A 72,089-nucleotide genomic window follows, 5' to 3' on the forward strand; every position below is an offset into this window, starting at 1 on the left:
GGTATGAGACAGAATCGGAAGACCTACCGTAAGCGAACTCGCAGCGAACCCCAACGTCCTCGGTGTGGTCGCAGCCAGTGCTGCCAAAATTGACGTTTAGGCAACTGGCCAAAGTAGACTCTTGACCGCTGCACGACAAGTTGCTAACGTGAATAGCGCCATCACCCGGTTCGAAATACTCCAATGGCACAGCGACAGCGTCGTAGCCCAGCTGCTGGCATACGACTTCGGCCTCGGTTGACGACCAGGTGTTGTCGCAGATCGTGCCCCATGAGTTTTCGTGGAAGATCTCGACCCGACCAGCCTGTGGTGATGGCCCGTCCACCAGACGAACGTCGTGTTCTTGAGCTGCAGAAGGACATTTGAAAGATATTCCTTTTGTGAAACGTACAGTCGTGTCAGTTTGTATGTTGCATTATAGCGTCTTCGTGATGGCTGGTAAGTGACATTACAATATAACTTCACCGTGTCTTAGATCTTTCAAGTACATATCCACAGCACGCACAAGTGGACTAAAAAAAAAAAATAAAATCAGACCGCCATGATGGTAGGAGCTTAAAAGGATGGTAAAGCACTGGTTGAGGTGAGGATTCAGTTTTTAACTTTTTGCGAGATACTTTAGAAACCACTTTATGAAAAAGAGCATACAATTCTAAGAGAAATTCAAAGTCTATTTGATCAAAATTTGTTTTGAAATGGCTGAGATATCCAAAGCAAAGTAAAACAAAGCTATCATAATAAAAGGATCCCAGGCACATTTTATCAGGATAGCTTTGTTTTTGATATATCAGCCATTTCAAAACCAATTTCATCAAAATTAATAAACTTTGAATTCCTCCTAGAAGTACATGTTCCTTTATATTTCATAACAGGTTTATCCTTACGTACAAAAAAAAAAGATTAATGCCCATATAGGCACGTACATGGTCTACTGTGTGTGGTGTGTGTTTTTGTTTCTACGTGTATGTCACTGACACGCTGAAACAAGCACAAAAACAGAAACAGTTGCACAAACTCAATGATTTTCCTCACATCTGTACGTACCATACGGACCACCGCTGCATGCGATGTGCACCTCACGTCCACTAGAACAGGTGCTTCTCCAGATGCTCTGAGGACAATCTTGGATGCGAGATTCATATCCGGTGCAATCGACATCTGAGAGGAGGTTAGTTCTTTCCTGCAGTCCAAATGTGCTTGACACAAAATCGTTAGTGACGCCATCAAAGCCGAGCTGACGACAGGCCACCATATCTTCTGCCCTGTGCCACCGTACATTGTCGCAAATTGTCCCCCACACACCCCCATGGTAGATCTCAACTCTTCCTCGCCTTGGGGTCACCCCGCCAGCCAACCGAAGTTCTCCTTCAAAATCTACGGAAAGACAGTCAGGCGGAAGAAGATCATTGATTAAAGAAGGAGAGAGGAAAAACAGGGATGAAATATATATATATATATATATATATATATATATATATATATATATTTAATGAAGATATCGTTTACATGCTGTACTAAAACGGCAGTTTTAGTGTATACTAAAAGTACGATTTATGTAGGACTATAACATGCATTATTGACATGAACGTGGCATCATTATTGAGTTACTCATCAGTGACAGCTAGCGATTGCATAAACGTAATCATGTGTATTGGTCATGTTCTCTAATGGGTAGAACATTCTCAGATGGTACGATATCACACATCGTAACTTTCATTGTTGGGGACATACCAATCTTCTAACCTACTATAGGCCTTGAACTTTTTCTAGGCACTATACCGTATGTCCCCCCCCCAAAAAAAAAAAAAAAATACAACGGGACGCTCCGCAAAGATAACTTTAAAATAGTGAATCAATTCAAATACATTTTCAGGGTATAAAACTATAACTTATTACCCACGTCTTGCAGAAAACCCCATCCGATTTGCTTCAGTGGTCAAAGAGAAATGAAGAATTTTGTAGATCATGTCAGGAATATCTTCCCTCCAAGTTCTGTCCATTGTGTTCACACATTAATATGCAGTTCCAAGAGCATCCAAATGCTAAACTTGGAAGAATCATATCCACGGCATGATTCAAAATGATTCACATTTCTCTGTGACCACTTAACCAATCTCAATGGGGTTTTCTGCAAAATATAGGTAAGATGTTATGTCTTTAGACCCTGAAATAGCATTCAGACAGTTTAATCATACTGGAAGTTATCAATGCAAAATCCGATTGTATTTTTTTTTTTGGGACATACTGTATAATTGGATGGAACATTCCATGTGCTTTCTCCCAGCTGGTAGTCATCAGAACGAACATAAAATCGTGATGTTACAGAGAGTTGATATGCCGTTCGTGCACACGATTAAGCAGAGTATGGATGCACCTCCAGTACAAGCGATTTTGTGATGTCTCTACTTTGGAATACGTGCAATCTTGATCAAGGCATGCAATAGCGAAATTACGTTTTATGTCTTAAAACACCTTCGACAGCATAATTGTCAACTAAAGGCAGAAGATTTATCTTTGAACAATCCTTGCAATTCTTCACAGACTACTGATTCTTGTAGTATCTTATTCGATCGGATTTATCGGCTGTTTCAAAAGTATTTCTTCCCTTTTACCTCATCCATGCCATCTTTCCCAAATCATGTTGCTCAGGTCAAATGGAACTCCAGAAAGGAACATAATTTGTTTAAACGAAGTAAATTTTGTACTACCCACCTATGCCATCACTACAAACAACTCCTGCATCCTGACTGTGTCCACACAACGAGTAGGAATCCAGCTCTGAATAGATGCACTCCAGAAGCTCGCTCTCGGATCCCAAACAGACTTCCACTTTTATGATAGCCTGCGAAGAGTTTCCTTCACCGAAGAAGGCGTTGTCTGTTGCAGTCAGGGCCTCTGGGAAGCCGAGCTGTCGGCACACTACGGCCGCATTCTGAAGAACCCAGCCCTCGCTACAGACCGTAGCCCACTGGGAGTTATGGTAAACTTCGACTCGCCCCTCATGACTTACATGTCCACCCACGAGACGAACATTACCCTCTAAAAAGACAATAATTTCAAATGCAGCGCACAAATTCGTATCGAAACGTGTTTACATGAAAGCACGTCGCTATAATATATACTTGAATGCTATAATATAATTATGCATAAGAATCGTCTGCTCTAAGGGTAAGTGAGAGAGAGAGAGAGAGGTGTGATCATGTGATAACTATTAAATGCGAACAGTATGATGTGGGATAAGAGCATTTTTGGCCAAAATAAAAAAGTTTCTAGGGAAATTATGGGTATCATTGCCCCAAGGGATCTCTACTCCATGCTATGACCCTCGGAGCTTGGTTAGAGGTTCATAGGTTCAATGCAAACTAGACACACTTTGTATGAAGCATTTCCTTGACGATTTGTGTAATTTACATGCAGAGAAGAAGTTACCAATCATTATATTGGCGATTTAAACGCAAATCATTATGATTCAATATGCAATTTGTGGATGATTGTCTTGACACTCATTTCATGTGCCATGTTTCCCTAGATCAAAGTGCCTTCCCATGATTCATCAAATTCATTTTCTGTAGAAATTTGTTTACAGTACATTACATTTTAATGAAGATATCACTATAATTGATATATGTTCATCAGAAAATTGAGAAACCCTGTAAGACTATTGAAGTGCTCTCCCGAGATTTCAAGCAATACCAACAACTGCAACAACAACAACAACAACAACAACAACAACAATGATGATGATTTATCACATTCAGCCAATATCATGTATAATAAATGTCTATCATGCATTATTTCACTCATGTTTTTTCTGATATTTTGCGTTTAATAATGTGTTATGGCAAGTAGCATAGCTTATCATTGCATGTTGCAGTCGAAATATAAATTGAATGAGATGTAACGACATAGTTAAGTGTATTCATATAGTACCCATATTAATCCCAACATATTCGTCTAGTTCACCGCTACATGCTCAACAGACATGAAACACGCTCACGACATTATACACACAAAATATTCCCGCACGGAACGCCTCGCCCTGCATGTACACACGTTGTTTGATTATACTTTATGTTTTCTTACCATTATTCATGCTTAAATATTACTTGCACATATGTTGTTCAGCTATATCTGAATTGATCCAATATATATATGATCAATACATACATACATACATACATACATACATACATACATACATACATACTTTATATCTCCGAGTGTGTCAACCTAAACGTAAGTAAATCCTTCGTCCGTTGTGGCTGTTTTTCTATCTTTTAGCAACTTGAAATAATTGCTGTTAGGAAAACTTATTACACAATTGATGATGGGAAATAAATTGAAATTTAATTTACTTGAATGCAAACAAAGAAAGTGTTTTGTGTATGCCGTTGCTTTTCTCGAAGGGTTCGGTAGACCTAGACGTTATTACCAGGATAACTGATAATGGAAAGCGTTATGCCCACAACGCCACTTTACTACAGATACCAGCGTGGACATTCCTGCTCGCAGTGTAGACAACAACCACGTATACTTACCATAAGAAGCAAGGACTGCTTTTAGCAAAACGAAAAATGTGACAAATTTCCGCATGATTTCGGTGTCAAAATGCTCCGCTCGAATGCTGATGGGTCAGCGTAAAATAATGCTCTGCAAGAAAGCTGTATGTTCTCTTTCACTGGTGTCAAGAGGATGCTCAGATGTAATGGACCAATTTCACCAAGATGATATGCTGACGGAGCCATCAAATATACCTTTATATGTACATGATTTCCCTACGCAAAATGGACTTCGGACTCCGAGGAGACAAAAGTGGAACGAATGCGTATAAAGGGACAAAAAAGCTTCTGTGTGTGTGTGTGTGTGTGTGTGTGTGTGTGTGTGTAATCTCCTTTCATCCTCGCGCTTATTTGCTAAATTTTGAGATGGCGTATAACAAATTTTCATATTTGTCCAGAATGCAATATAACGCTATACGATCACTTAAATGAATATATTATGACGTCATAAGTGTAATTCGAGAAATTTATTTGCTCTTTGATACGACTGATAATACTTGAAAATTGCTGACTCTCAAGAGCAAGCATTTTCTTTAGTGTGAAATAAATGCGGTATAGACAACAAAGAATCGTAGTTTTGAGCTTTGCAATGGCAGCAGCGCCTCTTTCTCTCTCTCTGTTATGTATATATATATTTTTTTTTATATCTAATATATATATATATATACATATATATATGTATATATATATACATATATATGTATATATATATATATATACATATATATATATGTATATATATATATATATATATATATATATATATATATATATAATATCTATATATGTGTGTGTGTGTGTGTGTGTGTGTGTGTGTGTGTACTTTTCTGGTGACGTCGGTCATCGGTTACTTCATGTCCGCTTTTGGATTGTTGCTTGAAATTGTTGATGTACGTGTATTTGAAAACAAATTTCTAGACCAGTTTCAGGTGCTGTAAAATGTCTGCAAACAGTGTATTCCAGATTTATTGACACTAGCGTCAGAGTTATTTTTGCCTAAGCCAATACAAACTTGTGTTCAGAACCATCTCCGCCCTTGATACGGTAAGCTGGTCAACGCGTGTCCTCGGTTTTTGTCATACATTAAGACATTGAAAATTACTGCGTGATCAGTAAGGCGATTTACTATTTATTGTATCATGATCTATAAGACAGTACATATCATAATGTCCGATTATGATATGTCATAATGTCATAATGTCATAATGTCATAATATAATGTCATAATGTCATAATGTCATAATGTCATAATGTCATAATGTCATAATGTCATAATGTCATAATATGTCATGATATGTCATAATGTCCGATTGAGGTGATGTCAGACGTGATGTCAGACTAGCGGCAGCATTTTGAGTGAGCTCCCGAAATCCATATCAACTTTTTGTCGAAATACGCGACATTTTGTGCTATTTGCAGTTCAATATGGACGTGAGGAGAAAAGATTACAATTTTCGCCCACAGACAAGCCAAAAAAACCTGAATTCGTCATTTGCAATGAGAAAGGAGACGAACCAAAATCCTTCCAGGAGCTCTAGTACACATGGCGCCATGTTGAGAAAAGGAGCGACGGGAGGCGCCACGGGAGGCGCCACGGGCTTTTCGGGTGGCGCATCGCCTACCGACACGTCTACTTCATCAACCATAAGTGACGCGTCTCTGCTAGAAATCAACGACCAGCCTACTGCTGCCCCTATTCCGCCACCAGAGCTCCTCACGTTTATGAAGGAGATGAAGGAAATGTTCGCCAACTTTACGACACAGGTAAATTCCAAACTTGATTCAGTGGTGAACGAAATCGCTCTTCTTAAATCTGATCTGAAAGACACAAAAAAGACTGTTTCGGATTTGGAAACTGGCTTAACACACACCTCTGACCGGCTAGACACAGTAGAGAAGGCCACTGTTCCTCAGCTTCGTGACCTCATCGATAGCAAGATAGCAGAGCTGAACGAAAAACTTACCTTGAGTGAGATCCATGATAGAAAACAGAACCTGCTCATTTACGGTGTTCCAACGAAACCGAATGAAAACATCCATGAAACCGTCGTCGAAGTTTTCTGCAGCTTCCTGAACATCCCCAAGAAGGATGCCTCGTCCATACCGCTCATCAATGTCCATCGCTTACCCACATCGACCCGTAGTACTTCAGCCTCGGAGCCCCAACCGCCTGCAATAATCGTCAGATTCGCTCGCATGCTGGACCGAGACAACCTGCTGTATGCCTACGACCATCGTCTGCAACAGCGCAAGCAACCTTCACCACCTGGCAGTGACGCGTCCCCGGTCCCACTTGCCTCCAGCCGTGTGTCGATCCGTACCGACTTGCCACCGATGATGAAACGCGAGAGAGGGAAACTTGCAACAGTAGCATACAACATCCGTAAAAACAACGGTCTGTCCACCAGGATCAAGATAGTAGGCACAAAAGTCATCCTCCAAACAAGAAAACCTGCCAGAAGTGGAGGAACACCGGCCCGCTGGACAGACTGGTCAGAGTAGCCCATCAAGCATGTAAGGTGTTCATTATGGTTTCTCATACATTTCACTATTAAAATCTCATTTTTTTGTCAGTTTTTTTCTGTCCATGCAAATATTCCACTGTTACGTTCTTTGATTTCTCATTGAATATAATTAGATACGAATATGTACTCTAGACAATATAATCATAAAGTGATGTAATATTCACATATATTATGAGAATCTAATGAAAAGTTGTTTGTAAAATTGAAAGGAATTAGCTAATATAGGATTTGATATATTGTATGAACACAGTAATTGATATGATTTGATTTGACGTTTTTTTCACCGCATAGTCATGGGGTGATGCAGACGTGTGTGTTTCTTTGTCATTAAAAAACAGTTCTGATATGAATCGTTCAAAATCCGTTTGAAGGCAGTCTGTATTCCCGATTATTCTATGTAGACCGTGAAACGACCGTGCGACGCTAGTCGCGAACCCTGATACTGTACCTGATATAATCATCCATTTAAATTGACAGTATGATGAAGTCAAATAATGTTATAATAGTTTAAATGAAACGATTTCCAGTTTTGTAGAGAACCATGATTTCGATTGCAATACTTTCACTGATTTACTTATTTTTTTTTTGTAAAAAAAATAAATTCAATATAAAAGAGAAATTCATAATATACGTCTGAAGAAGATTGAGTTAAATTCAATGGTTATATAAAAAATCGCGTTCCAGGACGTGGAACCTTCAGTATCTATCGTTTTCATTTTCCCTCATTTAAGTGATTTTCACTGTCAATGTCATCATGGTATTCACTTATTTATTCCCCTCACATAAGAATGTTGAAAAAGTAAATGATATCATGAGTATATAGGATATAACGCCTTTATATTAAAAAAGAATACACCCGTGTTTATTTCGACAATGCCTCTAAAGGTTTGAATGCCCTACACTTTTATTAGATATCTCTGTTGGTGTCAAAGCTCAGAGCGTTACTTACTTCCTTAAAAGTGTATTCGTGGGATTTCAATATTGTGTGAAGACTGACATGTGCGCCTTAGAGCCACACAAATCCGATATGTACTATAATTTTCGTACCTTAGAGATACACAAATCCAATATGTACTATGAACGACCTAATGCAGATCCTTTTTTTTTTCTTTTTTGGACGCCATAAGACCACCTGAAGTTCACACATTGTTTTCCAAGTCAGTTAATTCCGCTACAAATCGTCGCCTTTCACACTGTTTTTGACTACGCGGCCGACTTGAAAAACGCTCGTTCAGTGAACTCTACCCTTATCTACCCTTGAACTACCTTTACGTAAGATCCAACCCTCAATTTGCAATGCACATATAGTAATTCGTTTGAGTTCATTGTAGGCAAGTCACCATGGTATCTATTGAGATAGGTTCCCCTTTTTTTGTTACACCAGATCGGTATTTCCGATCCACACTGTAGTTACTCAAACCTGTCTGCATTCTTGACGTGCTTGAAACTTGAAATGTTCCTAAGTCTCTATAGTTAAGGACATTAGGATAGTGTTGGAATGGCCAATGAATACATCGTGTTAGATTTTGTTCAGCTGATTCCGATTCACAGAAATTTAGCATATCCAAACCTCCTTGGTATGTTGAGCTGGTTATTTAGAAGCCATGAGCTATCGAGCAATGATCTTCGAATTACGTAATATACAGCTATGCCTAATTTTTTCTCTACACGAAAAACGAGGGCACGAATCTTTTGATGGTTATTCATCTCCAGCAACATGTAGCAAAATATTCTATTCCCCATCTTAACCTATGGATTTGGTTGTAATTATCTCTGCATCACGCAAATGAAAAAGCAGTAGGCTTACCCTCTTTCTTTTCTTTGTTTTTGTTCTTGAACTGTTGACGCATGCCTACCAAATTTGTCTTGCCCTCCTTTTGTGACACTGACATGTATAAGCCAAAAGAAGCTCGAGGTCCCACGCAGCACTGGCTGCTGACCTATGTGTATCTGAAGAATCGCTGTTTATTGTATTTTTTCAAACTTTTGTGTGCATCTTCAAATATCTGGGTTCTTGCTATTGCAGTACTGGCACACATTACAATACCAGCATTGTTAAGTTGGTGCACTATACGATGACTCAATCGACGTAACGTGTTGTCACCTCATAGTGACTAGTGATATACTTTCGCATACTTTTTTGTTGTTGTTTTTTTTTTAACTTCATTATATCCATGTTCTGCCTCTCGACAGCTACAGCAGTCGAGATGTGACTGTTTGGTTTACCTATACTGAAAGCACATGGTGGCGCCAGTGCCGGTCATATAATTAGTGAAGCATACTCCCCTTTTCTATGCCTAGCTCATATCCATTTTATTATCCTTTGTATTCAAAGACGTCTAAACTTAGCAAACTTCTGTTATTCCTGGGTAAAGCTTTCATGTTTCGAACTGATATTTGACCTCTGATACGGTTACGTCTCCTTTTTCTTCTTCTTCTTTTTTTTTTGAAATTGAACAGTCTGATTGTCATGAATTTTGTCCATGTGACATTTTGCACGCCTTATTATTATGTAAATTGAAAATATCGTCTGCATTTTTAGTCAGACACCCGATATAAAACATTTTTGCGTATACACCCCTGTACTTATCAACGCGTCTGAAGAATTCCATCGTTGTCGATGAATTTAAGGGCACTGTTTTCTGTTTTATGTAACAAATATTTTCGTAACATCTGTACGAGAAACAGGTCAGGTCTGTCATCTTCGAAGGACTTTGTTTTGGTCTTTTTTTGTGGGTTTTATCTTTCTTTCTTTTTCGCCGAAATTCACGTAACGCATGACCAGTGCTGTTTCTTGGAAAATGGCGTAAACAAGTCATGACCTTTCTCTTCTCTTCTTTACTTTTCTTTTTTTTTTCGAACCCAGATTAGGATGCTCAGAGCAATCATTCAAATATGTTTCACAAAGAGCACAAAAATTATCCGCTGATTTGTACTTTGAATTCACTAATTTCTCTATTTGTTTCAAGGACCTGGCCTCGCCTCGAAAGTGACTGTATGATATGAAATGAAAAATATATATATATTCTTTGTATATTCATAATATCTGCTTATGTATTCAAATGAAATATTTTAATGAATATCCGAGTGTGTGCTTTCTTCATTATGACGACCTGGTTCTCACCAACAGTTACATTTAACTAACTGAACTTTGTTTACGGTATGCGTAATCACATAATTATGTTTGTTGTGTTTTTCTTCTTTTTTTGACAGTGACCTGAGATAAACATTGGTCACGGGTATCTGAAACTTTGCTGTCCGTCCTAAATGGCTTCAGTTGGGCGTTTATTGGTGAATTTGATAGTATAACATGCTGTCTCACGTAACTTATGATTCGCAATAACTGTGGGATGAACTTCTGAATTCTGATGTTTATTGGATCGCGCAACCAATTTGGTTTTTTTTTTTTCTTTGCTATTTGTATTCAGAAAATAGCGTAACTTTGAATAGGTACAGTTCTTCAGTGAACTGCGCACACATGAGAGGAAAACTACCACATTTTCTTTTTTTTTCTCTCTCTCTCTTTTCAGTGTTACAGCTGTATGCTAGATAAGGGTTAACGCTTAATCATAGACGTTGTTTATTTGTATGTATTGAATACACTGAAACTCCATTATTTGCTGTCTGAATGATCAAACCTTGCTGTCATACCAATGCATACGTGTATTTTTGCTTCCAGAATGGTCTGACTACGGTTTTTTCGTACAACTGTTATTATTGTATACAAGAATATTAATGAATGCATATGCAATTGCATGGAGACGTGTTAAGTTTTGGTGTTTTCCACATGCATGCATGCATAATTGGTACATCTGGTTAAATTATTGTTCAATTGATTCATTATTAGGAAAACTTTGTACATAGATCTCGGTCAGCTTACTTTATTCACTTTCATATCTTCTATCCCCTTTCCTTATCTCCTTCTCCTCCCCCCAGATGTGCTTAGTATATACGCTGATCAGTACTTTTTATATCTTATTGCATTTGGTAAATTGCAACGTATTTCCTTTTCAAATAATAAAGACCCAGAGAGGGAGCTCACCATTGCTAGATGCTGGATATACTCATCGTTTGGTGACAGAATGAAGATATTCACTGGCCAACTCGTTTCACTCCTGTTATCATTGTGCATTCTATCGGGGGGAGAGCCTACTGAGACATTAGCCACGTTCTACATGTTATCTGTTCATTGTTTCTTATATCTTTTTATTCTCTCTGACACTATCAGCACTTCATTTCTCGTTAACAGCCAACTAGCCTTGTTATACAGCTCGCATGAATACAAAGAGCACTTACCCTTCACAGTCACGCATGATCGCTGCCTACTATTCTACCTTGCACTTGCTTTTATTCCACAGTATCCCGTTTGGTTTCGGTCGTGCCAATTTCTATGTTGTGCCAACGTTAATCACGATTGCCTTTTCTCATCAATGGCGCGGATAATACACCTAGTCAGTAATGTCCCAATCCAGAATGGATGACGGAATATATGTACCTTTTCACTCTATGTTAGACGATGATTTCTTTGATTTATTCAGACCAACTACGCCTGAATCTGATTCCTTAGAAAAAGAAGTTTCTAACAATCGTGCATTTTTTTTATAAGGACTTAGTCGCTGACAACATTAATTCAGCAGCGGAAGAAATACAGTATGATTTTAATGACTTGACTCAAGCTCCATTGTGTAATTATGTCACTTTGAATCAATTCCAAGATATTAGTAATGGTTTTATGAAAGATACATTTTCTTTAGTACATTTGAATATAAGAAGTATTAATAAGCATTTTGAAGAATTACAGTTATTGTTAGACAATCCAAACAAATCTTTATTTTCAGTGATAGGACTCACCGAAACATGGTTATCCTCATGTCCAAAACAATCTTTTTCGCTTGATGGGTATAATATTTTTGCGAATAATAGACCGGATCGCTCTGGTGGTGGAGTCGCTTTATATGTTTCAAATTGTTATGAATGCACTGTTCATGAAGAGCTTAGCAAAATGAATGACATTGTTGAGTCACTTTTCATTGAGATTACTGTTCCTGGTAGTAAAAAAATTGTGATAGGTATTATTTACAGACCTCCTAATTCCAACAACAAAGATTTTTTATCGTATCTCACTGAGCTGCTTACTAACCCTTTATTTATAAACTCTGATTCCTTCATATTTGGTGATTTTAATATTGATTTGTTAAAACACACAACGGATAATATCTCGGGAGAATTTCTTGAGACATTCTTATCCTCTTCCTTCTTACCTATTATTTCGAAACCGACTCGCGTTTCCCGTCAGTCGGCCACTTTGATTGACAACATATTTAGTAATGTTATAACCCTTCCAGATTCGTCGATAATTTTATCAGATATCACTGATCATTTTCCAATAATGACGCATTTTAAATTTAACCATATTAGCAAAAGTTCATCCCAGCCATCTTTGAGGCGTAGGGTAACCCAAGAAAATTTGTCTTCATTTTGTGCTTCTCTAGATGATCTCAGTTGGGATAGTGTGCTTGATACTGATGACATCAATTTGGCTATGAATAATTTTTTGGATATTTTCAATAATCATTTGGATATTTGCATCCCTAAAAGAAAGGATAAACGAGGGAATTATAAAACAACACCAAAGCTTCCTTGGATTTCGAAGTCCATTTTGCGTTCGATAAATAGAAAAAATAAATTGTTTTATGTATTTAAAATGAAAAAAACTGAACAAGCACGATTGAAATATACCTCGTATAAGAATACCCTTATTAAGATAATACGTATTGAAAAGAAAAAATATTATTATAAGCAATTAGAAAGATATAGATGTGATATAAAAAGTACATGGAATGTATTAAAACAAGCAATGAATGTATCAAATGAAAAGTCTGGTATATCGAAAATAAGATATAATGATGAAATTATTGATAATTCTGTGGATATAGCAAATATTTTTAACACATATTTTACAACAATTGGAGAAAACATTGCTCAAGAAATTCCTGATACTAATAAACATTTTTCTGATTTTTTAAATCAGTATAATACGCATTCAATATTTTTTACTCCTACCACTGGATATGAGGTTATTGATATTGTATCTGGTTTGAAAAACAAAAAAAGTTCAGGTTATGATGACATAAGCAATATGATTTTGAAAGGTGTTATATCTTCTGTTGCGGATCCTCTGGCACATATCTTTAATTTGTCAATGTCAACGGGTGTGTTTCCAGAACAAATGAAAGTAGCTAAAGTTATTCCTATATATAAGAATGGAGATAAGTTAGATATAAGTAATTATAGGCCTATTTCTTTATTATCTTGTTTGTCCAAGATTTTAGAGAAAATTATATATAAAAGAACGTTGAATTTTTTGAATATGTATGGTGTTTTTACGAATTCGCAGTTTGGGTTCCGAGAAAAGCATAGCACCTGTCACGCCTTGTTAAATTTTGTTGATAAAGTAGCACATACTTTAGATAATCACTCTCATATGATTGGTATCTTCCTGGACTTCTCCAAGGCCTTCGACACTATAAATCATGATATTTTACTATACAAGTTGTCTCATTATGGTATACGTGGGAAGGCCTTGGAGTGGTTCATGAGTTATTTAACTGATCGCAAACAATATGTTTTTTTGAATAATCATAACTCTGATATGAGAGAATTTAAGTGTGGCGTCCCACAAGGTAGTTTGTTGGGCCCGCTGTTGTTTATTGTTTACATTAATGATTTTTGTGTTTCTTCCGATGTTTTATCTTTCATACTTTTTGCCGACGATTCAAATGTATTTTATTCGCATGAAGACCCAAACACCCTTGTGCAGACAGTTAATTCTGAGTTAAAAAAGTATGTGAGTGGATACGAGCAAATAAGCTGTCTTTAAATATCCAAAAAACTAAATATATGCTTTTCAGTAATACTTTAGATAATTTGAATATGGATATTTGTTTTGGTGATGCTGTTTTAGAAAGTGTTTCCCATATCAAGTTTCTCGGAATCACAGTCGATAATAAACTCTCCTGGAAATTTCATATCGAAAATGTCTGTAAGAAAATTTCACGTAACATAGGTGTTATTAATAGATTAAAATTTTCTATTCCTCAACATTCGCTGTTTACATTGTATTCATCCTTGATATTACCCTATTCAAATTATGGAATTTTAGTATGGGGAAACACTCATCAAATATTATTGGATAGGGTTTTACTGCTACAAAAGAAGGCTCTTCGCATTATTTGTAACACCGTTCCATATTCTCATACAGATCCTTTGTTTTTTCATAATAAGATTCTGAAAATTAAAGATTTGTTTTTGTTTCAACTCGGGCAATTTATGTATACTTATAATAATAACGGTCTTCCGTCTATTTTTAACTCCATGTTCATGCGCAACCGGACATATCATGGATATCCAACCAGACAGTCAAATGAATTTCATTTACCTTTATTAAGAACCGTGCTTGCTCAACAGACTTTCATTTATGTAGGTCCAAGATTCTGGAACTCCCTTCCCATGGACATAAAAAATGCACCATCATTGTTTTCTTTTAAAAAGAGATTGAAGAGTTTTCTTTTGAAGTCTTATAATGCAACCGAATAAACATAATTCTGCAATGTATCTTCTTTCATCATAGGCAGCGTTCTCTTGAGGCATCGACCATTTTTTACCGCGTTTAGTATTTTTGTATTCCCCACGTGCCCTCACGGTTACAGTCTGTTCCGCTGGAAAGCAGCTCAACACTGTTTCACTCTCGAAAACGCGTGGCTATTTGTCTCTGTGGGCTTCGCCCCGTGGTGTATGCATCAAAATAAGTTAGGTTTTCTCTCTCTCTTTCTCACTCTCTTCCTCTTCTCCCCATTTTCTGTTCCCTATTTTCACACTTTTGCTTTCTTTTTCTTCTTTCTTTCTTTCTTTTTTTCCCCCGACTTTCCCAGTTTCCCGCACTCTTTGTAGTTGTAAGTTTTTCACCCCCTATACTTCCCCTCTTTCCCCCTTTTCCCTCAGAGGTACCCACATGTTACAAGCATAGTCTTTTGAGTGGGTACCTCCACTTTTTTTCACAGAGTGTATAAATGTTTCTTTTTGTACTACACATAAAGACATGAACATGTTGTTATCCCTATCTGACTATGTATATTATCAAAGACTCGCATGCCAAATGTATCATATTGTTGTTTTTTTTTGTACATTCTGTTGGAAAAAGAGTGAAAAATAAAAGTTTGAAGTTTGAATTATTCTTCGCGAAAACGACACAGGAAGATATCAGTCATTTTAAAGACAGACTTGTCCACTGTTCAACATGTTCAGAACGTCAGTTTTGATAGAGACTGTACACTGAAAACGTACAGCCACAGAAATGGAATTCCTGCCTTACACGAATGACGACCCCATCATGTAGAAAATAGTAATTTATTTTAATGTCTATTGTAGATCACTGCATACTTTCGGTACAAATATGTCATTGTATGATCTAAGTGCAGGTGTCATAGCCGAAACACTGTTTGAGGATCATGCATGCACAGGCCCATGACAATCAAAAGTCTCATTCTAGATAAATGCATTATTTTTCAGTTGAAAATAAGTTGTTTTTTTTTTACATAATCAAGATCAACCTAGTTTTTGTTTTTGCACTATATATATATATATATATATATATATATATATATATGCATATTTAATTATATGTATATTATATGTATATATATATATACATACATTGTAGTTGCTCCGCGTATTGGCAGTACTAGAAATAGCAATAATGATGTCACGACAGAGGAATGCATTAAATGCCAATCTTTAATCAAATCAAGATTGGCATTTAATGCATTCCTCTGTTGTGACATTATTATTGCTATACACACACACACACACACACACACACACACACACACATATATATATATATATATATATATATATATATATACAAACAGAACGAACTTTGGTAAATAGAAAGGTCCGATACCGTTTATTCTGATTACAGCATGCTTTTCTCATTGCACCCCTTTCACCAGTGATTTCCCGGTTCAAAGATGACAATCATCAGTGATCGATATCATGGATATCGGCCCCGTGTATCACCTGTGTAAATCGCCGCAGTGACGAGTTCAAATTTAGCAAATCTATGTTCACAATATACCCCCTCCCCTAGACAAATTTATACGTGACACATGATCATGCAGAACGTCAGACCAGGTGTGAATGCTCATAATTAAGACACCAATCACACATAATGTATACGGTATAGAAAGCTAATATTACACATTCTTGATATTCGAACTCACAAAGTTTCCAGATTTTTACAAACGCCATAGTTTACCTCAATAAACGATTTCCTTTTAAAGAAACTCGTTTCTTTATATGCGCACGCATTGACTTTTATTTTGCATATCTACCTTGACTAATATTGAAATATAACATACAATGTTTTAAAGGTGTATTCCCTGTATTGAAAGTAGCAAACCGAATTAATCTTATATAATAGATTATATAATTATATACATACTCAAGAATTCAGCCAACTCAACTAACGCAATACTTTGACATAGTAGTGATTTTTATATATTTTGAAACCAAGTACATTACTTACATAATTATCATCACGTGGCTTTGTTGGATATTCTACGAGAGAGAGAGAGATAGAGAGAGAGAGAGCTACTCCAGATTTGAAGGAGGCGAGTCCAACAATATTTTTATTGCGCTTTCTACATTTAAATGTTTTTCCGCGTATATGATATGCATTTACACACACTGCTAGAATCAATAAGAAAACTGTGGATATAAGCCGCACACACGTACAAATCAGTTATGCATTACTGCAAACAAACGAGAGCAAAAGTTTGTATCTATGAAGCAATTACAAAGCATTACTTGAAACAGCAAGGAAGCTATATATCACAAATGCCTTAATTTATAGCTTCACTCGATTGTGTGTTAATTTCCGAAGAAGAATATCAACATATGACAGTTTACGGTAAACTCCCATTAATTCGGTCAAAGAGATGTTAGAAATGAATAATTTCAACGCTTTCATTAGTAATTCCGATGAGGATCAAATATACGCAGAAAAGGTAAGGAGTTAATGCCACCTCTTTCCAGCTTTTGTTTTTACATTATAAGGTACTGTTTACCATTGTGAGCAGTGATAAAAAAAAAAACACGTTCGAGTTATCACATTTGATGCATATGTGTAGGTCAGTTGTACATGTATTAAAAAACATCCTACCATATAACAATTTCTCAATAAAGCCTAAAATAAGGAGATATCACTACTTTTCTCAATAAACCATAACTGTAGACGGTTTATGCTAGAGGCAATGATATTTACTACAAATTGTTCACATTTTGTATAAACGATACTTAACGTTAGCAGTGCTATTTAACATGTTTTTCATTGGTTATTAACCTGAACTCACGTTTTAGATCTATTTTTAAGCACTAAAGCTGGATAACTGTTTCATCTTCACAAATGGTGTATAATGCCTTTGAATACTCCATAAATAGTTATAGTTGTCACTATAATTCAGCACCTATGAGCAACTCTTTTGCATTACAGGCTCATCGTCACATCTTTTTCAAATGTAGTGTGTTATGATGTGCGGGAAACATATTTTGAAAAAGGTTTTTTTTTTCTGTTTGATTTCATGTTCACACATAATTGCAAACTTGAGGTGGTGATGCCATCATCTCTCAATTTTTTTCTTTGACCTGTAATCTTTTTTTATCTACATGAAATTTAAGGGAGATATAAAAAATACTCAGGCACTTTGCAACTAATCAATAATCTTGTTTTACGAGGCCGCTATGTATGTTTGTATCAAAGCAAGCAACTACAATTCGACGGCTTTTAAAGTCTCTTATGTAAAGAAATTGATGGGCAATCAAGGAAAGTTGTCCTGTTTTGTGGACATGTATTTGATCCTGGCAGGGAGGCGAAACTGTTATTAGAAGTGCTTGAGATCCGACAGCAAGCGCAGTTCGTCCAAAGCAGGCCTCAGAGACTCCAACCCCAAGCACCTTCTGATCTGGAGATTCTCCCGCCTGAAACCCCTTGCAAACGGGAGACTCCAAGTTGATGTGTGCGAAGGGGAAGTTCCTAGGGTTCTAGATGCTCTCTGGTGCTATCTGAGGCTTATTTTTTCAACATACGATAGCAATAAAGTAAGAAATCCTTTCCAACGGGAGACACAGGGCCAGGGCGGGAGAAATTAAATCTCAAGCGGGAGAACGGGGGATTTTGCAAAAATGGGTTTTCGGCGGGAGATCTCCCGTCGAATACGGGAGAGCTGGAGTCTCTGAGGCCTACGTAATCATGTAGCAGGCCGAGCGGACAAACTGAAAAAAAAAATGCAGAATGCCCGTGAACAGAAGACCACGCTTTTCAAGTTTCCAGCGTCTGCTGTGGACTTTCAGCCGTGGAATTTATCGGGGGTTCAATTGTCAATAGGGGCTTTTTCGCCGTCAGCCACAGGATCTATCGTAGAATCGTAGCTCGGAGGTGGCTGCGTAAGACTCGCTGATTGTGGATAGCTTCCCGACTGTGGATAACCTGCTGCTTGCGGATAGCCGACCACTTGGGGATAACCTGCTGCCGGTTGCGGATGGATTTGTATCTGAGGATTAGCCGGATTCAAAGCCACAGAGGGCGCTGTTGTAGTGGTGCCGTTGGGATACACTGCGCCGCTGACAGTAAATGCTGCTACTCCTGCAGTAGGATGCCGTGGTCTTGTCATCTTTCCGATTAGCACCGCGACACAAGAGACTACGAAAGAGAAGACTACCAGCGAGCTAAGCACGATTGCTACTATCACCCACGTTGAAAGCACAGAGTATCCTAGAAAAGGGAAACAGCAAGCATCAAAGCTAATGATCTGAATTTATTTCCGTTAGAAACAGTCAGAATATACATACACATCATATTATATGGTAAATGATGAGGTGTGGACACGTAAACGGCACACGTTATTTTGGTAACCTTAATATACTCTATACCGTGCTCATCGCAAAGTTGCTATGTGTTTGCTTTAACGTGGAGAACAAATACGCGTTTCTCTCACAGAACGGCAGGCAAGATATCTTTCCCTACAGGACATGGCTCTGTATGGCAGTGGATTGTAGATATGCTTGCTGTTATCTCATGGCGAAACTAGGCCAGCGAGTTCTACTTTTGTTTAGAAATAAGAGTAAAATGCAACAAAAAAAAAAAGCAAACATGCAAAAGAAAAATACAGTCTGTGTAAACCTTTATGGTGTCGTACAAATTGTGCTAGAACGAATGAAATCCAAAAGATACAATGACTCTATTTAAAGCTTGCGATTATTTTGGTTTTTCTCACGGTTTCAATAGAATAAAGCCAGATTATAAACTGTAATTTGATGTAGTCATGAAAAGACGTTTTAATACCAAGTAATTCGATTGTGTTACGTTTTCAATGCAATGCAGGTCCCGCGGTGAGTTCCACGAAAAACCTATTTACCGTAAAGTGCTATACCTGTTAAATATACCGTTCCACACCTATTCAATTACCCCAAAAAAAAAAATAGATAAATAAAATGTTTGAAACATGAAAGATTCAACAGCCTTCATGTGTCATGTTATATCAAAGAAGCTCAAACTCCACTCACATCTTTTTATACCGTTCAAACAACAAAAACCAACAGATGTTTGTTTTCTGATTCCACCTCCAAACCAAGTAATGTAATCCTTCTGAGTTCAAAGAAAGCGTGTACAGATCCAAATGTGTATGGTATTGTAAAGAGATTCATCTCATCAAGCACACCTGATTAGTTCTTAACAGGCTTTTATAGATTATTTCTCTCTTTTTTTCTTTTGTTCAGATTTATTTCAGTATACTTGCGATACGAAAAAGTAACGGGGCTTTGACTAGTCTACTTTATCTACAGTTGTGAGTCGTATCAAAGACATACCATCAGAGTCGTACTTGCAGCGAACCCCAACATCCTCGGTGTGGTCACAGCCAGTGCTGCCGAAATTGACGTACAGGCAATTGGCCAACGTATACTCGTACCCGCCACACGACAAGCTGCTGACATGAATAGCGCCATCACCAGGTCCGAAGTGCTCCAAAACCACATCGACATCGTCGTAGCCCAGCAAATCGCAGACAACTTCGGCCTCGGTTGACGACCAAGTGTCGTCGCAGATCGTGCCCCACGAGTTATCATGGAAGATCTCGACCCGACCAGCCTGTGGCGATGGCCCGTCCACCAGACGAACGTCGTATTCTTCAGCTGCATAAGTTAATCGAAAGGAAATTTAAATCTTTTTCTTGTGAAACGTGCAGTGATGTGAGTTCGTGTGTTGTATGCAGTGTCCTCGACCATCATGGCTGCTCAGTTGTTGATGACATAACCACAGCTTAGACTTATTCTTTTGTCAGATTTAACTGATGAAACTTATACCACTCTCTTTGACCCGAATTCACGAAGGTGGTACAAATGAAACCATGGTTTAAACTATGGACAAAAACCATGGAGCGCCAAGTGTCACATGGAATACTTTGTCTCGAAATCAGTCATTTCGTCGATGACATTATTATTTTGTAACGAAATGACGACATTTTGCAACTAAATGAACATTTCGTCAACGAAATGATAATTTCGTTAACGAAACGGTCATTTTGTCGACGAAATGACCAATTTCGTAACGACATATTCCGTGCGACAATTGGCGCTCCATGGTTTTTGTCCATTTGCTTGACATTGCTAGCAATTGCTTACGATTTCCAAGCTGTGTAAAACGAGCTTGAGCGTTTACTTTACTCATTTCGTTTATAATCATATTCATGAAAGAAAGACCAAACTTTTACATAAGTGTAAAAATAACAAAAAAATCATCCTAAGATGTATCAGAAAATTCTTCGTTTCGACAACAGGAATGTCCAGTGGTTAGCACGCAAAATGTGATGAGAAACAAGTAGGATGCCTATCATCCGTGCTGCGATTCTGTGGAGAGCAAGGAGACCTCTCTCCAACTGCGACCTGGCAGATCCGAGCTACAACAAGCAGTGATTGGAATCAGCCAGAACGTGTGTATGGGCATTTATGAGTGTCATTCCATAGCTCTTCTGCTATGTCCGGAAATGTTTCCGCCCTCACATATCCTTTCAAATAATATGATGTCACAACAGTCTTTGTTCATGTGTTCGCACAGGCGTGACGTCCCTTTTTTTGAAAACGCAATTATTTGCTTGTGCAGGGTAAGCAACATGTTATGCATTATGGATTTAAGGAATTACTTGAACTTGATTTTGTGCTTGACAAGCTTGTGTTTGTGCATGAAACTCTTGCTTGCAAGCAAATGCTACCTTTTATGCATTCAGCACATTTGCACGTACCATACGGACCACCGCTGCATTGAATTTTTGCCGCACGTCCACTGGAACAGGTGCTGCCCCAGCTACTGTGGGAACAATCTTCGATCCTGAATTCGTATCCAGTGCAAGCAATGTCTGAGAGGTGGTTAGTTCTTTCGTCCAGTCCCTCTGCGCTGCCTGCTAATGCTAACGTGACGCCGTCAAAGCCAAGCTGACGACAGGCCACTACGGCGTCGTTTGTGAGCCAGCTTAAATCGTCGCAAATTGTCCCCCACTCACTCCCATGGTAGATCTCAAGTCGACCCTCCCTTGGTGTCGGACCACCTGCCAACCTAAGTTCTCCTTCAACATCTAGGAAAGACAATCATGAGGAGGAGATACAGAGATAGATGAAAAATGATATTTTACATGTGAGCATAATACTAAGTACATGTTGTACTGTTTAACAGCGGCCGTGTCATCAGAATATTGAATGTAGAATGTACGAAAAGAACGTTGTATGCAGGACCATTAATGTATTACTGAAATGAACATTGTATCACTATCAGTGTTGAGATAGTCAATGACAGATGCGATTGCATACATACAAACGTGATCACGTATAATGATCTATTGCCCATGTTCCTCAGAGGGAGAACATTTTTAGATGGTTTAGTGTCACAGACAATGACTTTTGTTGTTGGAACATACTAGTACATAATGTTCTAACCTACCAGCCCTTCAACTTGGTTACGGAACTAGAATGGTTATAGAACATTCGGTGTGTTCTCTTCCCGCTAGTCATCAGGTTTATGATACATACATAAATTCATTTCTCACGATTTACTTTGCTTTTAACGTTCACCATGTGCACGCGCCGTTAATAGACCACTTTGCGCATGAGCAGAAAAAGGTCGTTTGTACCAACAGGCATTTTGGTTTGTTAATTCACCGAGAGAAGTATCTGTGATGTGATGATTATTCATGTATCCTTATGTTGATATAAAAGGTGCTTGCCAGCACATCCACCTGACAGCAAGCCTGATATTTGGCAATATCAAAAGAAAATGTTAATGCATTCAACACAAACCAATGAAACGGATGCCTCCTGAAATGCCAATTGGCCATTCTGGTCACCTGGTCTTAACGTAGGTTCATTCTTTGTTTGAATATTCCATAAATTGTTACGTCGGGTAAGCTTATGCATTATGTCGCTTTGAAAACGAGTGAAGTGCCTAAACAACTGAGAAAAAAGAAAGGTCATTCGTACCAATGTGTACATGAGCTAATTACGAAATGGCTTATTAGATAGATGTAACGCCATAATCTACCGATGCCTCTACTTTGGAATACAATTTGGTCAATACACGCAACAGCTATACGTGAGGATGCAGTATTCTCAAGTTATTGCCATTGATTTTTTTTTATTTGACAGTACGTTTTTCATTTGGAAAGCAGAAGGATTTTATCACAATAGACAAATGAAGAGTTTGTTTGCAAAAAGCGATAAGTCAATATTTGCCAAATGGAGATATTTGCGATTAAAGGTCAAGAAAAATAAAGAGAATAATAAGAAACTTTTTGCTTCTTTTGATCATAACTTCAAAAATGTACCTTTATATGTAGTGACCAATATATCATTTAAAAGATATTATTTTGTACTTTATGACAGAGACCGTACTTCAAAATCTTCAAAAATGGACTTATCGGTTTTTGCGAACAAACTCTTCAAATAATTCCTGCTTTTTGAAAGACCTTCACTTCTCACGTTGTCTGTGTTACAGCGCTCATGATTAGAATTCTTTTGACGGATCTGCTTTAGCGGTTACCCTTATACACAAGTTTATTGTGAGTTTATCATTTCCATTGACACCTTTGGCATGAATTCATCAATTGAGGACAAAATGTTTTCTTTGTACAGTAAACAAATGATATTTGCTTTATGTGAGATTCTAATTTCTCAATTATATTTGCACAGACTACTGATTCTAACAGTACATTTATCAATTGTTAATTGGTTGTTTCAAAAGCATTTGTCGCTTTCCCTATAACAGATACCACCTTCGTCGCTCCGGTCAATTTATAGTCCACAAAGGAAGACGATTATTTTTGAACGAAGTAGAGTTTGTAGTACTCACCCATGCCATCACTGCAAACAACACCTGCATCATCATTGTGTCCACAGAATGAGAAGGGATTGTCTGATGAATAGGAGCACTCCCGAAGCTCGTTCTCAGATCCCCAACAGGACATCGATGTTAAGATTGCCTGCGACAAGTCCCCTCCACCGAAGAAGGCGCGCGTTGTAGCTGTCAGGGCCTCTGGGAAACCGAGCTGTCGGCAGACTACGTGCGCATCCTGAAGATCCCAGCTATCGTCACAGACCGTAGCCCACTGGGAGTTATGGAAAACCTCGACTTGCCCCTCATGACTTACATGTCCACCCACGAGACGAACATTACCCTCTAAAAAAGACAATGATTTGAAATACAGCAGACAACGGTCAACGCAATACATGTGTTTATATGAGTGCACGTGACCGTGCTTGAATGTTATATATACATAGGAAACATTTTATGATTTTATAATCTATCATTTTGTACAAAGTTAATTATTTAATTCGACACAGTGATGTGATGTCAATAACAACAAAATTGATTAAAAAATACTACCAAACAGGTTTGTTTCAAGGATGATTTGCTTCATCGTTGGCCTTAAGAGATTATGGTATTTCCATTTTAAAAAGTTCTCCGTCTTAGAAATTGCAGCTTGCATTTTTTAAGACAAACTTTTTTCCATTACACAGGAAATATGTTTTAATATTAAACAAAATCTTCTTAGTCCACAACTCAGCCCTATATATGAGTACCAATATTTTACTGAATCTGCAAGACTTACTTTACACTATTACTGTCTATTCGGCATTTTAGACGTGACATTGTGTACATGAGTAAACACAAAACACATTTGGTTCAGCATAACAAAGATAAGATGAATTATAACACAGAGACAGAGCATAAATGAAAGAAAAGAAAAACACCCTTGATAATGACACAGAAAACAGGGCTGCCAGGGGCACAAAAAAAGGTAAACTTAATGTGTACCATGACCCGCAGATCTTCTACCCTACACCCCATACACTACGTCAAAATCTGTACATAGAATAGCACTTACATTGTATCAGTTACAGTGAATTAAACATGCAGTCATACAGGAACAAAATGGGAATATGAGGATACAAAGTTGTTTACGTTACACTGGAAAAAATAACACACGGTTGTATGGGTATTCTTGTCAAACCTCGCTCTATATTTGTTACTTTTTTTTTGCTTTAACACATTTTGATTTGATTTGATTTGATTTGATTTTATTGGTTCCTGCATTATATCATTGCTCATGCAGATACATACACATATATCATATACATTGATGGTACCATACATACAAATGGATATACATAAACATTATTTGCTAACAAGGTAAGTTTCTTCATTACCTTTAGAATGTACAGCAATACAGTTTCTTCATTGCCTTTACAATGTACAACAGAACATATCAGTGATGCAATGAATAACGCAGAAGGGCTACAGCTTAAGCATTGCTTGATTTGCATGCAGCCCTCGTACATTTGCAAACTCCTTATTACACTCAGCCAATATCATAGGAAAGCGTTTTTTGTTTTTGTTTTGTTTTGCTAAGTAAATGTATGAACGGACGTATTGGCCTAAATGTCAAGATATTTTTCCACCAGCCTATAATTTGGATGAGGTTTCTTATTCTAATTTACGTATGTATTTTGACTCTGTGTTGAATTAGATGCAACGACGTAAATGTTAAGTATTTTTATAGTACCCATGCTGTAACCAGATTCGTCTAGCATAGTCCTATCCGTCGCTACTAGCTCAACAGACATGAAAACATTACGGCACAACTCCATTTCACACACAATTATACCAGCATGTTGGAACGCCTCGCCCTTCACGTACACATCTTTTTGTACTTGCGTTTGTTTTCTTTCCATTATTGACATGCGCACATTTTGCTTGGACACATGTTTTTATCCATCAGCTAATCAATCCAGCATTGCCACAGGATATCTTTTTACAAATCATTTTTCTCCAAGCGTGTCGACCTAAATGAAAATATCCTTCATCCGTCGTAGCCGTCTTTCTCTGTCTTTTGTTTGCATGCTTCTTTTTTACCAAATTGTATATTAGATTTTGTCAAATTGTAAAACTTGCAGTTGGGTATAATTATTTCAAAATTTATGAGAAATAAAAAGAATTTAATGAACTTGAATGATGATGATTGGTGTTTTAACTCACCTGCGCTGTTTTCAAAGGATTCGATAGTCTTAGTTGTTATTACCAAATCATATGAAAGCACACGTTCACGACACCATTACACACAGTATACCAGCGTGGACATTCCTGCCCTTTGTGTAGAGACCTCGTACTTACCGTAAAACGCAAGGGCTGTTTTTAGCAAAACGAGAAATGTGACAAATTTCCACATGATTTTGGTGTAAAAATGCTCTTCTAGAATGCTGTCTGTCCTCTCCCACTGATGCTCAGATGTAATAATCCCATTTAACTAACGTTATATGCTGACGAAGCCATCAAATATACTTTTATTTCATAATATGTACATGACTACCCAACGCAAACTGGACTTCGAACCATGGGGGAAAAAAAATTGGAACCAAGGCGTATGGGGACACATTTTTTTAAATACTGTTCTTTCATCGCAGCGCGCTATAGTTTGCTAACTTTGACAGGCCATATAACAAATTTTCATATTTGTCCGAAATGTGTAGGAGAATGTTGCAAGGTCAATAAAAAGAATTTGGGACATCATCAGCCTAATTCGAGAAAGTTATTTGTTCTTTGATACATCTGGTAATGTTTGAAAAGTACTTAATTATTATACCTATTATATTCATAATCAATTACAGTGTCAAGAACGCGGTATGGACGACATAGAATTTGTATAGTTAAGTGGTCCGAAATGGTAGTACAGTGCCCTCTGTATTATTTTCCATCTCTCTCCCTCTCTCTCTCTTTCTCTCTTCCTTTCTCTTTCGTCCTGTCTCGCTACATAGGTTTTGTGATTCCATTAAGTTTTCATAAAAAGCAGCTTTGCTTTTATAATAATTTATATTACATGCAATAAAGCATTGGTATGGCGATAAGCACTGTATGATTATAATTGTCCAATAGATCATCCGAAAGATCGTTTTGGTTGAACACAATATTTTCTCCTACTTATTCATCCGATGAAAACTAAGAATTTCCTGATTCACTAACCTGAGCAAATTTAAGATTTACCCGCTCAATTTCGTCAGATTTGCAATCGACTTAAAGGTGCGATCATTCAAGCTCGAGAGAACTTGAATGATTAATGCTAGCAATATTCAAGAAGCTGACTAGCTGACTAGTGCGATTTCATTATTTTCTCACATAAATGAGAGAAAAAAAAAGAGTCCTCTAATGCACGTGAAACCATTCAAATTCGCACCAACACCGAGGTGATGGACGTTAAGGATTTCAAATGCACTAAAAAGCATGCATTTATTTACAATGGGCAATGTTTTTTTTTACTGCTTATATCAATTCTTAGCAGATACTCCTCTGTTTTAAGAAATCGTGTAAACCTTACGATTATACGGCTAATGTACCTTGAATTGGGACCTTTGCCTTTCATACACATACGTGTTTCACAGATCTGTACTACGGACTTCGTCATAAATCTGTGGAGGATCAGAAAATTTATCGATGCTTCTACTTGCCTGCACGCAGCAGTTCGTGCATTGTTCTTTATATCGCGACTTGACCACTGTAATGCACTTCTTGGCGGAATCAGTCAGGCTTATATGGATCGCTTGCAGAGAGTACAAAATGCTGCCTCTAGACTTGTGTATATACCATGTTTGTTCACGTTCTCATGCCACTCCTCTTACACGTCAACTCCACTGGCTACCAGTCAAAGCAAGAATATCCTTCAAGCTTCTCTTACTGGTCTACAAAGTAGTCAACAAAAGAGGTCCATAGTACATTGGGAAGTGTCTGGTACGACACTCTCACTCTAGGCGCACTCGTCTTTCATCATCCGTTACCTTCACTAAACCACAAACTAGTTGGCGAAACAGCTTTTTCCTCTGCAAGCTGCTCCCAGGCCGTGGAATTTGCTCCCTCCTCTTCTGAAATCATCATCAATACTGGCTCACTTAAACAAAATTTGAAGACCTACTTATTTTGATATTCCTATATATGCACTGGACTTGTACTGTCACTACCTGGTAATTTGTGTTACCATTTTTATCTCCTAAGGCGACCAGGGATGACATCTCATTAGCGCTTTGTGTCCACTGGAAAAGGCGATCTAGAAATGACATATACGTCATGTACATTCGTTTACACACGATTTTAGCAGCTGCTTGAGAAGAGTACATGAATATCTGGAATACGGACAGAACTAGTGGCTGAAGCATTTGGCAATATGCAATATAATACTATAATAACTGGCGGCATTCATGGAAGTAACGAGTCTACAGCTGGCTATTGTGGTATCATGAAATATGGACACGGAAAGAGCCCACAAGCTACAAAGTATGGGGTCCAAAATGTAAATATGGATGGGGACAACATACGAATATACATGTGATATGAGATGTGACCATCCCGTAAGTTACATATCCGGAATACGGACAGAACTAGTGGCTGAAGCATTTGGCAATATGCAATATAATACTATAATAACTGGCGGCATTCATGGAAGTAACGAGTCTACAGCTGGCTATTGTGGTATCATGAAATATGGACACGGAAAGAGCCCACAAGCTACAAAGTATGGGGTCCAAAATGTAGATGGGGACAACATACGAATATACATGTAATATGAGATGTGACCATCCCGTAAGTTACATATCCACTGTTAGGGAATAAAGTGAAACTTGAAGAAAGATTAGACAGAAACGGAAAATGTAAAACATGATTGAAATTATCCGATTAAATGAAGCTTTTAAATAGATTAGAAATTATACAGCCAAATCATAGAACAATAATGGAAAAGGAGGATTCGACGTGTACAAGTGCGGTATTCATAAATCACATGGAACCACAGAACTACTGTAGATTATGTTGATTGAATGTGAACGTTAGAAGGAGAGGTTATGTGCCTATAATTATATCTAAAAAATAAAATATAAATTGGTACCTGAAAGTCTACCCAGCTGATGAGAAATCGAATACTAACTTATTTGCTTAGTTAGCTTGCATGATTTTCTCTCTAAATTGAGTGAAATAGAATCTAAAATGGATGATATAAATGGTGAAAGCAGAGCATTGACGATACCTCTACTTGAATGCTTCCCTCGATCTATAATGTGTAAGCATTATTACACTGAATTGAACTGGATGTAGCGACGTAATATTATTGTTAAGTGTTTTTATAGTACCAATGCTATCATAAACGGATTTGTTACATCCTATCCGTCGCAATACTCGCTCAAGAAATATGAAAGCATTACGGCACAGCGCCATTACAAGCTCGCATACTAGCATGGAACGCCGCGCCCTCCACGTACACACCTTATATGATTGTACAACGTATCGTTACCATTATTCATGTGCACATTTTGCTTGGACAGATTTTGTGCATCCATCAGCTAGTTTATCCAATACAGCCACAGGATATCTTGGTTAAAATTCATTTTTCTTTAAGTGTGCATGTCGATCTATTTGTAGTTATCCTTCATCTATTGTCGCCGTATTTCTCTCTTTCATTTGTATGCTTTCTTGTACATAAGATTACGAATATCAAAATATTGTTATTAATTTGTCAAATTGTAATACTTGCAATTGGTTAACCTTATTATATAATATGATGCAAAATGGATAGACTTTAATTAAATTGAATATGACGATAATAGCTGTTTTTGTATACATCCTGATGTTCTCGACGGATTCGATAGTCTTAGTCGTTATTACCAGATCAACCGATATGAAAGCAGTACGCTCGCGACGCCATCACTCACAGAATAACAGCGTGCACGGACATTCCTGCCCCCCGTGTAGAAACCTCGTACTTACCGTAATACGCAAGAGCTGTTTTTAGTAAAACGAGAGATGTGACAAATTTCCACATGATTTCGGTGTAAAAGTACTCCCCTTGAATGCTGTCAGCGTAAAATAATGCTCTGCTTGAATGCTGCCTCTCCTATGTCACTGATGCTAAGAGGATGCTAAGATGTAATGGACCCATTTCACAAATGGTTAATGCTGACGAATCGATCAAATAATTCTACCTTTATATTATGTACACTATTTCCCTGCGCAAATTGGACTTTGAACTCTGAGGAAACAAAAGTAGAGCCAGTTCTCATTTCATTGGCGAGCTAGATATTTGCTAATTTTGACGTGACAAATGACAAATTTTTCATATTTGTCCGAAATGTGTAGGATAATGTTGAATAAAGGTCAATAAAAGAATTTCGGACGTCAGCAGCCTAATTCGAGAAAGCTGTGTGTTCTTTGATACAACTGAGAATGTTTAAAGATTACTGACTCTCAAGAGCAAGCATTCTCTGTAATGTTACGACAGTGCCAAATGAACTCGGTAAAGGCGACATAAAATCTGTAGTTTTGTGGTCGGCAATGGTAGTCTACCTCCACTTCTCTCTCTCTCTCTCTCTCTCTCTCTCTCTCTCTCTCTCTCCCTCTCTCCCTCTAGTTTTCATAAAGCGGAACTATGTTTTTCGAGTGACAAAGCACTGGTATGGTACTCAACACTGTGAACAACATTTTGTCAACTGGGAGATATAGGAAAGATCGGTTTGGTTGAGCATAACATTTTCTCCTTGTACTCATTCATCCAATGGAAACAACGAACTTCCTGATTCACTAACCTGAGCAAAATAATAAACTGATGAGTATAGGTTGTATTGAACTCATTAATGATAGGAAGAAGCTTGCAACAGAAATTATTGCCCGATCCTTATACTGAATTTTTTTCACTGCATATATTGGAGAAGGATTGAATGAGATTGAGTAAATTTTCTGTACAACATCAGGAAAAAAAAATAATCGCCGTTTTGAGAAAGAGGGACTTTAGAATCACTTGTAAAATTTAGCAAATAATGTAACCGAAACAAAAAAATGCAGTATTATGATAAACAGCAGAACGTACACATAAAAGATTTTTTTAATACTCAACCTCATTAAACATTAAAGGGATCATATAGTTTTGGTTGAGACCTAATTTCAGGTTTCTAAAATTTTTTGGTGAGATAATGAGAAAACTCTTATGAAATATGAAAGAACATGTAATTCTGCTGAGATATCCAAAAAAGAGCAATTCTAATAAAGTGTGGGTCCCACACTTTATTACGATCGCTCTGTTTTGCTTTGTTTTTGGATATTTCAGTCATTTCAAACCCAATTTTCATCAAACAAACTTTTAATTCCTCTTAAGATGGTATGCTCTGATTATCATAATTGTTTTGTTGGTATCTCACAAAAAGTTAAAGCCCAATTCTCATCTCCACCATAGCATCGTTCACACTGTCCAAAATTCCAGAAAGAGAAATTATGAGATATCACCATTAAAAATCATGACACGGAGATACAGCACCAAACCACCATTAGAATGTTTTTTTTTTTTGCGCTTGATGCTTTGGAGCTATATATCTGGACTTTTCAAATGAAAAGATGAAACGAAAAAACATCATGAACACATAAGAAATATAGCTAACTGGAACTTTAGTCACACATTAAGATTATCAATTTTTTCCCGAAAATATGGACAAACATTATTCCAACATGATTGATAAATCCACTCATTAGTGTGAATTATGACTCCCTGTATGATTCCTAACTCATTTCTTGAGGAGTTTAGGCGCACGCGTCAAATTTCACCACATTGAGTACCCATTCATACAGCTGTTCCGAGAACAGCATTGCCGAGAGGTTGTCTTGCTCAAGTACACAAGTACAAGGACAAGTTGCAAGATCCTGTGAGAGGTACTAGTATATAGAAAAACATTGCTTATAACTCACATTTGTCATAACCCTAAGAAATGTTCATTATCTTCGTAATTTTCACTGATGATTCTTTCCTAAGATTGACTCAATCTTACTAAGTTGGAATAATCGAAATAAAGCGCGCACACTGATACATGTATTAACAAATCTTGTGATAATTGATAAAATGCAGATTGTAAAGGAGGATATTCAGGAAAGAATAAAACATGAAGTAATAGGAGAAAGCAGAGTAAACGGGAGGAAAGTCTTGAGTGAAAGTTGGTGGAACACTGTGACATCAAGTAATTACAACTGTGACAAAGTCACGACGCCATCTGATGCTATAATCTGTGCTGCGGTACCGAAGGCAACGTACAATTAAGCGGACGACCGACGTTCGTGCTTTTCTGGTGACGTCGCGAGGTCACCAGAAAAGAACGAACAAACACACACCTAAACATTGACGAATAGAAAGGTCTGATACCGTTTTTTTCTGATTACAGCATGCTTTTCTCATTGCACTCATTTCACCAGTGATTTCCCAGTCTCAAAGATGACGATCATCAGTGATCGATATCATGCATATCGGCCCCGTGTATCACGTGTGTAACTCGTCGCAGTGACGAGTTCAAATGTACATTTTTTTACACTATAAATACACCTTCCCCCTGACAAATCTATACACGTGACACAGGATCATGCAGCCCCTCAGACCAATGCTTATAATCAAGACTGTTACGACCAAAATCCCACCGAGAATGATCACACAAAAGAACCTACCAACTAATGTTCAGGCGGTTTATTAAAAGTGGTATTTTGGGTACAGACAATGATCAATAAAATCAATTATATATCAGTACAATGATAATGTGATGATATGGATATGCATTACAATAAAATGTGAAATCTCAAGGTCCACGTAATCCCCTGGAAATGTTCAAAGATGATGTTCGATGCACAAATGAATGATCTTTGATGCACCGATGAAACCTCCGATCTATAATAGATTATCAAAATGCACCGGTTATACACAGTAATCCAAGGTATAAAACCAAGGTATAAATACACAGGGATACAAGAGACCAGACGTTATGACGACCGCGTCCAGTCGATGCGTAAATGATAATCTAGCAAATAACATCCAGCTACAAATCCAGCCCATCACAGCTTTTACGAAGCAATATCCATTAACATTAGAATGGAGTCAGTCACCAATGTAGGCGAATCAATTCTCAGCAGGCAATATGTCTCCCAAGTAATATCTCCACAAACATAGCAGGTCAGCAGGTGACACAGAACTGATTTTTACTAAATCGCGTCAGAAGCGACGTAACTCTCAGAGCAGAGGTGTTGTGTACTCTGCCTATCTCAGAATTCCTATATTTTATATATGTCCATTCATCCCTTCTTGAATGTTCTGTAATTTGCTCCAACCTGGGGCTACATACTTGCACATACTTGTGACTTTAAGAGCCTTCCAGAAATCCCAGCTGACTCACTACTGTCTAAAATAACTATCAATCACATTGGGCAACAAGGACAGTGCATGGATTGCATTACATCATCCCTACAAATAACTACAAATCATTTGGGGCTACAAGTACAGTGCATGTAATGCATAACTCAGCCAAATATGTAGGCACTTCCTAGAACACTCTAGATTGGGTGAGCTATAATGTATTTCCTTTCGCATGCATGTACTGTTATAGCTATGCCATATAGAAAGTTCTCCACTAATCTGGTTAATCTGTATACATACACACATTAAAGCAACCTGCATACAGCGCATCATACATGTTTATCCCAGGGCCGGCGCAGTGTTTTCAATAGTGTGGGGGGCCCACTTCCGGGTTTCATGAGCTAACAAGCAAAAAAAAAACCAAAAAAAAAAACAAAAAAAAAAACAAAAAAAAAAAACAGGTCCTCAGCTCATCTCTCTCCGTCCACTTCCGGGTTTCTTCAGCTGACAAGCAAAAAAAAAAAAAAGGTCCTCAGCTCATTCTCTCCCCTCCCATTTCCGGGTGTTATAAAAAAAAAGGTCTTCAGAGAAAACGCATAACCTTACCGCCGCCATACTTCAAGATCTCTATCTATTTCTTATTTTACTGCCACTTACGCACTACCGGGTTGAAAAAAGTGTGGGGCCCAAATTGATGACACCGTATGTATTCCTTTGTATGGTGCACAAAAAGTGTGGGGGCCCGAGATGGCCCCCACGGCTGCGCCGGCCCTGTATCTACTAGAAGGCACAGTCATGACAAAAGAATAATCACAAATGATGTATGGGGTGTAGCCCTATTATTTTCACTGAAAGCAAATTTATCATAATTATATTCTTGATATCCGTACTCACAAAGTTTCCAGATTTTTACAACCGTGATAGTTTACCACACTAAATTATTTCCTTTTTAAGATTCTCGTTCCCTTAATTGCACACGCATTGACATTTGTATATTTACCGTTTTAAAGGTGTATTTCCTATACTGAAAGTAGCAAATCGAATTTATCTTACTTATATACATACTCAAGAATTCAGCCAACTCAACTAACGCAATACTTTGACGTAGTAGTGATTTCTTGCAGTTGCTCATTGTGAATAAGTATAGAACACCAAATGATCATCATAATGTGCAATTATGATAATGATGACTATCGTAATAATCACAACTAGGAAAGCACATTAGTGATTTCCGACTACACTTTGAAACCAAGTACATTATTTACATAATCATCGTTATGTGGCTTTGCAGGATATTCTACGAGAGAGAGAGAGAGAGAGAGAGAGAGAGAGAGAGAGGTACTGAAGCTCTGAATTAGGCGGGTCCCACAATATTTTTATTGCGCTTTCTACATTTAAATGTTTGTACCCGTATACAATAATGATTATTATACAATTACACATACGGCTAAAATCAATAAGAAAACTATGGATAAGAGCCACACGCACACACACAAAAAAAAAACAGTTATGCATTGCTGCAAGCAAACGAGAGCAAAAGTTTGTATCTACGAAACAATTACAAAGTATACATTACTTGAAACGGCAAGGAAGTTCTATATCACAAATGCTTGATTTAAAGCTTCACTCGATTTCATGCTAATTTCTTAAGAATAACAGTATAAGACAGTTACTAGTAACTGAAAATTTCCATTAAATCGGTCAAAGAGATATTGGAACTGTGAATAATTTCTACGCTTTCATAGGTCAGTAATACTGATGACGATCAAATATGCGCAGATTAGGTCAAGAGCTGATGCCACCACTTCTTAACTTTCCTAATTGTTTGTACATTAAATACTTGTTGAATAATTATTCTTTGTCACTAATTCAGCACCTATGAACACCTCTTCTGTAACACTAATCATTATTACATCGTTTTAAATGTAGTGTCATTTGATGTGAAGGAAACCCGTTTTGAAAGGTCTTTTTTAATTCATGTCCACACATAATAAATTGCAAACTTGAGGAGGTGATGTGATCACCTTACAAGTCTTTCTTGACCCGTAAATTTCTTTTTATTGACATGGAATTAAAAAGAGATAACATACTGCCCTTCGCATCTATTATGTCAAATCAATTCCTTTACGAGGCAGCTATGGATGCTTGCATTAAAGCAAGCAACGACAGGCCGATGGTTTTAACCATAAAAAGCTCAAGGGGGGGGGGGCACATTGTGCCCCCACCATATTTTCATTTGCCACTCCTACGCCCTTAGCCCAATTTCAACCAAATCTGGTGTCTTTTCCTAAAATGTTATTGCAAACATGTTTCTAGATAAAATAGCTGTGTCCAATATTACTGGTTGCCATGGCAACCGCAAAATGACAACCATGTCAGCCAGATTTTGTGTTTTTCTGTTCCAATTTCAGTTAACAATATAATACTGGATGAAATAGGGTTTTCTTGGCTGTAATTTGCTGAAGGACCTAAATATGAAGTAATTTTGGTTATGAATGGCTCTGAAATGGTCTTCTGATTATTTCCTTTATTTTTCATGTGACATAGGTATCAAACAATAGAGATAATAGAGATAACTGGAGAAACAGTATTTTCCAAAGGTTACCCTTTTATTTTGTGTAATTTTGAATCTTTCACACATGTTTTGCCTGTAGTGTCATTCATTTATCATATCATCAATCTGTAAACTCAAAATTCCAATATTATGGAATTATGAATTGTGATACGTATACATGTACCTAGCCTAAACAATACATCATAGGTCTCGTCTCGTATATTTCTTTATATTGTAACGAATAGCGCCCCCATGTGGTGACCTTGAGAAATTTCAACCGTAACCAATAGTGAAGTTTGACTTGCTATTCTATTGTGGCAAATATGAAAATGATTGGTCTAAAATTACGGCATATATACTGGGGATAAAGAAATTATAAAGAAAACCATGATTTTAGCACATTTCCTATGTATTTCTTTATATTTGGGTGAATAGCGCCCACAATGGGTGACCTTGAGAAAGTTCAAATGTAGGGTCATGTAGAGTTTGAGTTGCTCTACCCATGTGCCAAATATGACGGTGATAAAAGAAGTTATATAGGGGCACAATGTGCCCCCCCCCCCCCCCCTTGGGCCTGGAGGGTTAAAATAGCTTGGGCTTTATAGGGTTTCAGCGAAAACATAATATTTATACAGATTCTGTAGTTCTCGTGTGCCTGCAGAACTGTCAATTTTTGCTCTAAATTGTACACTAATGTATAAGAAATGTGTGAAAGAATACCATGATAACACGATTACCGGACGGGTGACGAAAATGTTGAAAAAATTAACCAAACAGGTTTGCCGGAAGTTCTCAGAGCTTACCTGATCGTCGTTGCTACGTGATGTTTCACATTCGAGTACAGCAATTACGATAAAATCATCGGGCCATAGCGGTATCCATTGCGCGCGAGAGCGAAGAATAATATTGCATGCAGCTTGTTCTGCAAATACTACTGCTTGGACACAATTCGATCATCACCGTATAGTCTAGCTGCGTTCTACACACCCACTACTGAACGGGGACGGTATACCGACTTTTATCATTCCATATATTCACACCTTTGAACTCAAAATAGGCCTACTACAAAAAATGACTTATCATCCTGGCAAATTGCGTCAGCCAGACAAGTTTGTTGGTAGAGCTTTCCGACATATTGCAAGTAAATTTGAATTGGTGAAAGATGAGTTTTGAGTCCATACAAGTACTATGTATTATTTTATTTTTCTACTTTTCTATTCATTTATTTATTTTTTGTTGTTGTAAAGGAATGGATAGGCAATGAGGGAAAATTATTTTGTTTTGTGGACATGTTCTTGAACCTGGCAGGGAAGTGATTCTGGTACAGTGCATTAGAAATGCTTAAGAATCGGGAGCACGCGCAGTTCGTCCAAAGTACGTCATCACGGGATCACAGTACGGGAACTACTTGACGAATGCTCCAGAAAAATACGCAATGGCCGTGGAGGAAGGACCACGCGTTTCAAGCTTGTGTCTGCTGTGGATTTTCGACTGTGGAATTTATCAGTGGTGCAACAGCGACTCTTCCGCCGTTACTCGGAAGATCTGCCACAGAATCGTAGTTCGGAGGTGGCTGCGGAGGACTCGCCGATTGTGAATATGCCGTCGATTGCGGATAGCTTCCCGGCGGTGGATAACCTGCTGCTTGCGGATAACCGGCCAATTGCGGATTACCTGCCGGTTGCGGATGGTTTGGTATCTGGGGATTAGCCGGATTCAAAGTCACAGAGGGCGCTGCTGCAGTAGTGCCGTTGGGATACACTGTGCCACTGACAGTAAATGCTGCTACTCCTGTAGTAGGATATCGCGGTCTCTTCATCCTTCCGATTAGCGCCGCGACACAAGAGATTATGGAACAGAAGATTACCAGCGAACTAGACACGATTCCTACTATCACCCACGTTGAAAGTCCAGAGTATCCTAGAAACAGGAAACAACAAGTGCCAAAGCTAAATTGATCTGAATGATGTTTATTTCCGATAGAAACAGGCGGAATGTAGACACATAATAAGAGAATGATTATCATGACGAGGACAGAGTCTTAAATACAGCACACGTAAGGGTAGCCATATACACAGTCGTGCTATTACTGGTAAGCAGGTGCTTCACCAATGTGTCCAAATATGATTGTAGAGTCATGCTTCTATGTGTTTGGTTTAACATAGGGAACAAAATATAGTTCACTCACAGGACGGCAGGCAAGATGTCTTTCCCTACAGCACATGGCGCTATAATTATCTATGGCAAAGGATTTTAGCTCTGCTTGCTGTCATCTCGTGGCGAAACTAAGCCAGTGAGTTCGAGCTTTGTTTTAAAGTCAAACTGAAATGTAACAAACGAACAAACAAACAAAACAACAAAACAATCCGTGTACACCCCTACGATGTCACACAAAATCCCATGTGCTAGTAAGAATGAAATTCAAAAGATACAATATATTTTAAACTTGCGAACATTTTGTTTTTTTTAACAAAGTATCGCCAGGCTATTGCAATCTAATGCAGCCGTGGAAAATGAAGTTATAGCACCAATTATTTCCATACTACATATCTTCACCCCTCTGCTTAATAATCTCTTGCTTTCATTTATTTCGATGTTGTTATGTTTTTATTTTTTAGAACAATTCAGTGCAATATGACAGGTCCTGGAAATTTCCAAAACTACCATAGGTCACATAAATAGATAGTTCACGTAAATAATGCTCTGCACCTATTATTATTAAAGACCAATGAAACACGAGAGATTCAACGGCCTTCATGTGTCAGATATAAGTAGAGTAAAGCAAACCAATTTTACTCCAGTCCTGAAATTTGCAGGGGGGGGGGGGAAGGGAATTCAGCTCAAACTCCTCTCAGAGGTCCTTTCTTTATAAAGCTAAAAGATTCCGCATGTTTCCTGATTCTACCCCGAAACAAATGTAGTCCTCCTGAATTAAAAAAAAAAGTATGTTCAGCCTCCAAGTGTGGTGTATTTTGTAAAGGGATTCATCCTTATCAACCACACCTATCAGTTCTTAACAGGCTTGTACAGCTTATTTTATTTTCTTTTTCTTTAGTTCAGATTTATTTCAGTATTTGCGTTATGAAAAAGTAATGGGGCTCTGGCTGATCCACTTTATTTACATTTGTTAGTCGTATTAAAGACATACCAGAGTCGTACTTGCAGCGAACCCCAACGTCCTTAGTGTGGTCGCAGACAGTGCCGCCAAAATTGACGTAAAGGCAATTGGCCAACGTAAACTCGTACCCGTCACACGACAAGCTGCTAACGTGAATGGCGCCATCACCTGGTCCGAAGTATTCCAACGCAACATCGACATCGTCGTAGCCCAGCTGATCGCAGACGACTTCGGCCTCGGTTGACGACCAGCTGTCGTCGCAGATCGTGCCCCATGAGTTTTCGTGGAAGATCTCGACCCGGCCAGCCTGTGGTGATGTTCCATCCACTAGACGAACGTCGTATTCTTGAGCTGCAGAAGTTAATGGAAAGGAAACGTACAGTCATGAGAATTCGTAAGTTACATACAGTGCTCAGTCACCGTTGGTATTGTGACATAACCACAGCTCATAAGTCTCCCTTTGACGGGTACAAAAATATTCACTATTTCTCCTATTTTTTATGACATGAAATCGTCATAGTATAAGTATCCTTTGTCTAAGCTTTGTTGTAGTCCTAGAATAACCTAGCAACATTGATCTGACGACTCCTACTACCCCCATATATATATATATATATATATATATATGATCAATATTTAAAGAATCCATTAGGAGGGTCGTTAGCTGATGACTTCATTGGGTCATTCGAGGTTGCAACCAACAACATTATTCGATTATTAAAAACGTTTAAAAATTTATACAGGTGAGTCAAAAAAAATACACAGGAAAATTGCCATTTTTAGGTAAACAGCCGTGAACGAAAGGTTATCATTCATATTTTGAAAGAGCGATTTATCCAGATTCATGCGGTATCATTTTTGTATGGTATCTTTTCACGCGTGGATGACGAGGAGGCATTGTTTGCGAAAGTGCAAAAATTGACTTGCGCAAAAGTATAAAGTGAGAGAATGAATTGAACGCGTCAAAGTGTCAGATGCATTGCATGATTATGTTTGTGTTTTTCAGACGCACGATATTGCACACAAATTCACACACAAATCGCAGCACACTCAAGGAACGCACACATTAACACACATATTTATACACAAGGAACACGCGCACACTATCACATGTACACACACACACACACATACATACATCACGTACAAATCCTTTTTGAGAAATGATTCATTGTGATGTTAATGCACCAAACTTTTATCACAGTGTTATGATTTGATTTAAATTCCATTTTCATATCAAAAGGGAAAGATGCGATTTTACAGAAATGTTCATGACGTAATAATGACTTGGTTTCAAATTGGTAACCACAAAAATTACGTAGTCATGCGCCGTTGGAAAACGAGATTATGAGAGAGGAATGATCAGTGGTTGCCTCTTTTATTTCCAAAGAATTTATCGGCTTTCAATTGGCTTTTGTCCTATGAGCTTGTGCTCCAAAGCGTTGCCTACTTTGCAGGCGTCAAATAAGCATTGAATGGGGCAAAGTATTAACAAGGAATGACAACTTCCAATAACCTTTTGTCCTTATGTGTGAGCTTGTTTTTCAAAGACTTGCCTGACTTGACAGGCATCACATAAGCATTGAATAGGACAAACGTGGTGCGACCTCAGTTTATCCCGCAACAGTGATCTTTCTTGGTAACAGAAAGTGCACAGGGTCAAGGCAATGTAACAGAGGTCTTGAGACGCTTGTGACGATGCTTGAAAAGTTTCGGGTGTCCTTGTAGGCAAACTGTTTATAAGAACTTTAATCAATATGCTGCAGAACAGGAATGAGCCAAAACTTCAACAAAGGACATCCAGGCCATCGAAGATCAACTAGGTGTGTGTGTGTGTGTGTGTGTGCGTGTGTGTGAGTGTGTGACTGCCTGAGTGTGAATGTGTGTGTGCTTTTATATGTGTGGCATATGATTAATTTTGTTGGGATGTTATTTGGATCTGCAAATACCGAATTGATACCCAAAATCCCAATTGTTTTGTTTTATTCAACCATTACAGAAGCCTCACCAGTCCTTACTTTGGCGCAAGTTGATTTTTGCACTCTCTTAAATAATGTCACTTGTTCATCCAAGCGTGAATACATTCCACACAAATATTATACTAAATGATTCGGGATAAACATTCTTTCAAAATACGTATGATAACCTTTCCTTCATGGCTGGTTTTTAAAATAAATTGCAATTTTCATAAACGTTTATTTTTTTTAACTCACCCTGAATATCCACAACCTTGTCAGGTTTAACCAATGTAACTTGTACCACTCTATTTGACTCTCCTGTCACCGTCTGTCCTAGTCAAGGTGTGGAATCGCATACTGAGTGTGCGAATGTATCATCATTGTGTGCGTGTGTTTCGTATAAATCATTCATAATCAATGCCCGTAAGTAGGACATGATATGATGTATGTGGGTGTGTGCTCAAGTGTGACAGTGACCCCCCCCCCCCCAAAAAAAAAAAAAACAACAAACAAACAAAAAACCAACAACACCCCAAAACAAAACAAAACAAAACAAAACAAAATAAAACAAAACAAAACAAAAAACAAAACCGCGAACAGCAAAAACAGTTCGTAGTACAATGTATATACACTCCACGACATTGCATATTCCGCAAACAAATCTCTACGTACCATACGGACCACCGCTGCATCGGATTTTTGCCCCACGTCCACTGGAGCAGGTGCTACCCCACCCACTGTGAGAGCAATCTTGGATGCGAGATTCGTATCCGGTGCAATCGACATCTGAGAGGTGGTTAGACCTTTCGTCCAGTCCCTGTGCGCTGGCTGAAAATGCTAACGTGACGCCGTCAAAGCCGAGCTGACGACAGGCCACTATGGCGTCTTTCGTGAGCCAGCTCAAATCGTCGCAAATTGTCCCCCACTCACCCCCATGGTAGATCTCAAGTCGACCCTCCCTTGGTGTCGAACCACCCGCCAACCGAAGTTCTCCTTCAACATCTAGGGAAGACAATCATAAGGATGAGATAAAGAGATAGATGAAAAATTATATTTTAAATGTGAATATAATACTATGTACATGTTGTACTAAAGCGGCCATGTCATCACATTATTGTATGTAATATTGTGCGTATAATGTACTAAAAGAACGTTGTATGCAAGACTATTAAAATAATGTATTAAAATGAACATTGTATCACTATCAGGGTTTAGATAGTCAATGACAGATTTGATTGCATACACACAAACGTGATCACGTATAATGATCTATTGCCCATGTTCCTCAGAGGGAGAACAGATTAATGTAACAAACAATGACTTTTGTTATTAGAACATACTAGTACATAATGTTCTAACCTACCAGCCCTTCAACTTCGTTACGGAACTAGAATGGTTATAGAACATTCGGTGTGTTCTCTTCCCGCTAGTCATCAGGTTTATAATACTAACATAAACGAGACATGAAACTCGTCACTTTAAAGACGAGTTAGGTGATACGCTTGGGGTCATCAGATATCGGTTATCCGTGATCGACAAAGAAAAGAATGCAATATAGCACCAGGAAGTTATAATGAGATACTTAGTTGAACTTTTTTGGGCCTACATTATTCAGATCACATTTGTTTTTCTGTCACACAAACTAGGTGGAAATTCTGTGCGTGTGCGACTAAGTTGATTTACGGACTTTTTGAGTACGTACAGTGCATAAACTTAGACCCCGTTAACGGTGCGGGGCTGGGCGGAGCCGCGGCCGCGGCCAACCTCAATTGCGAGGCCGAGCCCCGCAATTTAGTCCGTTTACACTGCCGGACTCGACCGCGCTTTTGATTCAAACCTTTCATTATTTTGTCGTAGTGGCGCTCTACTTGTAAACAAACGCAATTTGGTATTGTCTGGTTTTCAGATCCTTTGCCAACTGAATTCCGTGGCGACGAAGTCGCCGTTCGGGCAAAGGCTTTTGCCGAAGGAGAAAATCCTTTGCAGGACAAAACCACCTTCAACTATGCTAGTTTTCGACGTTGCAGTGGTTAATATCCTGAATAGCGAAATAGTACAGGCGAGGGTTTGGAAGCCAGACTAGAATTGGCCGCGCATTTAGCCCAGTTTGCGTTTACACTGAGAAAAAGGCCGGGCGCGACCGCGGCTCGGCCGCGGCCGAGACCACCTCCAGAGCGTGGCCTAATGCGAGGCCAAATTTGGCCCCGCAGTTGGCCTTTTGCGCGTTTACACCGAAATGAAGGTGGGCTCGGCGCGGCCGAGCCTCACACTGTAAACGGGGTCCAAGGGATCCTCGGCACGTACAAATAAAACATGACAATTAAGTGTTTATAACCATCCTGGCTTTAACAGTGGCCTTTTAAAACATGACCTTTGACCATTATTTACATAACCAATATGACTCCCTCTAATCTTGCTATCATAATGATCAGTTCAGAGAGCTCTTACAGCTATATACAAGCCTGTGAGATTTATCAGCAGTAAAACCAATGAAGCCTCCGATACAAAACAAGGGATACAGAGCAAGTGAGTCTGTTTACATGAGAATGTGATTTATCCTGGACGAAAGTGATACCTCAATTAAAGAGAAAAGGGCAAAAGAAAAACGGGCCAAACGTACGGCTCCAGCGAAAGAGACATCGCCTTTAACCATGTAACTATAGGTCTCCTCCAACTAAGAGTACACTTTGAACGAAAGCTTATACGTGAATGATAATTTATGACGATCTCACGTGATCGACACACATTCAAAGGGGAGAGTTAGAAGTGGAAGGAGTGCTTAATCGTGTCATTAATAATTCCTAATCAATGACACCCCTACTATAGGCATATCATAATTTCTCATCTAAAATCAATGGCCTATAGGACTCATGCACCATTACTTGTATCTTGCATAAACTTTGTTTTTTAAGCTTTGAGTGAAACGTGTCATAACATAACTCTGTAATTCCATCAGCAGTGATTGACATGATAAAGAAGAGAGATATATCACCGTATTGAACGCTTAGAACCTAAGGGGGGGAGTATTATAGCATGATACTCGGTTCTTTACTGCCCAGATGCCAACAACACCCATCACCCACGGCCACGCATAGAGAAACAACCATGGCGAAAATAAAACTTTCCTTTCTCATAGGCAGAATGACACAGAACCCCGTCAAACACACTTCACTTTTATTGGCAGGGATGGACATGAAAAAATTCATTACTAATACTAAACAGCGTATGCATTCCATTCATGTGGCGCGAGATACCTCTATAGCAACATAAAGCCTGTCTTCAACTCCGTTGGTCGAACAATGACAACTTGAAATTTCAAAGAGATGAGTGAGACGCTATATTCACCTGGCCTAGAGTTAATTTATTCAGTTCTCATTCCTACTTCAAGTTGGGTTATGTTAGTGTAATCATTCCCATCTGCAGTATAACAAAACCAAAGTGAGGGAAAAGGGGAGAGAAAAACGAGAGGTGGCAGAAGTAAAACTGCATGCACAACTTCAATCCATATCATTGCGTGTGACAAGTGAAGCAAAGGTATTAGTTGTTTAGCAGTGTTTTATGAGCATAAACAGGCAAATAGACAGACAATGTCAAATATAAAAACCATCAATTTAATGTCAGAGAAGATGGTAAACAAGATGCATTGAAACTGTAACTAAATCGCTGCTCTTCGACTCGGTCAAGGAACGTCCAACTTTATATTCAACAAAAAAAAAATGTTAGGGGAAAGAAACAAATTTAGATATAACATTCGTAAATTAAAAACAAGAAAAAGAAAATGTCCGATTTTAAAAAACGCCGCACGCCGCATTATATTCTAGATGGGAATACGGTGTTGATGCAAAGGTCCAATGATTGTCTCATTACTTTAAAAGCAATCTATGGTTCCCTTACCATCACCAGTACCACACCACAATGACGTCTCTAAAATCAATGGTAGCACATTTATCATTGCATCGTGTATTAACTCCCTTTTCCTAAACTACCAGTGGAACGTGTCATATTATAGTGTGTATTTCGATCAGTAGTGATTGACTTTAAAGAAGAAAGATAATGCAAAAAATTGAACGCTTACCACATTGCTTATAGGGCTATTCCAGTTTGGTACTGATCTGTTCTATTCTCCAAGATGCCAGCAACATATATCACCTATGGCTAACTAGTGAAACAGCCATGACGAAAATAAACGACAGAGAACCCCGTCATAATCACTACACTTGGAAAGGTGTTGCCCGAAATTCCTCATTATGAAGCAATATCAAGTCACTTCCTTCCCTGCCTGTCTTTAACTTCGTTATTTGGTCAAACAATAACAACCTGGAATTCCAAAGAGATAAGCGAGACGCCATGCACCTGGACTAGAGTTAATTAATTCAGTTCCCATTCATGTTAGTTATGTAAACGTACACGTTCCTAAATATCCTGCTACAGTATAACAAGAACAAATGAAGAGAAAAGGAAAGAGAAAACGAATGGTGGCAAGCGGGGTACTGTGTCAAGGGGCAATTTACAACATTACGTGTGACAAAATTAATGAAGCAAACCCAACCTCCAAACTCCAATGCAAAACAAGGGAAATAGAGTAGCTGTGTTCATGACATAAGAGTGAAGCTGAACTGCAGAAAAAAAAGAAAAAAAAAGAAATAAAAGGGAAAAGTCCTGCGGGACTCGATTAACTTCTCTCCTTCCGGTCGGGCATTATAAACACGCAGCGTGCTAAGCGATTCTGCCACACGGAAGATCCGATGATCTTGTGCGAAACTTAAATCTATCTATGTATGCTATACACAACACAAATTTACATTGATATTCAGTTTTTTGGCTATATACGTCAAGTGACTGATAGCGCTATTCAACTTCCCACGAGTGGCCGCGTGGATTCGATCAATATACAGTTACAAAGATAAATCGGGAATCGTTTCAACCAGATTCCATTCTCATTTTCAGTGATCGACAACGAAAATAATGTTAAGTAGCGACTTGAAGTAATATTGAGAAATATTCGTGAAGTCCAATTCTTTATACAGTCCTACATAATTCAGATGAAATTGTTTCTGTCATGCAACTAATTGAAAATTTCGTGTGGTGTCGGCGTGTTCAAGTAAGTTGATTGGAAAGGATATGTGAATAAATATTTACCAATAGGTCTTTATATTGTAAAAAAAAAAATCAAACATGGCCATGCGGTCTTTTAAGAGTCATCTTCACTTTAACATTTGTAATTTCAAGTCCAAGTTGCCTGTCAAAGCAATGTGGTCTCCAACACAAAACAAAGGGATACTGTGTGTGTCTGTGTGTGTGTGTGTACGTTTACATGAAAACGTGATTTCTACATGGACGAAGGTGAATACTCCATAAAAGAAAAAAAGCAAAAGATATAAGTATTTTGTTTCGTGCTCCTTTGGGGTTCGAACCCGTACGTGTGCAACATCACGTCTCTTGTGACGTCGCCTTTATCCTCTCGGCCATGTACGTCTTGACGAGAAAATTTGAGGAACGTAAGCTTATAATGTGAAAGATGATTCAGGAATCGTTTGGTCCACATTCCATTCTCATTTTCAGTTTTTAGCTGCAAAATTATCAACCTGATGAGGAGATTTGAAAAAATAAAATGCATGATTACTGCAGCTTATTGTCTGAGCTACCACATACTTCAGTTTGAGAGGAAATGGAGCAAAATCAGCTGAAATAAAGGTGCTTAAACGTTGTCAAGTCAATGCATGGTTTAAAAAAAAATCACCTCCCATAGACATAACACGTCAACTTGTCTGATTTTGAGTCTTTACCTTTAATCACAATTTGAAGTATGATGGTAAGTCTTCTCGAACTAAGAGTGTGGAACGGAAGCTTCTACGTGAAAGACGAATCATGACGATCACCCGTGACCGACACATCTTCAAAGGGATCAGTTATTAGAGGTGGAAGCCCTCGTGCCAAGATATTGTCTCAGCAATTCCAAAGCAATGATACCCTTACATTTAGGTATACCATAATTTCCCTCTGAAATCATTGGTATTATTCATGTACAATTGCTTGCCTTGTCTATAAACTTTGCTTTACAAACTTTCGGTGAAAGGTGTCATAACATAATTCTGTAACTCCATTAGCAGTGATTGACTACATAAATAAAGATATATCAAATTGAACGCTTAGCGCGTATAACTAAGGGGGATTTTAGCCTGATGCTGTGCTATTCACTGCTCAGATACCAACAATACTCATCACCTACGGTTACGTATAGAGAAATAGCCATGACGAAAATAAGGTTTTCCTTTTCTTTGGCAGATAGACACACAACCCCTTTGAACACACTATAATTGACAAGGAGGGACATGAAAAGTTCATTACTACTACTAAACAGTGATGCCTTCTACTCATGTGGCACAAGATACCTCTATAGCAACATAAAACCTGTCTACAATTCCGTTATTGGGTCAAACAGACGAGCGAGACGCCATACACCTGGCCTAGAGTTAATTTATTCAGTTGCCATTCCTGCTCCGGTTGTGTTATGTAAATTATTTTCCGACCTGTCTTGTGCAGTGTAACAGGAACAAACGTAGAGAAAAGGAAAGAGAAAACGAAAGGTGGCAAGCGGGGCACTGTATACCAAGGGCAATTTACAACATTACGTATGATAAATGAAGCAAATCCAACCTCCAGCCTCCGACAAAAAAAAAAGGGGGAACTTGAGTGACTGTGTGTCGTGGGGTAATGACATCGGAATGAAGCTGAACTGCCAAAAGAAAAACAAAGAAAGAGAGAGAGAAAAAAATAATAGCGTCCTGCGGGTCTCAAACATCTCGTCCTAAGGTGGTGTGTAATGACCATGCAGCGCGCCAAGTGACTATAAAGCCACACGGCTGTCCCGAAGATTGGATGTGAAATTTATATCTTTATACAATATACAACATGAAAAAGTTCATTACTACCACTAAACAGTGATGCCTTCCACTCATGTGGCACAAGATACCTCTATAGTAACATAAAACCTGTCTACAACTCCGTTATTAGGTCAAACAATAACAATCTGGAATTTCAAAGAGATGAGCGAGACGCCATACACCTGGACTAGAGTTAATCAATTCAGCTCCCATTCCTGCAAGTTATTTAAACGTACATGTTCCTACCTATCCTGCTACAGTATAACAATAACCAATGAAGAGAAAAGGAAAGAGCAAACGAAAGGTGGCAAGCGGGACACTGTAACAAGGGGCAATTTACAACATTAAGTGTGACAAAATTAATGAAGCAAACCCAATCTCCAAACTCCAATACAAAACAAGGGAAATAGAGCAGCCGTGTTCACGGGTTACGTACACTTGATAAAATAATATGATAAATGACATCGGAGTAAAGCTGAACTGCCGAAAAAAAAAAAGAAAAAGAAAGAACGGGAAAAGTCCTGCGGGAGTCGAACTTCTCTCCTTCCGGTATGGCGTTATGAACACCCAGCGCGCTAAGCGATTACGCCATACGGCTGTCCTGAAGATCGAATGAGAAACTTAAATGTATAATAACACTGTCGTTATAGCGTTGACTTGTGATGGCGCTATTCAACTTCCCACAAGTGGCCGCGTGGATTCGACCAATATCCAGTTGCAAAGAACAATCGGGAATTGTTCCGTACAGATTGCATTCTCATTTTCAGTTTTTAACTACAAAATTGTCGACCTAATGAGGAGATTTGAAAATATAAAATACATGATGACTGCAGCTTATTGTCTGAGCTACAACATACTTAAGTTTCAGAGGAAATGGAGCAAAATCAGCTGAGATAAAGGTGCTTAAACGTTGTCAAGTCAATGCATGGTTTAAAAAAAAATCACCTCCCATAGACATAACACGTAAACTTGTCCGATTTTGTGTCTTTACTTTTAATCACAATTTGAAGTATGATGACGTCATCAAATTTCAAAACCATGACATGGACTTGAAAGGTAAATGTTCAAAGTAAAACATATCTGAATTTGGAGTAATATTAAGCTTAAACAATAGAGATACGAGTAAATGAATGTCAGAAACAGTACCTCAAAAAAATTAATTCCACTTTTTTGATTTCAGATGATGATATGATGACGTCATGAGTTTTCCTGGCAATATCGGTACTTGAAACGTTATTTCCAATTCATATGCTTTTGTAATATGCAAGAGAAATATAGGGTCAATGGACGATTTAAAGAGCTATGGCGAAATAAACAAAGACATGTTTTTTCACTATATTTGCAGAAAGACGCGCGCGCGGAATTTCAACTTTGACGCCAGTGCATTCCTTTGTTATAGGTCAAAATCGATCGGAAATCAATGAATATTGTTACTCAAAGTATCAGAAATCCAAATCGGTCAAAAAAATTGCATTTTCATGTTAGTTACGCCCTCTGCGCGCGAAATTGCGCGGACGGACGCGCACGCGAGGAAATGTTTGAAACGCTTAAAATTGTCTGAAACTTCGAGATTTCCCATTGGGAAGTCGTTTTGAGCCTTTTAAAATTTTGACGCGCGCAAACGCGCGCGTAATGATGACCTGGGTAACTAGCGTTAAAATGTAAGATAGAGCTTGACCTGAACTTTATGTCCACCGAAAATGATACAGAACTGATATCTAGTTATGAAGTTATGATCGATCATGTGACAAGGTCCGAAAATCACAAAATGGCGCCTAGATGACGTCATAGATATGTTACTGTCATGAAAACCTTATTGTGGCTAGATATTGTTATGAGACATGTTGACTGAAAATGTCATGTTATTCCGTAATGTCATTGTTGAGATATTGACGACACAAAATGTGGCAGAAAGAAAGAAGATGAAAACTCGTCACATTGAGGACGAGTTAGGTGATACGCTTGTGGTCATCAGATGACGGTCATCTGTGATCGACAAAGAAAAGAATGTGATATAGGCACCTTGAAGTTATATTGAGCGTACATGCGAAACCGTTTCTGTAACCACTCGGCCACGGGTCATCCACGGAAATGGTAAGACAAAAAAAAAACAATGTATAGATATAACAGGGGGAAAGTCAATGCCCACTCAACCAACGTGGCCGTGTGAACATCTATTGCATTGCTAGACGGAAAAGCGGCCTTGTAACGACTGAGGTCGCTATGCCATTTCTGGCAACTTGGGAAAAATACGTCCTGCAGACATAAAACCTATAATCGGCTGGTTTTGATACCTTGCCTTTAATCACAATTTTCAGTGTAATGACGTCATCAAATTACAAAACAATGACATCGTCTTGAAAGACAATTGTTCAAAGTACAACACCTCAGTCGTCGTCATTACATACTATGATCGGTTTGACAAAGTCAACCTGCACGAGACATGAAAACTCGTCACATTGAGGACGAGTTAGGTGATACGCTTGTGGTCATCAGATGACAGTCATCTGTGATCGACAAAGAAAAGAATGTGATATAGGCACCTTGAAGTTATATTGAGCGTACATGCGAAACCGTTTCTGTAACCACTCGGCCACGGGTCATCCACGGAAATGGTAAGACAAAAAAAAACAATGTATAGATATAACAGGGGGAAAGTCAATGCCCACTCAACCAACGTGGCCGTGTGAACATCTATTGCATTGCTAGACTGAAAAGCGGCCTTGTAACGACTGAGGTCGCTATGCCATTTCTGGCAACTTGGGAAAAATACGTCCCGCAGACATAAAACCTATAATCGGCTGGTTTTCATACCTTGCCTTTAATCACAATTTTCAGTGTAATGACGTCATCAAATTACAAAACAATGACATCGTCTTGAAAGACAATTGTTCAAAGTACAACACCTCAGTCGTCGTCATTACATACTATGATCGGTTTGACAAAGTCAACCTGCAAAATTGTGCTGCAGTCGAAGCAATGTGGTCTCCAACACACAAAAAAGAGGGATATGGCGTGTGTGTGTGTGTCTGTGTGTGTGTATAGGTGCGTTTATATACGAACGTGATTTCTACATGGACGAATATGTAATACAAAATTGAAGAAAAAAAAGTAAAATAGCTAAGTATTTTGTTTCGTGATCTTGTGGGGTTCCAACCCGCAACCTTACGTCTCTGAGACGTCGCCTTTAGCCACTCGGCCATACGTCTCGACGAGAAAATATGGGGAACGTAAACTTATGTATGTGAAAGATACATGAGGAATCGTTTTGTCCACATTCCATTTTGATTTTCAGCTTTAAACTGCAAAATTGTCAATCTGATGAGGAGATTTCAAAGAATAAAATGCATGATTACTGCAGCTTATTGTCTCAGCTACAACATACTAAAGTTTCAGAGGAAATGAAGCAAAATCAGCTGAGATAGAGGTGCTTAAACGTTGTCAAGTCAATGCATGGTTTTAAAAAAAATCACCTCCCATAGACATAACACGTAAACTTGTCCGATTTTGTGTCTTTACTTTTATCACAATTTAAAGTATGATGACGTCATCAAACTAGAAAACATCGATATGGATTTGAAAGACAGTTGTTTAATGTATAATATATTAATCGTACGTTGTCAGTTTGCTATTGACATGACGATCAATCACACGAATATGAGGCAGCTATTAGTACCTGTATGAAATTATTATAGGCATGGTTATCAAATTCCCTTAAAATTTCCTTATTATTGCTTTATTTTTACACACAGTTAAGCTATCTCTTTAAACTCGTCACAGTTTAATGAGAATCATGAACATCATACATTAGTACCATATTCAGTTCCATAGCTGATCGCGTTTGCTAATCAATTAAGATTTATTGTCTAGAATGTGCCATATGGCCAACCTGTATACACACGTGGACACACAAACACAATGCTAAATGTATGTATCAAACCTCTGTAACACAACTTTGAACTAACTGTAGAAAGTATCGCTGCACTTATCATACATACTTTTTATCATTATCTGAAACTCCACAAAAACCACTAATTGACAAATAATCATCAATACAGAAGACTGACTTAAAGGAACAATTCAAATACCTTTTTTTACAATGTATAGCTTCTTACATGTATAAAATCAGCACAAAGTAACCACGACTACATTGTGTTACTGAATTGATATGAACAAATTTCATTTTGTTACAATATACCATGATCAGCTTGAAAAGCCCAGCCTGCAATAATTTGCAGCAGTCGAAGCAATGCAGTCTCCAACGATAAACAAAGGGATACTGTGTGAGTGTGTGCGTATAGGTGTGTTTACATGCGAACGTGACTTCTACATGGACGAAGGTGTAGTACTCCATTGAAGAAAAAAAGTAAAAAAAAAAATTATTATTTTCTTTCGTGCTCTTGTGAGGTTCGAACCCGTACGTGTGCAACCTCACGTTTCTGTGACGACACCTCTAACCACTCGGCCATACGTCTCGACGAGAAAATTAGAGGAACGTAAACTTATGTACGTGAAAGATGAATCAGGAATCGTTTCGTCCGCATTCCATTCTCATTTTCAGTTTTAAATTGCAAAATTGTCAACCTGATGAGGAGATTTCAAAGAATAAAATGCATGATTACTGCAGCTTATTGTCACAGCTACAACATACTTAATTTTCAGAGGAAATGAAGCAAAATCATCTGAGATAAAGGTGCTTAAACGTTGTCAAGTCAATGTATGGTTTTTAAAAAAATCACCTCCCATAGACATAACACGTAAACTTGTCCGATTTTGCGTCTTTACCTTTAATCACAATTTAAAGTATGATGACGTCATCAAATTTCAAAACCATGACATGGACTTGAAAGGCAAATGTTCAAAGTAAAACATATCTGAATTTGGGGTGATATTAAGCTTAAACAATAGAGATACGAGTAAATGAATGTCAGAAAGAGTACCTCAAAAAAATTAATTCCACTTTTTTGATTTCAGATGATGATATGATGACGTCATGAGTTTTCCTGGCAATATCGGTACTTGAAACGTTATTTCCAATTCATATGCTTTTGTAATATGCAATAGAAATATAGGGTCAATGGACGATTTAAAGAGCTATGGCGACATAAACAAAAACATGTTTTTTCACTATATTTGCAGAAAGACGCGCGCGCGGAATTTCAACTTTGACGCCAGTGCATTCCTTTGTTATAGGTCAAAATCGATCGGAAATCAATGGATATTGTTACTCAAAGTATCAGAAATCCAAATCAGTCAAAAAAATTGCATTTTCATGTTGGTTACGCCCTCTGCGCGCGAAATTGCGCGGACGGACGCGCACGCGAGAAAATGTTTGAAACGCTTAGAATTGTCTGAAACTTCGAGATTTCCCATTGGGAAGTCGTTTTGAGCCTTTTAAAATTTTGACGCGCGCAAACGCGCGCGTAATGATGACCTTGGTAACTAGCGTTAAAACGTAAGATAGAGCCTGACCTGAACTTTATGTCCACCGAAAATGATACAGAAATGATATCTAGTTATGAAGTTATGATCGATCATGTGACAAGGTCCGAAAATCACAAAATGGCGCCTAGATGACGTCATAGATATGTTACTGTCATGAAAACCTTATTGTGGCTAGATATTGTTATGAGACATGTTGACTGAAAATGTTATGTTATTCCGTAATGTCATTGTTGAGATATTGACGACACAAAATGTGGCAGAAAGAAAGAAGAATAAAAAACGAGACATGAAAACTCGTCACATTGAGGACGAGTTAGGTGATACGCTTGTGGTCATGAGATGACGGTCATCTGTGATCGACAAAGAAAAGAATGTGATATAGGCACCTTGAAGTTATATTGAGCGTGCATGCGAAACCGTATCTGTAACCACTCGACCACGGGTCATCCACGGAAATGGTAAGACAAAAAAACAACAACAATGTATAGATATAACGGGGGGAAAGTCAATGCCCACTCAACTAACGTGGCCGTGTGAACATCTATTGCATTGCTAGACGGAAAAGCGGCCTTGTAACGACTGAGGTCGCTATGCCATTTCTGGCAACTTGGGAAAAATACGTCCCGCAGACATAAAACCTATAATCGGCTGGTTTTGATACCTTGCCTTTAATCACAATTTTCAGTGTAATGACGTCATCAAATTACAAAACAATGACATGGTCTTGAAAGAAAATTGTTCAAAGTACAACACCTCAGTCGTCGTCATTACATACTATGATCGGTTTGACAAAGTCAACCTGCAAAATGTTGCTGCAGTCGAAGCAATGTGGTCTCCAACACACAAAAAAGAGGGATATGGCGTGTGTGTGTGTCTGTGTGTGTGTATAGGTGCGTTTATATACGAACGTGATTTCTACATGGACGAATATGTAATACAAAATTGAAGAAAAAAAAACAGTAAAGTAGCTAATTATTTTGTTTCGTGATCTTGTGGGGTTCGAACCCGCAACCTCACGTCTCTGAGACGTCGCCTTTAACCACTCGGCGACACGTCTCGACGGGAAAATATGGGGAACGTTATGGACTTGAAAGACAGTTGTTCAATATATAACACATTCATCGTACGTTGTCAGTTTGCTATTGACATGACGATCTATCATTTGAATATGAGGCAGGCAGTAGTACCTGTATGAAATTATTATAGGCATGGTTATCAAATTGCCCTAAAATATCCTTATAATTGCCTTATTTTTACACACAGTTACGCTATCCCTTTAAACTCGTCACAGTTTAATCAGAATCATTAACATCATACATTAGTACCATATTCAGTTCCATAGCTGATCACGTTTGCTAATCAATTAAGAGTAATTGTCTAGCATGTGTCATATGGCCAACCTGTATACACACGTATATACACACACACAATGCTAAATGTATGTATCAAACATCTGTAACACAGCTTTGAACTAACTATAGGAATTATCGCTGCACTTATCATCCATACTTTTTATCACTATCTGAAACTCCACAAAAACCACTAATTGACAAATAATCATCAATACAGAAGACTGAATACCTTTTTTACAATGTATAGCTTGTTACATGTATAAATCAGCACAAAGTAACCACGACTACATTGTGTTACTGAATTAATATGAACAAATTTCATGTTGTGACAGTATACTATATCAGTTTGAAAAGCCCAACCTGCAAAACTATAATTTTGCAGCAGTCGAAGTAATGCAGTCTCCAACGCAAAACAAAGGTATACTGTGTGAGTGTGTGCGTATAGGTGTGTTTACATGCAAACGTGATTTCTACATGGACGAAGGTGTAGTACTCTATTGAAGAAAAAAAGTAAAAAAAATATATTATTTTCTTTCGTGCTCTTGTGAGGATCGAACCCGTACGTGTGCAACCTCACGTTTCTAAGACGACGCCTCTAACCACTCGACCATACGTCTCGACGAGAAAATTAGAGGAACGTAAGCTTATGTACGTGAAAGATGAATCAGGAATCGTTTGGTCCGCATTCCATTCTCATTTTCAGTTTTAAATTGCAAAATTGTCAACCTCATGAGGAGATTTCAAAGAATAAAATGCATGATTACTGCAGCTTATTGTCACAGCTACAACATAAATAAGTTTCAGAGGAAATGAAGCAAAATCAGCTGAGATAAAGGTGCTTAAACGTTGTCAAGTCAATGCATGGTTTCTAAAAAAATCACCTCCCATAGACATAACACGTAAACTTGTCCGATTTTGCGTCTTTACCTTTAAACACAATTTAAAGCATGATGACGTCATCAAATTTCAAAACCATGACATGGACTTGAAAGGCAAATGTTCAAAGTACAACATATCTGAATTTGGGATAATATTGAGCTTAAACAACAGAGATACGAGCAAATGAATGTCAGAAACAGTACCTCAAAAAAATTAATTCCACTTTTTTGATTTCAGATGACGATATGATGACGTCATAATGTAATTATGGAAATAATGATACTTGAAACGTCATGTCCAATTTATATGCTTTTGTAATATGCAATAAAAACATAGGGTCACCTGACGTTTTAAAGAGCTATGGCGAAATAAACAAAGACATGTTTTTTCACTATATTTGCACATAGACGCGCACGCGAAATTTGAACTTTGACGCAAGTGCATTGCTTTGTTATTTGTAGGAATCGATTAGAAATCAATGGATATTGTTGCTCAAAGTATCAGGAATCCAAATCTGTCAAAAAAAGTGTATTTTCATGTTGCTGACGCGCTGTGCGCGCGAAAATGCGCGGACGGACGCGCACGCGCAAAATTGTTTGAAACGCATAAAATTGTCTGAAACTTCGAGATTTCCCATTGGAAAGTTGTTTTGAGCCTTTTAAAATTTTGACGCGCGCTTACGCGCACTTAATGATGTCCTAGGTAATTAGCATCAAAAGAAGTAAGATAGAACGTGACCTGAACTTTATGTCCACAAAAAATGATACAGAAATGACCTTTAGTTATGAAGTTATGATCGATCATGTAACATGGTCCAAAAATCACAAAATGGCGCCTAGACGACGTCATAGATATGTTACTGTCATGAAAACCTTATTGTGGCTAGATATTGTCATGAGACATGTTCCCTGAAAATGTCATGTTATTCCGTAATGTCATTCTTGAGATATTGATGACACAAAATTGTCCAGAAAGAAAGAAGAATAAAAAGAAATAAAGAGAGATTTTGACAATCACAATAGGTGATACGCTGATAGCGTATCACCTAACGAGACATGAAAACTCGTCACATTGAGGACGAGTTAGGTGATACGCTTGTGGTCATCAGATGACGGTCATCTGCGATCGACAAAGAAAATAATGTGATATAGGCACCTTGAAAATATATTGAGCGTGCATGCCAAACCGTTTCTGTAACCACTCGGCCACGGGTCATCCACGGAAATGGTAAGACAAAAAAAAAATACACACAACAATGTATAGATATAACAGGGGGAAAGTCAATGCCCACTCAACTATTAAACGTGGCCGTGTGAACATCTATTGCATTGCTAGACGGAAAAGCGGCCTTGTAACGACTGAGGTCGCTATGCCATTTCTGGCAACTTGGGAAAAATACGTCCCGCAGACATAAAACCTATAATCGGCTGGTTTTTGATACCTTGCCTTTAATCACGCACGTGTGCAACCTTACGTCTCTGAGACGTCGCCTTTAACCTCTCAGTCATACGTCTCGACGAGAAAATATGAGGAACGTAAACTTATATGTGAAAGATGACTCAGGAATCGTTTCGTCCATCTTCCATTCTCATTTTCAGTTTTATGCTGCAAAATACTCAACCTGGTGAGAAGATTAAAAAAAATAAAATAAAATGTATGATTACTGCAGCTTATTGTCTCAGCTACAACATACTTAAGTTTCAGAGGAAATCAAAATCAAGTGAGGTAAAGGTGCTCGAGCGTTATCGAGTCAATGCATGGATAAAAAACAAAAATCCCCTTTCATAGACATAACGTACAATCTTCGCTGATTTCGATATCTCGCCTTTAACCATACCTTCTAGCATGATGACGTCATCAAATTAGAAAATAACGATATGGACTTGAAAGTTGTTCAATGTATAACATATTCATCGTACGTTGTCAGTTTGCTATTGACATGACGATCGATCACATGAACATGAGGCAGCTATTAGTACCTGTATGAAATTATTATAGGCATGGTTATCAAATTCCCCTAAAATTTCCTTATAATTGCTTTATTTTTACACACAGTTAAGCTATCCCTTTAAACTCGTCACAGTTTAATTAGAATCATTAACATCATACATTAGTACCATATTCAGTTCCATAGCTGATCACGTTTGCTAATTAATTAAGATTAATTGTCTAGAATGTGTCATATGGCCAACCTGTATACACACGTACACACACACACACAATGCTAAATGTATGTATCAAACCTCTGTAACACAACTTTAAACTAACTGTAGGAATTATCGCTGTACTTATCATCTATACTTTTTATCACTATCTGAAACTCCACAAAAACCACTAATTGACAAATAATCATCAATACAGAAGACTGACTTAAAGGAACAATTCAAATACCTTTTTTACAATGTATAGCTTGTTCCATGTATAAATCAGCACAAAGTAACCACGACTACATTGTGTTACTGAATTGATATGAACAAATTTCATTTTATTACAATATTTTAAATCAGTTTGAAAAGCCCAGCCTGCAAAATTTTGCAGCAGTCGAAGTAATGCAGTCTCCAACGCAAAACAAAGGGATACTATGTGAGTGTGTGCGTATAGTTGTCTATACATGCGAACGTGATTTCTACATGGACGAAGGTGTAGTACTCCATTGAAGAAAAAACAAATTAAAAAAATAATTATTTTCTTTCGTGCTCTTGTGAGGTTCGAACCCGTACGTGTGCAACCTCACGTTTCTGAGACGACGCCTCTAACCACTCGGCCATACGTCTCGACGAGAAAATTAGAGGAACGTAGATTTATGTACGTGAAAGATGAATCAGGAATCGTTTCGTCCACATTCCATTCTCATTTTCAGTTTTAAATTGCAAAATTGTCAACCTCATGAGGAGATTTCAAAGAATAAAATGCATGATTACTGCAGCTTATTGTCACAGCTACAACATACTTAAGTTTCAGAGGAAATGAAACAAAATCAGCTGAGATAAAGGTGCTTAAACGTTGTTAAGTCAATGCATGGTTTAAAAAAAACTCACCTCCCATAGACAATACACGTAAACTTGTCCGATTTTACGTCTTTACTTTTAATCACAATTTAAGGTATGATGACGTCATCAAATATCAAAAGCATGATATGGACTTAAAAGGCAAATGTTCAAAGTACAACATATCTGAATTTGGGATAATATTGAGCTTAAACAACAGAGATACGAGTAAATGAATGACAGAAACAGTACCTCAAAAAAATTAATTCCACTTTTTTGATTTCAGATGATGATATGATGACGTCATGAGTTTTCCTGGCAATATTGGTACTTGAAACGTTATTTCCAATTCATATGCTTTTGTAATATGCAATAGAAATATAGGGTCAATGGACGATTTAAAGAGCTATGCCGAAATAAACAAAGACATGTTTTTTCACTATATTTGCAGAAAGACGCGCGCGCGGAATTTCAACTTTGACGCCAGTGCATTTCTTTGTTATAGGTCAACATCGATCGGAAATCAATGGATATTGTTACTCAAAGTATCAGGAATCCAAATCAGTCAAAAAAAAATGCATTTTCATGTTGCTTACGCCCTCTGCGCGCGAAATTGCGCGGACGGACGCGCACGCGAGAAAATGTTTGAAACGCTTAAAATTGTCTGAAACTTCGAGATTTCCCATTGGGAAGTCGTTTTGAGCCTTTTAAAATTTTGACGCGCGCAAACGCGCGCGTAATGACGACCTGGGTAACTAGCGTTAAAAAGTAAGATAGAGCGTGACCTGAACTTTATGTCCACCGAAAATGATACAGAAATGATATCCAGTTATGAAGTTATGATCGATCATGTGACAAGGTCCGAAAATCACAAAATGGCGCCTAGATGACGTCATAGATATGTTACTGTCATGAAAACCTTATTGTGGCTAGATTTTGTCATGAGACATGTTGACTGAAAATGTCATGTTATTCCGTAATGTCATTGTTGAGATATTGACGACACAAAATGTGGCAGAAAGAAAGAAGAATAAAAAAAAAGAGAAATTTTGGCAATCACAATAGGTGATACGCTGATAGCGTATCACCTAAAAAGAGAAATTTTGACAATCACAATAGGTGATACGCTGATAGCGTATCACCTAAAAATTGTGCTGCAGTCGAAGCAATGTGGTCTCCAAGACACAAAAAAGAGGGATATGGCGTGTGTGTGTGTGTCTGTGTGTGTGTATAGGTGCGTTTATATACGTACGTGATTTCTACATGGACGAATATGTAATACAAAATTGAAGAAAAAAAAAGTAAAATAGCTAAGTATTTTGTTTCGTGATCTTGTGGGGTTCCAACCCGCAACCTTACGTCTCTGAGACGTCGCCTTTAGCCACTCGGCCATACGTCTCGACGAGAAAATATGGGGAACGTAAACTTATGTATGTGAAAGATACATGAGGAATCGTTTTGTCCACATTCCATTTTCATTTTCAGTTTTAAACTGCAAAATTGTCAATCTGATGAGGAGATTTCAAAGAATAAAATGCATGATTACTGCAGCTTATTGTCTCAGCTACAACATACTAAAGTTTCAGAGGAAATGAAGATAAATCAGCTGAGATAGAGGTGCTTAAACGTTGTCAAGTCAATGCATGGTTTAAAAAAAAAATCACCTCCCATAGACATAACAGGTAAACTTGTCCGATTTTGTGTCTTTACTTTTATCACAATCTAAAGTATGATGACGTCATCAAACTAGAAAACATCGATATGGATTTGAAAGACAGTTGTTTAATGTATAATATATTAATCGTACGTTGTCAGTTTGCTATTGACATGACGATCAATCACACGAATATGAGGCAGCTATTAGTACCTGTATGAAATTATTATAGGCATGGTTATCAAATTCCCTTAAAATTTCCTTATTATTGCTTTATTTTTACACACAGTTAAGCTATCTCTTTAAACTCGTCACAGTTTAATGAGAATCATGAACATCATACATTAGTACCATATTCAGTTCCATAGCTGATCGCGTTTGCTAATTAATTAAGATTTATTGTCTAGAATGTGCCATATGGCCAACCTGTATACACACGTGGACACACAAACACAATGCTAAATGTATGTATCAAACCTCTGTAACACAACTTTGAACTAACTGTAGAAAGTATCGCTGCACTTATCATACATACTTTTTATCATTATCTGAAACTCCACAAAAACCACTAATTGACAAATAATCATCAATACAGAAGACTGACTTAAAGGAACAATTCAAATACCTTTTTTTACAATGTATAGCTTCTTACATGTATAAAATCAGCACAAAGTAACCACGACTACATTGTGTTAGTGAATTGATATGAACAAATTTCATTTTGTTACAATATACCATGATCAGCTTGAAAAGCCCAGCCTGCAATATTTTGCAGCAGTCGAAGCAATGCAGTCTCCAACGATAAACAAAGGGATACTGTGTGAGTGTGTGCGTATAGGTGTGTTTACATGCGAACGTGACTTCTACATGGACGAAGGTGTAGTACTCCATTGAAGAAAAAAAGTAAAAAAAAAATTATTATTTTCTTTCGTGCTCTTGTGAGGTTCGAACCCGTACGTGTGCAACCTCACGTTTCTGTGACGACACCTCTAACCACTCGGCCATACGTCTCGACGAGAAAATTAGAGGAACGTAAACTTATGTACGTGAAAGATGAATCAGGAATCGTTTCGTCCGCATTCCATTCTCATTTTCAGTTTTAAATTGCAAAATTGTCAACCTGATGAGGAGATTTCAAAGAATAAAATGCATGATTACTGCAGCTTATTGTCACAGCTACAACATACTTAATTTTCAGAGGAAATGAAGCAAAATCATCTGAGATAAAGGTGCTTAAACGTTGTCAAGTCAATGTATGGTTTTTAAAAAAAATCACCTCCCATAGACATAACACGTAAACTTGTCCGATTTTGCGTCTTTACCTTTAATCACAATTTAAAGTATGATGACGTCATCAAATTTCAAAACCATGACATGGACTTGAAAGGCAAATGTTCAAAGTAAAACATATCTGAATTTGGGGTGATATTAAGCTTAAACAATAGAGATACGAGTAAATGAATGTCAGAAAGAGTACCTCAAAAAAATTAATTCCACTTTTTTGATTTCAGATGATGATATGATGACGTCATGAGTTTTCCTGGCAATATTGGTACTTGAAACGTTATTTCCAATTCATATGCTTTTGTAATATGCAATAGAAATATAGGGTCAATGGACGATTTAAAGAGCTATGGCGACATAAACAAAAACATGTTTTTTCACTATATTTGCAGAAAGACGCGCGCGCGGAATTTCAACTTTGACGCCAGTGCATTCCTTTGTTATAGGTCAAAATCGATCGGAAATCAATGGATATTGTTACTCAAAGTATCAGAAATCCAAATCAGTCAAAAAAATTGCATTTTCATGTTGGTTACGCCCTCTGCGCGCGAAATTGCGCGGACGGACGCGCACGCGAGAAAATGTTTGAAACGCTTAGAATTGTCTGAAACTTCGAGATTTCCCATTGGGAAGTCGTTTTGAGCCTTTTGAAATTTTGACGCGCGCAAACGCGCGCGTAATGATGACCTGGGTAACTAGCGTTAAAATGTAAGATAGAGCGTGACCTGAACTTTATGTCCACCGAAAATGATACAGAAATGATATCTAGTTATGAAGTTATGATCGATCATGTGACAAGGTCCGAAAATCACAAAATGGCGCCTAGATGACGTCATAGATATGTTACTGTCATGAAAACCTTATTGTGGCTAGATATTGTTATGAGACATGTTGACTGAAAATGTTATGTTATTCCGTAATGTCATTGTTGAGATATTGACGACACAAAATGTGGCAGAAAGAAAGAAGAATAAAAAACGAGATATGAAACTCGTCACGCTGACGAGTTAGGTGATACGCTTGGGGTCATCAGGTGTCGGTCATCTGTGATCGACAAAGAAAAGAATGTGATATAGGCACCTTGAAGTTATATTGAGCGTGCATGCAAAACCGTTTCTCTAACCACTCGGCCACGGGACATCCCCGGAAATGGTAAGGCAAAAAAGAAATGTATAGATATTACAGGGGGAAAATGTCAATGCCCACTCAACAATCGTGGCCGCGTGAACATGTATTGCATTGCTAGACGGAAATGCGGCCTTGTAACGACTGATGTCGCTATGCCATTTCTTGCAACTTTGGAAAAATACGCGCCGTAGACATAAAGCCTATAATCGGCTGGTTTTGATACCTTGCCTTTAATCACAATTTTCAGTGTGATGACGTCATCAAAGTACAAAACAATGACATGGTCTTGAAAGACAATTGTTCAAAGTACAACACCTCCGTCGTCGTCATTACATACTATGATCGGTTTGACAAAGTCAGCCTGCAAAATTTTGCAGCAGTCGAAGCAATGTGGTCTCCAACACAAAAAAAAGGGATATGGTGTGTGTCTGTGTGTCTGTGTGTGTGTATAGGTGCGTTTATATACGAACGTGATTTCTACATGGACGAATATGTAATACAAAATTGAAGAAAAAAAGTAAAATAGCTAAGTATTTTGTTTCGTGATCTTGTGGGGTTCGAACCCGCAACCTCACGTCTCTGAGACGTCGCCTTTAACCACTCGGCCATACGTCTCGGCGAGAAAATATGAGGAACGTAAACTTATGTATGTGAAAGATGAATCGGGAATCGTTATGTCCACATTCCATTCTCATTTTCAGTTTTAAACTGCAAAATTGTCAACCTGATGATGAGATTTCAAAAAATAAAATGCATGATTACTGAAGCTTATTGTCTCAGCTACAACATACTTAAGTTTCAGAGGAAATGAAGCAAAATCAGCTGAGATAAAGGTGCTTAAACGTTGTCAAGTCAATGCATGGTTTAAAAAAAAATCACCTCCCATAGACATAACACGTAAACTTGTCCGATTTTGCATCTTTACCTTTAATCACAATTTAAGGTATTATGACGTCATCAAATTTCAAAACCATGACTTGGACTTAAAAAGCAAATGTTCAAAGTACAACATATCTGAATTTGGGATAATATTGAGCTTAAACAACAGAGATACGAGCAAATGAATGTCAGAAACAGTACCTCAAAAAATTAATTCCACTTTTTTGATTTCAGATGATGATATGATGACGTCATAATGTATTTAGGGAAATATTGATACTTGAAACGTTATTTTCAATTCATATGCTTTTGTAATATGCAATAAAAACATAGGGTCACCTGACGTTTTAAAGAGCTATGGCGAAATAAACAAAGACATGTTTTTCGCTATATTTCCACATAGACGCGCACACGAAATTTCAACTTTGACGCCAGCGCATTCCTTTGTTATAGGTCGAAATTGATCGGAAATCAATGGATATTAATACTTAATGTATCAGGAATCCAAATCTGTCAAAAAAATGTGCATTTTCATGTTGCTTACGCGCACTGCGCGCGGAAATGCGCGGACGGACGCGAACGCGCGGAACGCTTAAAATTGTCTGAAACTTCGAGATTTCCCATTGGGAAGTCGTTTTAAGCATTTAAAAACTTTGACGCGCGCTAATGCACGCGTAATGATGTCCTAGGTAATTAGCATTAAAATGTAAGATAGAACGTGACCTGAACTTTACGTCCAACGAAAATGATACAGAAATGACCTTTAGTTATAAAGTTATGATCGATCATGTAACATGGTCCGAAAATCACAAAATGGCGCCTAGATGACGTCATAGATATGTTACTGTCATGAAAACCTTATTGTGGCTAGATATTGTCATGAGACATGTTGACTGAAAATGTCATGTTATTCCGTCATGTCAATGTTGAGATATTCACGACACAAAATGTGCCAGAAAGAAAGAAGAATAACGAGACATGAAAACTCGTCACATTGAGGACGAGTTAGGTGATACGCTTGTGGTCATCAGATGACAGTCATCTGTGATCGACAAAGAAAAGAATGTGATATAGGCACCTTGAAGTTATATTGAGCGTACATGCGAAACCGTTTCTGTAACCACTCGGCCACGGGTCATCCACGGAAATGGTAAGACAAAAAAAAAAAAAAACAATGTATAGATACGAGATAGGAAACTCGTCACGCTGACGAGTTAGGTGATACGCTTGGGGTCATCAGGTGTCGGTCATCTGTGATTGACAAAGAAAAGAATGTGATATAGGCACCTTGAAGTTATATTGAGCGTGCATGCAAAACCGTTTCTCTAACCAATCGGCCACGGGACATCCCCGGAAATGGTAAGGCAAAAAAGAAATGTATGGATATTACAGGGGGAAAAAGTCAATGCCCACTCAACAATCGTGGCCGCGTGAACATGTATTGCATTGCTAGACGGAAATGCGGCCTTGTAACGACTGATGTCGCTATGCCATTTCTGGCAACTTGGGAAAAATACGCGCCGTAGACATAAAGCCTATAATCGGCTGGTTTTGATACCTTGCCTTTAATCACAATTTTCAGTGTGATGACGTCATCAAAGTACAAAACAATAACATGGTCTTGAAAGACAAATGTTCAAAGTACAACACCTCAGTCGTCGTCATTACATACTATGATCGGTTTGACAAAGTCAACCTGCAAAATGTTGCTGCAGTCGAAGCAATGTGGTCTCCAACACACAAAAAAGAGGGATATGGCGTGTGTCTGTGTGTCTGTGTGTGTGTATAGGTGCGTTTATATACGAACGTGATTTCTACATGGACGAATATGTAATACAAAATTGAAGAAAAAAAGTAAAATAGCTAAGTATTTTGTTTCGTGATCTTGTGGGGTTCGAACCCGCAACCTCACGTCTCTGAGACGTCGCCTTTAACCACTCGGCCATACGTCTCGGCGAGAAAATATGAGGAACGTAAACTTATGTATGTGAAAGCTGAATCGGGAATCGTTTTGTCCACATTCCATTCTCATTTTCAGTTTTAAACTGCAAAATTGTCAACCTGATGATGAGATTTCAAAAAATGAAATGCATGATTACTGAAGCTTATTGTCTCAGCTACAACATACTTAAGTTTCAGAGGAAATGAAGCAAAATCAGCTGAGATAAAGGTGCTTAAACGTTGTCAAGTCAATGCATGGTTTTAAAAAAAATCACCTCCCATAGACATAACACGTAAACTTGTCCGATTTTGCATCTTTACCTTTAATCACAATTTAAGGTATGATGACGTCATCAAATTTCAAAACCATGACTTGGACTTAAAAGGCAAATGTTCAAAGTACAACATATCTGAATTTGGGATAATATTGAGCTTAAACAACAGAGATACGAGCAAATGAATGTCAGAAACAGTACCTCAAAAAAATTAATTCCACTTTTTTGATTTCAGATGATGATATGATGACGTCATAATATATTTAGGGAAATATTGATACTTGAAACGTTATTTTCAATTCATATGCTTTTGTAATATGCAATAAAAACATAGGGTCACCTGACGTTTTAAAGAGCTATGGCGAAATAAACAAAGACATGTTTTTCGCTATATTTCCACATAGACGCGAACACGAAATTTCAACTTTGACGCCAACGCATTCCTTTGTTATAGGTCAAAATTGATCGGAAATCAATGGATATTGTTACTTAATGTATCAGGAATCCAAATCTGTCAAAAAATGTGCATTTTCAGTTTGCTTACGCGCACTACGCGCGAAAATGTGCGGACGGACGCGAACGCGCGAAACGCTTAAAATTGTCTGAAACTTCGAGATTTCCCATTGGTAAGTTGTTTTGAGCCTTTTAATAGTTTGACGCGCGCGTACGCGCGCGTAATAATGTCTTAGGTAATTAGCATTAAAATGTATGATAGAGCGTGACCTGAACTTAATGTCCGCCGAAAATGATACAGACATGACCTTTAGATATGAAGTTATGATCGATCATGTAACATGGTCCGAAAATCACAAAATGGCGCCTAGATGACGTCATAGATATGTTACTGTCATGAAAACCTTATTGTGGCTAGATTTTGTCATGAGACATGTTCCCTGAAAATGTCATGTTATTCCGTAATGTCATTCTTGAGATATTGATGACACAAAATTGTCCAGAAAGAAAGAAGAACGAGACATGAAACTCGTCACTTTAAAGACGAGTTAGGTGATACGCTTGGGGTCATCAGATATCGGTCACCAGTGATCGACAACGAAACCATAAGATATAGCGACTTTAAGTTATATTTCTGCAATAATATTTTAGCAAAGTCGATTTTTTTGGACCTTTATTATTCAGATCAAATTGTTTATAACAATGCAAACCACATGGAAAGTCATGTACGTGTGTCTGCGTGTGCAAGTAGGCCCAAGTAGATAAACAGGTTTTCTTAATACAGTGTATCTGTACGATGACGAACAAATATAAACACGAACAAATTGAAACACGTCAATACAGTGTTTCAAAGATCGTCTTGACTTTAATATTGGTCTTTTAAAGATATGAACTTTAGCCCTTATTTCCATAACCAAAACTACTATATCGAATCTTGTCATTAATATGATCAGTTTGGAGAGCGCTTACAGCTACAAGCCTGTAAAATTTTCCAGCAGTTAAGCAATGAATCGTCCAATACAAAACAAAGGAAAATACAACGAGTGTGTGTCTTTACATGACGATGGGATTTATACCCGGAAGAAATATGCTGCTATATTGTAACTACTTACTGACTTATTTTAAGGGCTCTGCTGCTTGAGTATCCGTGTTCAGCTAAATGAATTGTAATTTGGCGATAACCAAAAATTCCCACGAGCAATAGAAACAAAACATACAAAACAAGGGAAATTGCGTGTTTGTGTTTGCGGGGATGCGCATACTTGAGGAAATAGTAAAATAAATGACATAGGAGTGAAGCTGAACTGCCTAAGAAAAAAGGGAAAAATAAAGAAAGCCCTTACAGCTACAAGCCTGTGAAACTTTCCAGCAGTAAAAGCAATGAAACGTCCAAATACAAAACAGAGGCAAATAGAGTGTGTGTTTGTTTACATGACAATATGATTTGTACCTAGACGAAAGCGGCATTACCTCAACTAAAATAAAGAAAGAGACATAGCTTCTAACCACGTAACTAAATGGTAAGTCTTTTCGAACCAAAGAGTGTGGAACGTAAGATGAATCACGACGATCACACATGACCGACACATCTTCAAAGGGAACAGTTAGAAGTGGAAGGAGTGTCAAACATATTGTCTCAGCAAAGCAATAAGGCATTCCATAATTTCGCTCTGAAATCAATGGTATTAATCATGTAGGCCTACCATTGCTTGCATAGTCCATAAACTTTGCTTTACAAACTTTCAGTAAAACGTGTCATAACATAACTATGTAACTCCATTACCAATGACTACTACATAAACAAAGATATATCAAAATGAACGCTTAGCACATGTAACTCAGGGGGATTATAACCTGATACTCTGCTCTTCACTGCCCAGATGGCAACAACACTCGTCACCTACGGCTACGTATAGAGAAACAGCCATGACTAAAATAACACCTTTGCCTTTTATTTGGCAGATCGACACACCACCTCTTTTAACATACTGTAATTGGCACGGAGGGAAATGAAAGAGCTCTTCACTAATACTAAACAGCATGCATTCCACTCATGTGGCGCAAGATACACTTGTACCTCTAAAACAACATAAAGCCTGTCTACAACTCCGTTATTGGGTCAAACAATACAGTCTGAAATGCCAAAGAGACGAGCGAGTCCGCATACACCTGGCTTAGAGTAAATTAATTCAGTTCTTATTCCCACTCAGATTGGTGTTATGCAAAATGCACTAATCCCCACCTTCAGTATGACAAAAACAAACATAGCGAAAAGGAAAAGAAGACGAGAGCTGGCAAAAATTAAATTGCACCAATGCAATTTATAACCTTTTGGGTGACAAGTGAAGCAAATGTATTAGATGTTATAGCAGTGTTTTTTAAGCATAAACAGACGAAATAATAGAGGACACACAATGTCAAATTAAAAAAACCATAAACTTAATGTCATAGAAGATACTTAACAAGATGCATTAAAACCGTAGCTTAAATCGCTGCTCTACTTCTCGGCCACGGAATATCCACACACACACACATACACACACACACAGAAAAAAAACCTTAGGGGAAAGAAACAACTTTAAGTATAACATTCTTGAATCAAAAAAGATAAGACAAACTAAAATTGTAATGTCCACGTCAGGATAACAAAAGTGCCCGCATGAGCATGCATTATACTTCAGATGGAAATACGATTTTGATACAAACGATTGTCTCACTAATTTCAAAGTAATGACTCCTTTACCACCTGCAGTACCACACCACTATGACGTCTCTGAAATCAATCTATGGTAGCACTCATGCACATGTGATTGCATCGTGCATTAACTTCCCTTTTCCTAAACTATCAGTGGCATGAAATAACTCATATAATATAAAGCAATATGAAGCCCATTCCTTCCCTTCCTGTCTTTTACTCTGTTGTTGGGTCAAACAATAACAACCTGGAATTTCTAAGAGATGAGCAAGACGCTATACACCTGGACTAAGTTAATTAATTCAGTTCCAATCCCTGCTAGTTACGTACACGTTCCCAACTATCCTGTTACATTATAACAACAACAAATGAAGAGAAAAGAAACAAGAAAACAAAAGGTGGCAAGCGGCGCACTGTTTCAAGGGGCAATTCATAACATTACGTGTGAGAAAATTAATGAAGCAAGCCCAACCTCCAAATCCCATGCAAAACCAGGGACGTATAAATATAGAGTAGCTGTTTTCAGGGGGTTGCATATACTGAGTACTTGATGAAATTGTACGATAAAAGAAAATGACACCAGGGTAAAGTTGAACTGCCAAAGAAAAAAAGGAAAAGAAAGAAAGCTCCTATGGAACTTTCAAGCAGTGAAATCAATAAAGCGTCCAGTACAAAACAAAGGCAAATAGAGAGAGTGTGTGGTTGTTTAGATGACAGTGTGATTTGTACCTGGACGAAAGCGGCATTACCTCCTTCCAAATGAATAAAGAGACATCGCTACTAACCACGTAATTAAATGGTAAGTCATCTCGAAGCTAGAGTGTGGAACGTAAGCTTCTACGTAAAAGATGAATAATGACGATCACCCGTGACCGACGCATTTCAAAGGGAACAATTAGAAGTGGCAGGAGTGCCAAGCATATTGTCTCAGCAAAGCAATGACACAGTGACATTTAGGCATTCCATAATTTCGCTCTGAAATCAATGATATCAATAATGTAGGCCTACCATTGCTTGTATAGTCCATAAACTTTGCTTTACAAACTTTCAGTGAAAAGTGTCATAACATAATGTAACACCATTTGCAGTGACTACTATATAAACATAGATATATCAAAATGAACGCTTAGCACAGATATAACTCAGGGGGATTATAACCTGATACTCTGCTCTTCACTGCTCAGATGACAACAACACTTATCACCTACGGCTACGTATAGAGAAACAGCCATGACTAAAATAACAGTTTTGCATTTTATTTGGCAGATCGACACAAAACCCCTTTAAACACACTGTAATTGGCACGGAGGGACACGAAAGAACTCTTCACTAACACTAAACAGCATATGCATTCCACTCATGTGGCGCAAGATACCTCTAAAGCAACATAAAGCCTGTCTACAGCTCCGTTATTGGGTCAAACAATACAGTCTGAAATATCACAGAGATGAGCGAGACGGTATACACCTGGCTTAGAGTAAATTAATTCAGTTCTTTTTCCCACTCAAGTTGAAGTATTTATATTAATGCATAAATCCCCACCTTCAGTATAACAACAACAAAAAAAAAAAAAACGTAGCGAAAAGGGGAGAGAAGACGAGAGCTGGCAAAAATAAACTGCACAACTGCAATTTATAACCTTTTGGGTGACAAGTGAAGCAAATGCATTAGATGTTATAGCAGTGTTGTTGTTTTTTAGCATAAACAGACAAATAGAGGACAGACAATGTTAAATTTAAAAACCATCAACTTAATGTCAGAGAAGATACTTGATACTTGATGCAAATGATTGTCTCATTAATTTAAAAGCAATTATTCCTTTACCACCACCAGTACCACACCACAATGACGTCTCTGATATCAATGGCAACACTCACCCACATCGTGCATTAACTTCCCTTTCCCGAAACTAAGAACTACCAGTGGAACGTGCCATTATATTGTGCAATTCGATCAGTAGTGATTGACTTTAAAGAAGAAAGAGAAAGCAACAAATTGAACGCTTACCATGTTGCTGAGGGTTATTCCAGTTTGATACTGATCTGTTCTATTCTCCCAGATGCCAACAACACATATCACCTATGGCTAAAGTTGTGAAACAGCCATGACGAAAATAAACGACAGAGAACCCCGTCATAGTCACTATAGACTTGGCAGGGTGTGTCCCGATATATCAAGCCAATTCCTTCCCTGCCTGTCTTCAAGCCCGTTATCGGGTCAAACAATAATAACAATCTGGAATTTCAAAGAGATGAGGGAGACGCCATACACCTGGACAAGAGTTCATTTATTCAGTTCCCATTCCTTTTAGTTATGTAAGTCTGCGTTCACATAGAAATATACCTGTATACTATTCCGGCATTCGGTGATCGTTTTCGAGGGCACGCGAATAGCTTGAATCGAACGATAGGATTTCCTCACACCGGTTCACATAAGAGGGCACTATTCGAAAGTACCGAATACCTGCGAATAGTATAGCAAAGCGGGAATTGAGCTTGTTCGATTTTCTTGCAGCGTATACCGTCTCTCGCTTATGAAATAATGACAATTTTGGTCTTGCCCTTTAGCAAAAATAAGCATGTAGATTGACATTCTGATGCAGTTTAGAAAGTGTTAATAAGATTTGCTGGGATGTAGGAGGAAGAAATCCTCACTGCATAGGATGGTGAGTTGACGGTCCGGGTGATGGTGTACTCGGTGCCCGAATGCTTTTTAGTAGGTTCGTCATATTTACACATAATTTTATTACATGTCCTTATACATTTGTGAAATTACGTCTAAAATTGAATGTAGTGTTATACATATTTTACTCCGAAATCAAATGGAATATGAAACCTGAATATGGAATGTGGAATATGGAACTTGAATTAAAAAAAAATAGCGAATAGCGAATGGCGAATACCGAATACCGAATACTTCTATTTGAACGCAGCCTAACACCAGTTCACAGAAGAGGGCACTATTCGAAAATGCCAAATAGCATAGAATAGTATAGCATAGTCACTCTCGGAATCGTGCTTGTTCGATTTTGGAGCAGCGTATACCATCTTTCCTTTATGAAATGTTGACAATTTAGGTCTGAATTTGCCCTTTAGCAAACATAAGCATGTATATTGACATTCTGACGTAGTTTAAAAATGGTTATTGCTGGGATGATTGTGTAGGAGTAAGAAGAAGGGAGTTGATGGTGCGGGTGATTGTGTACTGGGTCGACCTGACTGCGCATGGAATTGGTGATAGCGAATAGCGAATAGGCAATAGTGATTGATGCAGTATACTTCTATGGCTGCGTTTATCAACTTTCCCCAGTTTAAACGACTTTCGAAAGCCCTTTCGATAGCCCTTTCGATAGCCCTTTCGAAAGCCCTTTCGAAAGCCCTTTCCATAGCCCTTTCGAAAGCCCTGTCCACTCCCTATACCATTAATGTGCCGCTTGTTTTCGTCGGCTGCGTTTATCAACTTTCCATAGCCCTTTCCATAGCCCTTTCCATAGCCCTTTCGAGAGCTCTTTCCAAAGCCCTGACTGCCTGCCTGTACTATTAATGTGCCGCTTGTTTTCTAAGAAGGGACGGCGAAAAGCAATTACCATCATAAAGACATATCTTCCTTTGAGAGTGAGGAGTCATGATACAATGCCACATGAATCATATTGTCTTCCTATCTGTGAGGCAGCTCCTGTTTAGCACATACTTCAAATATTTCTGAGTGGCGGCATGAGACATGGGATCG

At 38.0% G+C, this 72,089-nt stretch overlaps 2 protein-coding genes across 2 annotated transcripts in view; both read right to left on the bottom strand.

The window, feature by feature from the left end:
- Positions 1–6,112, bottom strand: part of LOC139738148 (neurotrypsin-like) — a 7,365-nt gene extending 1,253 nt beyond the window's left edge. Inside the window, exons 1-4 of the mRNA XM_071648810.1 lie at positions 6,075–6,112; positions 2,713–2,951; positions 1,045–1,374; positions 28–348 (exon numbers count right to left, since the gene is read on the bottom strand). Coding sequence (XP_071504911.1) covers positions 28–348; positions 1,045–1,374; positions 2,713–2,951; positions 6,075–6,112 — 928 coding nt within the window. The remainder of the gene's footprint in view (positions 1–27; positions 349–1,044; positions 1,375–2,712; positions 2,952–6,074) is intronic.
- Positions 6,113–16,055: 9,943 nt separating this feature from the next.
- On the bottom strand, positions 16,056–41,784 carry LOC139738149 (scavenger receptor cysteine-rich domain-containing group B protein-like). The gene is made up of 8 exons (XM_071648811.1): positions 41,781–41,784; positions 41,177–41,506; positions 38,577–38,897; positions 36,965–37,348; positions 23,535–23,861; positions 21,439–21,768; positions 20,009–20,332; positions 16,056–18,914 (listed from the first exon to the last, which is right to left on the bottom strand). The coding sequence occupies exons 1-8, from the start codon at positions 41,782–41,784 to the stop codon at positions 18,514–18,516; spliced, it is 2,421 nt and encodes an 806-aa protein (XP_071504912.1). The 3' UTR covers positions 16,056–18,513.
- Between the last annotated feature and the right edge of the window lie 30,305 nt (positions 41,785–72,089).

This window comes from Diadema antillarum, unplaced genomic scaffold, assembly GCF_040938485.1.
Source record: "Diadema antillarum isolate AM-2024a unplaced genomic scaffold, OU_Dant_1.0 seq00000725_RagTag, whole genome shotgun sequence".
NCBI classification, from domain to species: Eukaryota; Metazoa; Echinodermata; class Echinoidea; order Diadematoida; family Diadematidae; genus Diadema; species Diadema antillarum.

Bases quoted from the DNA above. Each gene is read 5' to 3' on its own strand.
- LOC139738149 (XM_071648811.1), bottom strand. The intron at 23,862-36,964 runs GTAACGGCGGAA...TGTCTTTTTTAG, and splicing joins TTCTGTGGCAGATCTTCCGA to AGGGTAATGTTCGTCTCGTG. The intron at 18,915-20,008 runs GTATGTCTTTGA...TCCCTTTTCTAG, and splicing joins CTGCAAGTACGACTCTGATG to GATACTCTGTGCTTTCAACG.